The sequence below is a fragment of the Phoenix dactylifera genome, chromosome 4, assembly GCF_009389715.1.
Source record: "Phoenix dactylifera cultivar Barhee BC4 chromosome 4, palm_55x_up_171113_PBpolish2nd_filt_p, whole genome shotgun sequence".
NCBI lineage: Eukaryota > Viridiplantae > Streptophyta > Magnoliopsida > Arecales > Arecaceae > Phoenix > Phoenix dactylifera.
In genome coordinates, this window is record NC_052395.1 from 14,972,940 (window position 1) to 15,042,740 (window position 69,801).

The 69,801-nt window shown below is 42.9% G+C and overlaps 7 protein-coding genes across 14 annotated transcripts; 4 read left to right on the top strand and 3 right to left on the bottom strand.

The window, feature by feature from the left end:
* The first annotated feature begins 3,525 nt into the window (after window positions 1–3,525).
* On the top strand, window positions 3,526–14,917 carry LOC103715954 (transmembrane protein 33 homolog). The gene is made up of 9 exons (XM_008803759.4): window positions 3,526–3,833; window positions 5,711–5,840; window positions 5,953–6,044; window positions 10,183–10,308; window positions 10,437–10,557; window positions 10,651–10,735; window positions 13,822–13,935; window positions 14,025–14,064; window positions 14,509–14,917. Exons 1-9 carry the CDS (start codon window positions 3,657–3,659, stop codon window positions 14,659–14,661), a joined length of 1,038 nt encoding a protein of 345 aa, XP_008801981.2. The 5' UTR covers window positions 3,526–3,656; the 3' UTR covers window positions 14,662–14,917.
* On the bottom strand, window positions 14,750–17,357 carry LOC103715953 (probable calcium-binding protein CML14). Its single transcript, XM_008803758.4, has one exon. It carries the CDS (start codon window positions 17,039–17,041, stop codon window positions 16,556–16,558), a length of 486 nt encoding a protein of 161 aa, XP_008801980.1. The 5' UTR covers window positions 17,042–17,357; the 3' UTR covers window positions 14,750–16,555.
* A 2,236-nt stretch (window positions 17,358–19,593) lies between these two features.
* LOC120103832 (pentatricopeptide repeat-containing protein At3g62890-like) lies at window positions 19,594–20,868 on the top strand. Its single transcript, XM_039126214.1, has one exon. The coding sequence runs from the start codon at window positions 19,594–19,596 to the stop codon at window positions 20,866–20,868; it is 1,275 nt and encodes a 424-aa protein (XP_038982142.1).
* A 1,270-nt stretch (window positions 20,869–22,138) lies between these two features.
* LOC103715952 (60S ribosomal protein L35a-1-like) lies at window positions 22,139–27,279 on the top strand. Of its 3 annotated transcripts, XM_039125635.1 has the most exons (5): window positions 22,139–22,427; window positions 22,520–22,555; window positions 22,645–22,916; window positions 24,464–24,505; window positions 26,950–27,271. In XM_039125635.1, the coding sequence occupies exons 1-3, from the start codon at window positions 22,261–22,263 to the stop codon at window positions 22,913–22,915; spliced, it is 474 nt and encodes a 157-aa protein (XP_038981563.1). In that variant the 5' UTR covers window positions 22,139–22,260; the 3' UTR covers window position 22,916; window positions 24,464–24,505; window positions 26,950–27,271. The 3 variants fall into 3 exon arrangements, with proteins under 3 accessions (XP_038981563.1, XP_008801979.2, XP_038981564.1); XM_008803757.4 differs by lacking the exon at window positions 24,464–24,505 and having other exon boundaries at window positions 26,950–27,279; XM_039125636.1 differs by lacking the exons at window positions 24,464–24,505; window positions 26,950–27,271 and adding an exon at window positions 25,036–25,057.
* A 13,486-nt stretch (window positions 27,280–40,765) lies between these two features.
* Window positions 40,766–42,349, bottom strand: LOC120110366. Its single transcript, XM_039125193.1, has 2 exons — window positions 41,840–42,349; window positions 40,766–41,768 (listed from the first exon to the last, which is right to left on the bottom strand). Exons 1-2 carry the CDS (start codon window positions 42,263–42,265, stop codon window positions 40,986–40,988), a joined length of 1,209 nt encoding a protein of 402 aa, XP_038981121.1. The 5' UTR covers window positions 42,266–42,349; the 3' UTR covers window positions 40,766–40,985.
* Window positions 42,350–47,903: 5,554 nt separating this feature from the next.
* Window positions 47,904–50,037, top strand: LOC103697461 (protein HYPER-SENSITIVITY-RELATED 4-like). Its single transcript, XM_008779318.4, has 2 exons — window positions 47,904–49,391; window positions 49,484–50,037. The coding sequence occupies exons 1-2, from the start codon at window positions 48,417–48,419 to the stop codon at window positions 49,889–49,891; spliced, it is 1,383 nt and encodes a 460-aa protein (XP_008777540.1). The 5' UTR covers window positions 47,904–48,416; the 3' UTR covers window positions 49,892–50,037.
* Window positions 50,038–52,285: 2,248 nt separating this feature from the next.
* LOC103697463 (uncharacterized protein C24H6.02c) lies at window positions 52,286–59,173 on the bottom strand. 6 transcript variants are annotated; one of them, XR_005511545.1, is made up of 6 exons: window positions 58,710–59,171; window positions 58,344–58,449; window positions 55,025–55,153; window positions 54,382–54,478; window positions 54,078–54,303; window positions 52,286–52,552 (listed from the first exon to the last, which is right to left on the bottom strand). XR_005511545.1 is itself a non-coding variant. In XM_039125638.1 (5 exons), exons 1-5 carry the CDS (start codon window positions 58,892–58,894, stop codon window positions 54,269–54,271), a joined length of 549 nt encoding a protein of 182 aa, XP_038981566.1. In that variant the 5' UTR covers window positions 58,895–59,173; the 3' UTR covers window positions 53,911–54,268. The 6 variants fall into 6 exon arrangements, 4 of the variants coding, with proteins under 4 accessions (XP_038981566.1, XP_008777543.2, XP_008777542.2 ...); XR_005511546.1 differs by lacking the exon at window positions 52,286–52,552 and adding an exon at window positions 52,581–53,676; XM_039125638.1 differs by lacking the exon at window positions 52,286–52,552 and having other exon boundaries at window positions 53,911–54,303; window positions 54,385–54,478; window positions 58,710–59,173.
* Window positions 59,174–69,801: the final 10,628 nt, after the last annotated feature.

Here is a 69,801-nt window from a genome sequence, read left to right on the forward strand (position 1 = left end):
CATCTCAAGATTTTCCTTCAATTCTTTAAGCACTTTATTATATGTAGTTGTTGTGAAAGTTCCATCAATCCTATTTCCCGTTCGTTGTTGCTGAAGTAATGCTTCAATTAAGAAGTCATCCATACGAGTAGTCCATTTCAAGTATTCCTTCTTACTACCTTCGTCTTGATTTGATTTATTGTCCATTGGTTATATCTATGTGACAATGAACATAAAAAAGAGAGTAATGATACATGCTTCAATATAATATAAAAAAGAACTACAATCAATTGCATTAATAAAGCCAACATATATAAAATCAAAACGAGATATACAACTAATTCCAATGAGTTTGACATATATGAAAATTGTTCACTCATACAACAATAAAGTAAATATATTTGAAGAAAATATAGAATTAATTAATACATCATAGAGCTCCTATGGAATCCTATTATGTACATAATCAAGCCACATGTCAACTGCTATAGAGTCCCTAATGAATTCTCCTCGTGCAGCATCTTCATTCATGCTTCTTGGAGCGTGAAACTCTTCTTCAGTTGGAGACTAATTTAGAATCTCTTGATCTACTTCATCAATAAGTCTTTGATCAGGATCTACCTCCATTAAATAATTATGCAAGATGCAACGTGCCAAGATAATATTTGTTTGTGTCTCACATGAGTAAGTGGGCTTAGTTGTACTTCGTATGATGGGAAACCGTTTCTTTAGTACACCAAATGCTCTCTCAATTGCATTACATAATGATGCATGCTGAAGATTAAACAATACTCTAGGATTCTCTGGAGCTTGAGTAGAATACTCTTTCAAGTGATAACGCACGCCTCTGTAAGGTATGATAAGTGTACTTCTTAGCATGTACCGCGCATCAACCAGATAAGAATGAAATTCAGTACTATATGATACTATAAGTATCGTGCTTGTATTTATTTTGTTATATTTAAAAAAAAACTTACCAGTAGGAATATGCAGCTTATCTTCTCTTGTAAGTGCATTTTTTATTATCCTTGAGTCGAATACAGTCCCTTTCCAACCAGGCAAGACATATGTAAATTTTAAGTCAAATGAACAAGCAACCAACACATTTTGCATCGGGTAACCCTTCCTATCACGATACCTCGGAGCATCCTTATTGAAAACTTTCACACGGACATGTGTCCCATCAATTGCCGCCCCACAATCCTGACATATACACATTAGATGAATATATGCATATTTCTTTCAAAATTTAGATAAAGTATTTGAAATAAAAAATATTTTACCTTGAAGTATGGATAGAACCTACTATTGTTAAGTATTTCTAAAGGCACTAATGTTCCAGTGGGTTGACGAAGAAATCGCTCCTCCAATGATATTAATGCTCTTAATACTCGATGAAAATGATGACTTATGGTATATCCGGAGTGACGGAGAAAGAATGACACTATACGATTCCTCACATTGTGTGATACTATGTGAAGAAATACAAAAACTTACTCCTCAATCGCTGCTCGTTGAGTGGATTGCAGACCCCCATCTTTTTTAAAAATCTCACATAAATGTTTAAAAGCTTTCGTTCCCATACGAATAATATCACGTCATCTTTCAGTTGTGTTTATTTGGCACATCATTTCATCTCGTGCTAGTTGTCTTTCAAAGCCTAATTGCCTATGATCCATCCAATTTGTACGTTGAAACTGTTGATGCATAATGAAACAAATCACGTGAAGAATAACTTGAACAACAGCTTGTTGCCGATTTCTTTGCCAAATGCGAATGTCATGTTGTCGCCTATCCATCTAGGACCTAATTTTTGAATAACAGTTTGTTGCCGATTTCTTTGACAATTAGATATGAAGATCAAAGAGCAATTTAACCAAAATTGAGCATGGCGGAAACATGGTCCAGAATGAGGAACTAAACAAAATCATGGGCAAAAGATGCATCTAATCCGATGCACTAATGCTGATGCAATTTATAGGAAGTCTTGCATGATAGCCACATGAATGAGACTCTCTAGGAAAAATAACTACTATTTGTCATGATCAGATGGTATGCCAATTGCATCAAATCATCCAAACTGAAAAGGGCAGCAGCAAAACAAGTAGAATATACAAAGTTGAAATTCTATTAGTATCAAATTCGGCCGCACAAAGAGACCCAAAAGCAAATCCGCATCAAAGAAAACATATCAAAGAGAACATAGAGCTTAAAAGAAATAATTTTTTTTTTTGGAGTAACAGAGAAAAGAAAACCCTCTTTATTACTTCCAAGATAGTCAAAATAGGAAAGGATAAATATATGCCCATAAGCAATTTGGAGGATAATTAATATAGAACATATAAATTTGAATAATTGCTAGGATCATTGAATCTAATCAAGTCAAACTTTATTAAGATCCAACCTCTTCATCTACGAGCAAGTCCATTATTACAGTACGATTGCAAAAAAAATCAAATAAAACAGAGCTTAGCAGCAGGAACGATTATAATTCATTAAAAACGGAACAAAGAAACATATGGATCCACTCAACAAATCAGGACCTCCGATCTTGAAATAGAAACTAGAAACCAGGACCGTGATCTTAGGTGACATCGAGTAGATCCACAAAGATTCAAGGATAACAACCAAAATTTGGTTCAAAAAATAGATCTTATCTTTTATTTTTTTCAAAATAAATGATGTAGGAGGCATACTTTCCTTTTTAACGGATCCAAAACAACTTGAAGAGATCAATACCTACCACCGGAAAAAAAAAACGAGTAGGAAATAAAAAGTAAAGAAAATAAATAATGGAAGAAGAAACAAACAAACAAACAAAAAATCAGAAAACAATAAATCACATCCAAAAACAAGTAAAAGAGACGCCTTTATCAAATCCACCGCCATACAATCATCACAGATCCAAATCCCATAAATTAGAAGACAACAGATCACATCCAAAACAAATAAAAGAGACGCCTTTATCACATCCACAACCATATAATCATCACAGATCCAAAAGCCATAAATCAGACAATAGATCGCATTCAAAAACAAGTTAACGAAAAGAATAATTATTTTAATTTTTTCTATTTAGAGAATAAACTTTTCTTTGAAACTTAACAACTGTTACTTCTCCAAGAAAGTGCAGCTGTGGAGATGGAGCTCCATAAAGATGCAGCAAATAGGTATATGGAGATGGAGATGACATATGAAAGGTTAAAACAAAAGATGTCCTATATGATATATTTGTCCTTTTAAATTGGTACTTCTTTAATTTAAGGGTAAAATAGGTATCATAAAAAATTTATTAAATTTTAATTCCTTTCTCTCAAATTCTCTCACTTATAGGAGAAAAGAAAGGAGAGAATTGGAGCACAAAATAATTTTTTCTCTTATTTTTTTATTATTTATTAAAAATTTTTAAATATTAAAATTTTGAACTTTTTATTCCATTCCATTTCTTTCGTCCCAATCCTAAGTTTTCAAACGGAGCCTTGGTCCCGAACCGGGCTGAACCGCGTCTTCAGGGAGCGCCGGGGAGCAGCGGTAGAAATAAATAATGAAAAGTGAAGGGCCAAGGGAGTGGCTGGGGCGTTTGTGGGGAATCCACTTCGTTTTCCTCCGTCTAATCTAGTCAATCGTGTCATTCCGAAGAGAGAAGCCGAGGGGGAGAGAGAGAGAGAGACAGAGCGATGGGGGAGGCCGATAACGGTACGCAGAGGGTAAAGAAGATGGCGGCGGCAGCGTACGACTACGAGAGCGATCCGCGGTGGGCGGAGTACTGGTCCAACATCCTCATCCCTCCCCACATGGCCTCCCGATCCGACGTCGTCGATCACTTCAAGCAAAAGTTCTACCAGCGCTTCATCGTAAGTGGTCGTCTCGTCGATCGTTGAATTTCCTCTCTCTGGATTCGTTTCTGGCATGAAGGGAAGAAAAAAATTAGAAAGAGACCGGTTTTCCTTGTTTTCTTTCACAATCTCGGACTTTGGTTATTATTGTTGAGATTCTTGTGTTTCTTGATTCTATCCGTCTTTTACTGTTTCGATTGGTTGGCTTATAGAAGTAAGAGAAGAAATTAGGGATCTTTCTTGGGGTTTTCCCCCATTTTTCCCTTTGTTACTTGCTTGTATTGGGGGTTTTGGGGATTAGGATTCTGGTGCAGTTTTTTTTCTTTTACATTTTTGATTGGTTTTCGCGCACAAGGGGATGGCTCGAAACCCTATTAACTTGGATTTTATGTTTTAAATTCGAATTGTGGATAAGACAGGTTTTCCGCCATTAGTTCTATTTTAGTTCGATTACGTGACAATACACTGATGCTTTTTGGATGGTTGTTTTTAGGTCTATCTTTTTTCGTTTAGTTTTTGGTTAAATTTTGGGCACTTTTACTTGTTCTTTGTGATATTTTTTTTTCTTCTTCTTTTTTGGCCGCTCATTCTGATGCAACTGTGCTACAGAATCTTAATTTGATAAAGATACTACTGAAGTTGCGCATGCCTTTTTGAAACCCATGCAACACCTTTGTTTGTGCATCTTGATTTTTTTGGTTTCAGAAGTGATGGATGTGGTATATGCAAGGATTATGCCATTTAAAGTTTAGGTAGGAGAACACTATTGATAGGCAAGCATGGTGGTAGCGATATAAACGAATGAGACATACACAATTTTTAGAATTGGGCTCACAAGCCATATATAATATAACCATGGTAGAGGTTAGCTAAGTCAAATAAACTTATGAGCATATCCAATTAGAGGTTAGCTAACTAAGTGAAAAGATAAATGAGAATATATTTAATGGTGTACTTTGCTAACTGGGGAGGTGATGAGCGAAGAATATAGGAGGAAGAGTTGAAAGGGAAGGAGGATAGGAAAAAAAAAATATTTGGATTTTTGAGGAGGTCACTTTATGTCGACAAAGTGAGATACTCAAAATAATTTGTGGTCCTTCACACTCCATGGCTTTTTCCCTGCACATATGGGACAAGTCATTTAGCTGGGAATGTCTCATTTTGATGTGGACAACTGGTCAAGACTCTAATTAATCACAAGTTTTATAATGCAAAAGGACCCTCCTAGTTGACTCTTACTCATTGCTTAATCACATGTCAAGTCTTTCAGTTAAACTTTTATTCATGTGATAAGCTAAGAACTTAATTAGGAAAAACAATTCGATGCATAAATTCAGATAAATAGAGAACTAAGAAAGCTAAAATCTTAAGGGGCCGCACTTTTGGATAGGGTTTAGGACTTTGGATTTGGTTACCTTTGGTCATCTGGCTAGTGTTCAAGGATGATGTATCTATGTCTATACGCATCCACATATGCATGCACACATGCATGTACATATGTAAGTGTGTTCCCAAGATTGTTATTTGTTGCCTTGAGGGGTTTTATTGCATCGCTTGTTGCAAGAAAATAAAATTTTTGGCTTCTAATCACAAGGGATAGGTTCTTAACTCAAATTCCACAATTTTTCTTCTTTAGATTTCTCTAAGAGTTGAATGTGTTGCATGTATGTTGGTTTAATGTAAAATTTTCAAAATCCTTATTTCTGTTTCAAGATGACTGTAAACTGAGAATATATGTTCTCAGCTGCTGTTTTGGTCTTGATGATGTTCCATGCTGTAATTTTCCCCAGATACTGCTGGTGATGGCTCAGTTGTTCCCAGAAAATATAAATTTCCAGTTTGGATTGTCATTTGATTTGCTCTTTTTAGTTCTGATGACCATTGTCATAATATAGGACCCTGATTTTGTGGTCGAGGCAATGTCGTCAACCAGTGCATCCTCTCAGCCAGCTAGGCCATCGGGGAGATCATCATCATCGACGTCGTCGTCTTCAGCTACAGAAAATGCAAGGCCTCGTAGCTCAGGTGGAGAGAAGCTTACTGAAGCTTTTATTGCCGTCATTTCACCATATATGCCTTCAGGAAAATTTAATCCTTTATTTTCTAACATGTCTTGTGAACTAAATCTGTGGTGCAGGATCTGGTACCACAACATCTGCACCACCAGGGAGGAATGCAAATTCCTTGCAGATGGATCGACGGTCTATACATTTTTCTGTCAATGCTTGGGTACAGAGACACAGCTCTTTTTAGATAATGCTTAATGCCACACGATACTCTGATCATGTTTCTTGCCCGAATTTAGGAGTATTCCTTTCAGTGCTCCATGCACGAAGTACGTATGAATCTTTATAATTACACACACTTGGATGTTTAACAAACTCGATCAGATGAGCATTATAAATGCCTGGTAAAATTTAAATATGATACTAATAGAATTGTACCCCACAGATAAACAACAAAACACTTATTATAGTTTTTAGAATGGTGATGTACTCGAACATCGATGTTGCTTGAAAAAGACTATTCATTCGAAAACTGCCAATTTAGTACACTTCAAGACTTTTAAGTGGAACCAGAAATCACCTACTCTATTTAAAAAAGAAAACCAGCGTTCGCATATTATAAGAAATCTTGCAATCTGATGAAGGTTTGCCAAACTGGACCAGCAAATTTGGTCAAATTAGTGCATGATTTATGCAAAATTGTTTTGTAGTCGTGCAACAATTATTCATGTGCACAGTTCCCTGCTATATAAGCTCAACCTTCTTGGAATCCCAATGCCACCTCTTCCTTTTCTTGTTTTCAAAGGGAGGGGGTATGACCTGATAAATCCATCAACAAAAATGTGTAATGAGAATAAATGCCATTGTTATCCCACTGAAGTTTGGAAAAGCTAGTTTTTTCTTTTTTTTTTTTCTTTTTTAGGATAATGTTTTCTGTCATGGCGATCTAGGTTTCCTTTCCTGTTCCATTTTTCTTGTGATCAACATTAAGTGGTTTTCCTTCTTGTTTCAGTTGAACCAAATCTAACTAATATTTGAATTTGTTTTTTTACTGAAACTTATCTTTCGTTTGGAGATGGGTCACCTCCTAATCATTAAATCAGAAACTTTAATCTCATTGAGAAGTCTAGCCTTGCTGCTGGCAATGTTTCAAAAGTATGGTATGCCGTGCAGGCCCTAACTGGGTGGTATGGGGCGTACCGTACTAGTTTGGTACTGATACCCGGTACGGATGGCATACCGACATCCGGTACACCCAAAAAATTCTGTACCGTACCATATGGATACTGTGCTAGTGTGGCACCGGTACGGGGTCCGGTACCGAGATGGCGAACCTTGTTATCAAAAGGCCTCTTTTCTTTCAACTTTGACTGAGTTGGTTTTGCCTATGAAAACTTGAAAACATGCATTATTCTCTTTCTTTTCTTTTCTTTTTTTAACGTGTCCGCTTGCATTCATTTACAACTGTATCTCAGGAGCTCTCTTTGGCATTCATGATATGGTTACTGCCATGGTCAAAATATTCTAGGGGTGTGAGTTTCCTACTTATTAAATTTAGAATCTATTAAGTATAAGCATAAATTATTTTGGGAAAATCAAATTAGACTTCTGGTTAAAATATATCTATGGATATCTTGCAAACTTGTTGTAGTGTGATAAGTATAATGTTTGCTTTTCTTCGAGTAAGAATTACCTCAATGATTAGTTTGATTGATATATGGTAGAAATGTAACTGAAGATAGTCAAGCATGGTAAAGTGGAATGTGAAGAACACTAAGTGGTTGATTTAATATTTGATTCTTTGTAGCAATTGATTTGATGCTTGATGTATGAAGCGTTCTAACTTTTATAGTTTTTCTATGATAATATTGAGTTAACTATAGGCATCTATGGTTTTTCTTTTCTTTTTGTGCCAAAGGCATGAAGGTGTAAAGTGAGACCTTTAGGGGCCCATTTGGATGATTGGGCTGAAAATCTTATGAGACTCGTGGGTTGGACCAGTACAATCAGCAAAATCATAGGATTATAGGCTGCGCCAAGCCTATATTCATAAATACCCAATAATAGCTTTAGAGTGGGCACGCCCGAATCCCATAGGGAGTAAAAAAAGACCTCATGGAAGGTTTTTCCCTCCCTATGGGATTCGGGCTGGCCCACTCCGAAACTACTCCTGGGTATTTATGAATATAGGCCTAGCTTAGCTTAGGCTGTAATCCTATGATTTTGCTGGTTGTAATGGCCCAACCCACGAATCTCATACGATTTTCAGCCCAATCATCAAAATATGCGCTAATTGTTTAATATATCATCTACAATAGTTACATGTAACATTGAAGATTAGCATCTGGATGCTCTGAAGTATTATCACATCCATAATGACACTATAGTGGCTTAGTATATCTTGCAATACGTAGAAGGGACAATACATGCTGAGTGGGATGGAAAGAAGTGGTTCACAATATGGGTGCAACATTGATCTAGGTTAGGGATTCCTTGACAGCCATTTCCTAAATATATTTCATAACAGTGTTATTAGACCTGGATCAAACGTTCACCCAGCCAAGGGTTTGAGTCATTGGGTCATCAGCTGAACCATTGCTCAACTATCAGCTCATTTATATACTTAAAAATTATATAATTATAATAATCACAGAATAATATACATTAGGTTATAAAATATGAAAATATCTCTGTTGCATGTACTGCAAATACATGTTCCACCTCCTTTCCATAAAGATACTCCTCTTTGAGGATATCTCTTTATTTTCACTATCCACTGGATGAATAAGAAAGGGAACCAAGAAAAATGGATAAACTACTTTGGACCATTTGCTTATTAAGTCTGTGCTGTAAACAATCTTCATTATTTTCCTTCTTGAACTATATGCCTTGCCATGTCCCTTGCAATAGAGTGTGTGTGTGGGTGAGAGAGAGAGGATCACTAAGTGTTGGTCGGTCGGAGCTACACTTAGACTTTGGTGGAAGAGTGCAGCGAGGTTGATGGTGGTGTAAGACAAGTGGGGTGCAAGGGTAGAAGAAGAAGGAGGATAAGTTTGTTAGGAGAGATGAGGGGAGGTTGAAGGTTAGTGAGGAAGAGGGGAGAGAGTGTTGATCTGCTCTTCCTCATCAGCTTGGTCTTCTTCTGTGCTGAGGATGGTGGCATCTCAAGCAAGCCAGGACCCTCTTTTTAAAAGAAAATTTTATTCTTTCAACAATAGAGGACTTGAAAGAAAGCAAGAATGACAATAAGGGCATGTAGATCTTTAGGTGTCAATATACTACCTGGTTGGTTTATGAAGCTTGGATGGCCTAATTAGATGATTGGCCATCCAAGAGTGGTTTACTAGTCAAACTTTCTGGTCCGTTCTGGTTTTGGTGGCACAACCTTAGACTGCGAGTCTAGGCCAAGTCATCTCTATGATATCTGGTCTTGGGCTGATAAGCTCTCCTTCTATGCCTTGCACATTCATGAAGCACATGTCCTTCCTTATCAGCTTACTGGAGGCTGTTTCCTACTCTTAGACATTAAACTCTGGAGTTGCCTGCTCAACTAATTGAATTGGTTTGGGTGGATGCCCTTCTTTGTTGTGATGTAAGGGGTTAGCACCCTTTCTTTGAAAAAAGAATAGGGACTTCGATGTCAATTTCTTTTTTCTTCTCCGTTTGTTCCGAAAAGTCCCAAATAGACTAAAAAGTGGTGTAGAAGGTCAAGTGGTCTTTCTTGTACAATGTAAGGGGTTTAAATCTAGGTTTTTTATAAACATAAAAGCTGGTTTTGATCCTTCGTAAACCACAGTCTGATTTTCCTGTCTCTTTCCCCTTTTTTCTTTAGCAACTTCACCCCCATGTTGTCATTCAATCAGAGACAGATTTTAATTGTATGAGCAGTTAGACCTATTTCTAGCTTTAAAAATGATCCCTTAACCTTTTCTTAGTTTTTTAAGTATCCTGATAGCCACAAAGCCCCTGGATCTGAAAATCACAATACAAACCCAAAACTGAAATTACGGAAAATTTTTTAGAAGTTTTGGCAGTAGCCTGGAAAGCGGCCATTGACCACCTCACATATAAATCTTAAGGCTTCCAAAGCCCAAATTTATTTCTATTTTATCTGTGTAGATTATCTTCATAAGTAAATGGTCTACCTTTTCATGTGATCATGTTTTATATACAAAAATGCCTCAATAGATATATGATCTGCCACATTTCACATGGTCAACATTCTGCAGCTCACAATTTTCTTTCTTTAATGTCTTCTTGACCTTTTCTTGAAGATGATACTGCATGAATTATATCAATAAAAATTTTCATTTTCCTAAGTCGATCTTATTAACATTATCTTTTCACTTTATTCCTGGCAGGTGTTAGTTGTTGCGGTGCTTGGAATCCTTCCAATTGTGCCAAGGCATCTTTCAATAAAGGCATATCGATTGTCCTTGCTGGGCACCACATGCTCCTCCTTTTATTCTTTGTACACTCTTTATGGGGTATAATTCTCACTATTGAAATTTCACACCCTTTTTGATTCATGTATCTTCTAGAACTTAGTCCTAGGTTTTCAACTGTTACCTATGTCCATGTATTTATGTCTCATTTTTTTCCCCTTTCTTTTCAGAAACCAAGGGCATGGAATCCGCCTGCCATTCAAGCATGGTTTCAAACTGTGATAGCAACCAAAGATTTCATCCATTTAATCTACTGCCTTATGTTTGTTGCTTCTCAACTACACTTCAAGTGTAAGCATCATTGACTCTTCCACCAGATAAAACTTTTTGAAGTCTATCTTTTACCTATTTATTATTATCTATTGGTTCCAATTTCCATTGCAGTTGCCTTGATACCTGTCCTTTGCTGGGCATTTGAACATGTTGCCAAATTCTTAAGGCATAATTTTGCACATTCCTCTTTGTACAGGTAAAGCTTAACTTGGTTTATTGATTCTGTATCAGCAGCAAGTATGAATTAGTTCCAGACTAGGTTTATCTTTTTGTGAATTTCAATTCTTAGTTTGTGGTGGTTTAATCAACCTTTTCTATAATTACGTGATGTAAAGCGTAAATGTGTAAGTTTGATACGAGTTTGGTGTAACCATTTATTTGAATAACTTTTGTATGTACAAAAAATAAACAGATTCTATCAGTAAATTTTTCTTTTTGGAACATGTACTTATCCATACTCCACCATCATCTCCCCTTTGTTTTATTGTTTTCTCTTGATGGATCATGTAATGTTTACCCTAATGCCCTGTACTTTTAGCTTGGGTGCCTCGCATCTTGGCATGTCATTTATGTCATGCTTCAATAACTAGTTCCAGCTGGCTTATATTGAACCTAGCTTGTCTCCCAAATTCTGGATTCAAGACAAGAAAATTGCAACCCCTAGCGAGAGGGGCAGGGGGTAAACAAGTTCATTCATTTCTCTGTTTGATGAATGTGGCAACACTGAACTTAGTGGTTTCTCTTGTAAGCTTGCATTGTGAAACATCGCTCTTGTTAATTGCATATGGATCATACTACTGAGTTAGCTTCCATTACTGACTATGCGTCTTTGATTTGCCTTTTGACCATGGAATAGAGAAAAGAGTCTTATGTAGTTTTTTTTTTTTTGTTTGTTTGTTTGTGTGTGTGTACGTGGAGATTGGGGAGTGATGGGTGCAGTTGAGCGGTTGATTATCTATTCACTTTAAGCAACATTCTTGATGGATCATATCTAGTTCCTTAAAGCATATAGAGGGGATCTTAGCAAGAAAATAAAGGCATATAAAGGGGCTATAGCATTGTTGCTTGAGGTTTCTTTTTTCTTTTTCTTTTTTTTTGGGTGGAGGGGTGGGGGTGGGGGGGTGGCGGCAGAATGGAGGTCAAGGCCTACTGAATTATACTTTGTTACTTAATGTTAAAACTCTATATTGAAGTGTTTAGATATTGTAAAGAAAGACTCTTTTAAAAACCTGAATAGGTGAAAATTAGAGATTTTAAATTTTTATAATGTTGTTTGGTAATTGTCATCTGAGAAGGAAAAGAAACAAGTATTACTTGAGATCTTTACATTTATCTCTATTTATATTTACATTTAATTTTTCCCCTGAAAGGAAAATTCCTCAGGGTCTAACTGATTGAACAAAATACTTAATGCCCATCTTCTTCTTAACAGACTTAAGAGCTGGACAAAAGCATGTAGATCTTAAAGCTAAAGAGTTTTCTTTGCATGCTAAAGCCTCTTTTCTTAGTTCCAACCTCTGCGATCCATCTCATTGATGGTGGTAGCTATGAACTTTTGAATAAATTGTCTTGCAATTTCCTTCCTAATATGGTGATTTTAATATGTCCTAAATTAAAAAATGGTGTAGGATGAGGAAGTTTAAAATGGCTGAAGTTTTACTTGTAGATTTACTGGTACAAGTACTTGTATAACACTATGAACCATGACTGGTGCTGTTGATGCAAGGAGACAGGATATTTTATTTTAGCTACAACAGGCCCTTTTTAAAATAATTGAGATAAATGTCAGACTTAGATTGATATAAGATTGAAATCATTGCAAGAAGAAAGAAGGAGATCACTTCAGAGAGAAGCAGAAAGTGGTGCTGAGATTGTAAGGTCCAAGCAATTTGAGCTTCTAAGATGAAATCAGCATTTTCAAATGTCAGACTCAGTCTTTGAGGGGGACTTTTGAGAAAAAGTTGGGGAATGCCAATCTTGTTTGTAAAATTTTGGTTTAAGCAGTTAACATTTCTAATGCATGTCCTTAACATGTAACCCTAAGTAGATCTGTGACTGCTTGAGAAATGTTTATAATAAACCTCCTGCAAGTGAGACCCCTCCACCTTAATGACTTGTTGTAGACTTCCTAGTCTTATGCTGAAATTTGTTTCACTATTCATCTGCCATAAGGGGCCATAACCCGTGATGCCCGGACTTTTGTTTTTCTTTGAGGCATCCAGGTCAACACGACATGACACAGGCACAGGTATGAGATATGAGTTTGGTGGACCTGTTGGACACATCACTCTGATCAGTAGGAATGAGGAGAACGGGGAACAAAGATCTTAATGAAGAAGAAAAAGGAAGAAAAGAAGAAAGAAAGGAGGAGGAAGTGGTGGAGAGGGATTTGGTGGGCTCAGAACACGTTAGGCACGTGCCATTTTAAAAGGGCATAATTAATATGTAGTCCCTGGACTTAATGCAAAATTGCCGATTAATGTTTAGCCTCATTGATGTAGCATTTTCATTTTTATCCCTTGGGTTTAAAACATTTTTATTTTTAGCCTCTGTATGTGCATTAGTATGTACAAAGGACTTAACTGTGCATGCCATTCCCAAATATTGGATCATTTTAAGCCATGTCTCTGTGTCCTGAGATTTGGGGATAACACAAGTCCAACTCCTAGACATACCCACAACCAATACCCATACCCAAATCCATTAACATAGGCCATAACATATTGGTTCACTCAATTTGAAATTGGATTTTCAGCTATTCAACTTTATGATTGCTTAACTAGGTTTCTTTTTTACATTTCTTGCTGTAGTATGCTCTAGTTAAAAAGAAAGGTTTCCCCCATCATGCTGCTTCATGGTTACTTTTGGATTGGGTTTCAGAATATTCTGAGGCATGCTACTGGATGTGGGGATTTACTGGCAAAGTGTTTTATGTATGTAAGATTGGGTCACTGTATCCTTTTCTTCATTTTCTTCTTCTTTCTATATCATGAGTTAAAACATCTTCATATTTCTCAAAATGAAAAGGTTAAAACATCTCTATGGTCTCATTATGCTACAAACACCACCATATCTCATGATGCTACTACTTTGTAGTGCATTATTGCTGCATCTGTTACAATTGACTGAGCTTTTCTCGACCTGCAATTGCAATTTCATTTGATGATGAAGTAATCATGTATTAGTTATGGATATGCGCTGCCATCTTATTTAACTTTCCCACTACCTCTACTTTCCTTAGAATTAGGAATCTGAAGTTAAACTGTTTGGGTTCATGAATAGGAAATACTTGGAGGAACCTTGTTTGTGGGTGGAGGCGAATATTACTACACTCTGCATTCTGAGTTCAAATACTGAGATTTCGCTGGGTTTCCTTTTAATCATATCACTCTTCTCGTGAGTGGATTTCACCAAGTTTCATGGTTTGCGTCCCTTTATCCTATACATATCTTGGCACCTTTTAAGCTCTCGTCTTGCTGATGCAGGTGGCAGCGCAGCATAATTCAGACATTCATGTACTGGCAGGTCTGTTTTGTTTCCTTTTTTGTTCTTGCAAAACCTCAACTACTTTAATTTCTCCGGTACACCATCATTAATGATATCTAGTAACAAGTGAAAAACACATTGGATTCTTTGAGACATCATTTGCTAATATGACCAAGACCAGATGGTTGCCATCATTGGCCACATAGGAATCAGCTGGGGTGACACCGCCGGCAGTTTGCCAATTCTAAACCCAGAGCTCTGATTCAGTTTCCCTAAAAATCATTTGGTTTGGGCTGCATTTAATCATTCATTAAAGTCACTTACATTGATATGAAAACAATTTAGACCCTTACAGGATTTATTTGAGTTATTCCTTTTCATTGTATTTTGGGCTTTAACCCCTCAAATCTCTTTCAGCTTCTTGCTTGTTACTGGCAGCCTATATCCTAACTATATTTAATATACATGTGATTTTGTTGGCAGCTACTGAAACTCATGTATCATGCTCCTGTAACTGCTGGTTATCACCAGAGCGTATGGGCCAGGATTGGTCGGACTGTGAACCCTTACATCTACCGGTATGCCCCATTCTTGAACTCCCCCATATCTGCTGTCCAGAGATGGTGGTTCAGGTAGAAGAAAGGAAGACTGAATGGGAAGGGAATGAGAAAAAAACTTGCAGATTACTGTCTTTGCTATGGTATTTAAGTCTTGATATTGGGAGAAAAAAAAAGGCCATCTTTGACCAAGCATTTAGCCTTTCAGAAATTGTAACTTGCATAGTCTTTCCACTACTCACGCTTTTTACTCTTGTTATGTCTATGCTTCAGTAAATTATGAAAAAATTCTTGCAGAGATTACCAAAAAAAAGAATCTCTTGCAAACTTGAGTTTTGGATAGTCCCAAATGGAAATTGTGGGTGCAACACCCATGCTAGTTATTAGCATCTCTATTAGTTTAAATTTGGCTGTGCACTGAATTCTTGCATTCTTGCCTCCAATCGTTTATGAGAGAACCGGCTGGATGAACTTGTGCGCTGGATTGGTTTGATGCCCAAAGGTGCATGATGTTGTGATTGCTGGAGAAAGTCAAGGCAGGAGTTTGTTGATCCTTCCCATCTGAGGTGCACGGTAGCGGCCTCCCGTCACGCGAAAACTTTTGTAGTGCAAGACGAACAGTTCTTTCCCCTCCTTCAATTTGGACTCGGTTGCTGATGTGATGATATATTGTTAGTATGCAGGGTTGTAGTTCTGGTTTTCTATACGTCTTTAGGGGTGGCGGAGTTCCAGCGAGACAGATCACTACAATACTGTCATTTTTTACAACTTCATTTTCTCATCGCCATCACGATGCTTGCAGCCCCATCAGTTCTCGTTGCTCGTGTCCTCTCTTTTGGGTTGGTAACGGTTCATCTTTGCTGTTTGTCATGAGCGTGATGGTCCTTGATGGTCCTCCCAATCTTAACATTTTAGCGGGCAACGTAAGGTGTCAAATAAAATCTAATGCCATGTATTCCATTGAAATTAATTGAGATCATAAATTAGGGTAAAGATGAGACTCAAAATCAAATAATCAATGACTTTATCAATGAAACTAATTGGTACCGTCATCCATGTGGTGTTTGTGATATCTAGACCTGCACAGTTCGGCTAAATGTAGTTGTCTGGACCCTGTAATCAAATGCTTGGGCCGTGTCGAGGGCGTGCAAATTGAGATATCATGGCAATATGGAGCTACATTTCATCCAAGAGGACCGTGTCAAGGGCGTTCAAATTGAGATATCATGGCAATATGGGGCTAGTGTTCCTCGTCACTCGGGCATCACATTTAAGGCAGACGAAGCTAAAAGAGTATAATTTAAAAAGAAGAAGACTTCAAAGAATGAATTAAGAAGACAAGACAACATCAAATGGAAAGCAACTAAACTGCAGCTTGGACAATATTAATTAATTCATTTGATAGATCTAATGGGCCTAGTTTATCTTAGATCCACAGTCCAGATTAACGTGCAAAATAAAAATAAAAATAAAAATAATTCGAAGATCATACAGCAAGAAGGCGACATATATTCACGCTGCACGTAAATAAATAAAAATAAGAAAAAGAAAAGTAACATAAAACGTCTTGCAAAAGTCTCCTCCATTTGTTTTCCTTCCAAATTACCATTCAAACCAAAGAGAAGAACCAGGGGAAGCCGAAAAAGTCATCATGTTTTACCAAAATTGAAGAAAGAACGGCCTTCGAGACGGACGATTGGAACCAGAAAAAAAATATATGAGATCAAAAATCTTTCCATTTCTGAAACCCTCTCTCTCTCCCCCCATGGAGACTTTTACAGTGGGGGGAAGATCATTAGAAACTTTGTCCTGCATTTCCACCGCCTTGTCACCGTCCTCCAATCTCATCACCCCTTCTGTACATTTTATCACAAACCTACCAAGAACAACAACCGCGCTACAGTAATAAAATTAACCAAGGGGGCCGCCGGTCGACCAGGTCAATGAAAGGCTCGAGACCGAGTCCGGCGATCCTAGGACACGGCAAGGCCAAGAAAGTCGGTGGCGGACTTGGCCATTACGGCGGCGAACTCCGTGAAGCTGATTACACCATCCCCGTCGGTGTCGGCCTCGTGCATCATCTCGGTCAGCTCGCAGAAGGTGAGCGGCTGCCCCATCCGCGCCATCGCCCGGGCCAGCTCCGCGGCCGATATATAACCATTGCCGTCGCGGTCGAACGACCGGAAGACGTCCAGGAGCTGTTCTTGGTTGACGAGGGCCTGCTCGCTCATCAAGGGGGCGATGGCGTCGGCGAGCTCGTTGAACTCGACGGAGCCATTTCCATTGGCGTCCATGTTAGAAAGCAAGGCATGGATCTGGTCGCCGGTGGGCTTCAAACCGAGGGAGCGGAGGAGGGCCGCGAGCTCCAGCTGGGTGAGGCTGCCGTCCGAGTCCATGTCGAACCGGGCGAAGATGTCCCTCAGCTGCTTGAGGTGCTCTCCGTGAAGCCGGCGGCCCATCGCTTCGTCGCCGACGAAAAATGGACACAACCAATAGCACTACAGTGATGGTAATGAAAGAGAACCAAAGATATGATTGGTGGCGATGAATAGAGAAGAAAGATACGATAGAAAGAGAGGAGAAGGGATGAGTTTGGGTTGGCGTAGGGAGGGGGATGGAGGAGGGAGGGCTTTAAAGAAAATTTGTTAGAGGTGTGAGGTAGGAGGAGGTCGGTAGTTTTTATAAATGGGAAGTTGGGAGGAAGGCGATGACGACGTAATGGTTTTTATCTTTCAAAAGCGACGGCGGTCGGTGGTTGTTCTGGGGGAGAGATGGAAGGCTGGGAGGGGTTCACGGGAGGATCAGTATTTTAGAAGTGAGGGGGGGGACGCGGTAAGACTAAACTAAAGCAAGCACATGGATTCGGTAGTTGGGGCCGAGCAACAGAATGGTCAGAGGGGGTGAACCGGGGACAGGCGAGCGATCGACCGACCGGGATCCTATGTTTTCAGGAGTGAAGTTTTTATAGGTACCGGGCAGCTGTTGAGTTGCTGTAACGAGGAACCTCACAGCTATGTTCCTCATGTTGTCGATAGGATGAGCCCTTTGAACCTAAACATAGGGGACATATAACTTTGAGGAAGGTGCTACTGTTTTAGCGAACCTTTAAATTGGCTCCTCTTTTGACTAGTCCCGTCATGCCGCGCTTGGTGACTAGTTCAAACTTGATGGAGGGATTTTTATATAATAAACATATCCGATAGGGGTTTAGAAATAATAAACGCCTTCAGAGGCTAAGCTGAATGCGGCATGGGCTGGTCTAGGTTATTCTCAACGTGTGTTATAGGCTAGTGCGGTATTGCTTGAGGAGATTCGGCTACGGTCATTGGATGGGTTCAGCGGATTGTTAGCAGTGTGGGCGAGTGACACCCTTTGATTTGAGACATCCAAGCTACGGTTAGTGGTGAGGTGACCTTTCAGGCTAAACATGTTTATAGAGAGGCCAACAAAGCTGCAAACTAAGTGGCTTAGTATGTAACCAACCATTTTGTAAACACCCTTTGGGTTGGGGAGAGTGAGTTCCAGGGTGCTTGCCGGGATAAGTTCAAACTTGGTGCAAGGAATTCTTCTTCTTTTTTTGGCTTAAAACGGGTACTTTATACAGCACGTGTACGAATACACCTAATAAAGTCAAAATACAATAGCTCGCGGAGTGCTAATGGCAACTCTTCCTCCCCGGACCAGATGGTATACCCTGAGTGGTAGGCCGCGTAGGCAGCCAACCAGTCAGCCGCCCGTTGGCTTCTCGGACTACATGCTTGGCCTGAAGGGCCCCCCATCTCTCATCATCATCCTTATATCTCGGATCAGGGGGTGGTCTGTGCTCTCACCCCTCGACCCCCTCTGAATCCATCCGATGACTGTGGCTGAGTTGCCTTCCAAAATGATCGATCGGGCCTGCAGCACCACCCGCGCGCGTCGAAGGCCCGTCCAGGCTGCTCGCAACTCTGCTCCTGAAACCGACGTGTCAAACAACTAGCAACCGCCTGCCGCCACCACCCTGGAATGCGGGTCCCGTATCACAAAGCCTGCACCGCCCCGTATACTGCCATCCAGCACCGATCCGTTGAAGTTGATCTTGAGGAAGCTCGGAGGTGGGGGCTCCTAGATGAAAAATACCGTCTGAAGAGCTGCTGAAGCAGAGAGGGAACCCCAGGTGTCCTAAGCTAACAAAGGTCTATCTGAAAGATGAGTGGGCCTGATCTCCGTGGCCTGTGCCCGAGCAAACTCCGCAACAAATCTCGGTGACACCCTACGCTCACCGAAGAGGCGAGCATTCTTTACCAGCCAGATCTGACGTGCCATGCAAGTCGCTCTAATAGCCTCCTGATAAGTCCGCGAACTGGCCAGCCACTGTCTCATCATCTGTAGAAACTATGTCCTCGCATTCCAAGCCTCCTGCGGGATCCCTGACCACTGCCATGTCAATCTCGCCCATGTGCACTGGAAAAGCACATGGTCCACCAACTCCTTAGCTCCACATGTCCCACACTCTGCGGGGAGCCCCAAGCCACGCCTGCTCAGCACTACTATCGTCGGAAGGCGATCCTAAATCACCGCTCTGTAATAACGAGGTTTTCAAGCAAGCTTTCATAAGAAGAGGGCTACCCTCGGGTGGAGCCCGGACCTCCAGATCCAAGTACAATCCGGCCCCGGCTCATACTCCTGCTGGATAACACGGAAAAGATCATCCAATCTATCACTGGCTCGACACGAGGTACCCCACACCCTGATATCTGGCCCCACACATCCTGGTACCGAAATAGAATAGATTCTCTCAACTAGGTGTGCCCCGAACAGCTGTCAAAATCTGGCCCCATCCCACCCTGCCCCTCCTAGTGCTAGGAGGTCGCATACCTACAGCCCATCCGCAGCCAGTCGCTTGCAGTTCTCTATATCGAGTCCTTCGTTTTTAAAAGAGCTGCAGTCTTCGTTTCCACCCCACTCTATTCCAGGCTCTCTGTATCCACGATCTTTACCCACTGTTAGCCAAATCGATGCATGCAACGATATGCCATCGCCGGCAAGCCCTGACCATCCACTACCATCATCCGAGTGGTCCACGTTCGAATGGAACACCATCATCCGGTGTTCCCCTCCCCTCCAGGCCTTGTCCATCTACGCTAATTCCATGCTCCTCTCCGGGGCCCGCCCCAACAAATTCACCTTCACCTTCCTCCTCAAAGCCTGCCTCCGAGCCCCCGCCTTCAGCCCCCTCATCCACGCCCACCTCGCCAAGCTCGGCCTCCACGCCGACCCCTTCCTTCGCTCCGCCCTCATCGCCGCCTACGCCGCCGCCGGCCGCCTCCCCGTGGCCCTCCGCCTCTTCCGCCTCTTCCCCCACCCTGACCTCGTCCTCCGCACCGCCCTCGTCTCTGCCTTTGCCCGCTGCGGCCTCCCCGATGCCGCCCGCCAGGCGTTCGACGAAATTCCCAACCCCAACCCCGTCTCCTGGGCCGCCCTCCTCTCCGCCTACACCCGAAGCGGCCGCCACGCCGAGGCTCTCTCCTTCTTCCGCCGCATGCGCCTCGCCGGCGTCGCGCCCACCGAGGCCGCCCTCGTCTCCGCCCTCTTGTCCGCCGCCGTCCTCGGCGCGCTTGTCGACGGCGAGCGCGCTCACCGCGACGTTCTCGTCTTCGGAAAGAGCCTTACACCCGGCCTCGGCACCGCGTTGCTCGTCGTGTACGCGAAGTGCGGGCGGATAGAGTCCGCGCGGCGGCTGTTTGACGAGATGCCGAAGAGGGACCAGCCGGCGTGGACGGCGATGATCACGGCGCTGGCCTCGCACGGGCGGGGTGAGGAGGCGCTGCGGCTCTTCGACGAGATGCTGGGGCTTGGCTTGATACCGGACCACGTGACCTACGTGGGGGTTCTCCACGCATGCAGCCATGCAGGGCTGGTGGACCAGGCGCGCGGCCACTTCGATAACATGGTCAATGTCTATGGGATCGAGCCGGGGGCGGAGCACTACGGGTGTATGGTGGACGTACTGGGGCGTGCGGGGCTGGTGGAGGAGGCGTGGGCGGTGGCTCGGCGGATGCCGATGGCACCAGACGAGCGCGTGCTCAAGAGCCTGCTGAGCGCGAGCTGTGCGCTTGGGTTCGTCGAATGCGCGGAGTGGGCGGCGGAGAGGCTGGTGGCGTTGGACGCTGGGCACGCATCCGCGTACGTGCTGCTGTCGAACATGTTCGCTGGTTTGGGGAGGTGGGAGGAGAGCGCTCGAGTGAGGAAGCTCATGAGGGTCCGCGGCGTGCCTAAGGCGCCAGGTTGCAGCGCCGTTGATTGAGGGGACCTTTTTGTACATCGTGTGGAAGACGTCACAGCTCACGAGTTGATGGAGTACCGATGCAATTGCCGCTCCATTTAGGTGGTGTCCGAGAGTGGATCGGCCATCCACAACACTACGGCAGCATCGGATTGCAGGTACTGAATCGGTGGATTGGATTAAGGGTGAAAATGAATTAGAGATGGAGGTGGATCAAATAATATTCATCCAAATCTGAAACTATTTAGGTATACATAAAAATTTAAGCATTCGAATAATATCCGTATCCGTATTCATATTCCTCCAATAAAAATGAATAAAAATATGGATAGATAACTATCAGGTTCGTATTCGAATATTCAATTTCATTTGTAATTCTATTTAATTTTACATAGCACTCATAAGCTTTTAAGAAAAATAAATAGCCATATTAACATGTTATTAATTTGATTTATCATTCATTTAGTAATATTTTTGATTTTTTGGTCATAAAGTTTAATAGATGCTCAACCAAATATCTGAAAATAGATTCGGTGGCCATATCTTTTATATAACCTTTCATATCTTTTATATAATCTTTCTTGAAAAATAGATGCTCAACCAAACATAAGCCATTCTGAAATGTGTCGCTTTTTCATGTCCAATCAAATATGCAAAAATTATTTTTTTAGGCATTAGCTTTTTAGAAAAATATTACAAGAAAATTCTTCTGGCGAACTAAATAAGCCTTTAGTGTGATTGTTGTTGCAAAGCTTTTCGCATTCACCGCTAAAAAGACAAGCCCACTACAAAGACAAGCCCACAAAATCTGCTTCATCTCTTCCTTCATCCCTAACCTAAAATACCGTCTCTTTCTTGTTCTCATCGATTCATGTTTTTCCATCCCTCTCGCAGACCTCATATTGGCTGGATGATTGTCGAATACAAGATAAATCTTTCTTTTCTTCTTGCTCACAAGATCTCAAGATAGAAAGAGAGGGGGCCTTGAAAGCCCAGGAGATGGTGCCAGTCCAAGTGGTTGAGTTAAATTAGAAGGGTACTGGAGCGAAGAAGGGGGGATGGGGCAGACGGGAAAGAAAAGAGAGCTAGCGGCTAGCCTCTAAGGGCTACACCCAATCAACACCTTCTCTTTTGGCAGTAGTACCGGATAAAAAGGAGATATAGGTGCAAGTGAACGAATAGAAAATAGGAAGAAAAAAAAAAAACCAACATGGAATCCTTAGCTAGAGATCAATTCTAGATGGCCGAGTGTTTTCTTTTACCCGTACATCACGATTTGATCACTGAAAGAAGGAACGTGTTAGCATCGCATGCCTTCGGTTATTAGGCTGGGTTTGACATTAGCCCCTGGGCCTTTTAAACCAACAGAGCCCAATAAGAGTCCACAAGGGTCCATTCTTGTAGGGATGCGATATGGACCGTCCGATCAAAGAGCCTTCCGATCCGGTGAGATCGCTCCTTCGTCTCATAAATGCCCGCCCTTCCCCATCGCTAGGGTTTCTCCCGGTCGTCGTCGCAAACCTTCCTCCCAAAAACCCTCGGGCGATAATGGTGAAGGGGCGGCAGGGCGAGCGCGTGAGGTCCGGCGCACTCCCCTCTCAGAATTAAACCTAACCCTAGAAATCCATTTTTGTCTTTCGTTTTCATCGCTTCCTCTTCTTCTCTCTCGCAGGCTTTACGTTCGCGGCACGATTCTCGGCTACAAAAGGTTTATTTTTTGATGAATTTTGTTCTATTTTCTTTGATTTTTTTTTTTTTTGGATCGGATCGGGTTTAATGGGATGTGATTTTGATCAGGTCGAAGTCGAACCAGTATGAGAACACGTCGCTGATCCAGATCGAGGGGTTGAACACCAAGGAGGAGGTGGCCTGGTACTGCGGCAAGCGCATGGCGTACATCTACAAAGCCAAGACCAAGGCGGACGGGACCCGCTACCGCTGCATCTGGGGCAAGGTCACCCGCCCCCACGGCAACAGCGGCGTCGTCCGCGCCCAGTTCAAGTCAAACCTCCCACCCAAATCCATGGGCGGCAAGGTCAGGGTTTTCATGTACCCGAGCAATATTTGAGGTGAGGTTCCGATTACCTTTATCTTGAAAAGTTTCAGTACCCTGTTACTTATTTTTTGATTGATTGTTATGGATATGCTTATGTTTTGCTAGATAACTCTAAAGCTTCAATGGAAAGTTCTTTTTGGTAATTTTTGAAGCACAACATTTTTTTAGCTGAAAACAAACAAGCATCTTTTCTTGAGATGTATAATACCACCAATGAGACATAAAAAGGAGTAACGAGCACATGGAAGCAAAATTGCCGACTTAAAAGAAATTAACATTGTTACATTTTCGAGTACTCGAGGAACCAATACTTTTCCATGTTTTTACCCCATCCTTTGGGCCACAACGACGGACTTCTTTTTTGGCAACATTTGGAGTTCCAAGTAACCTATAGGGGATGTTGCTGCTTTAGGAGAGGCCGTTTCCTTTTCTTGCTTCCTCATTCTGGGTTCCTGTTGGCTTTTATCTCTCTTAAGGATGGGATGCTCTGTCGTGCTGCTCTCTGCCTGGTGGTGCTGGTCTAATGGAAGACCATGATTGTCTTGCTTGCGTGCATTGTCTCTTGTTGCAAGGACATTGGCTTCTATGCGCATCTTTCTCACTTTCAGGCAGTTATACATCCTGCATTTTTAAACTCCTTACTGTGAATATCCATTTTGGGCAGCTTTCCATGTCCTGTTATCTCGTGCCTATAACCTGCTTGGTTGATCTTTATTGAGTCTAGACATCACACTCACAAGCCATCCCCTGCCAATGTGGTAGCATAGATATGAAGGAAAGTAAAATGATGAAATGCCCAGATTGGGGAGCTATTCATCACTTGTTATGTCCCAAGCATATCGTGCTTGTCAGGTATTCCTTGAATAATGCATGCATTTGCTTTTGCTGGATATGGTAAGATATCCCCATGGAATTTAATCGCATAGACTGCACCCTGCTTGTAGGCTATCTGCTTAGATGATAGATAACATTTTCACCTTGTTTTTAATAGTTGTTCGTTTAAAACTCTTGATTTGTTTGGGAAGATGATGAACAGGGTTCTGGGCCCAATCACTTTACTTTCAAGAGTTGCCTCTTTGCCATGTTTGAGGATCTGTAGAATTAGTTCTGCATCCCCAGCCCTTCCCATTCAATTAACTAGTATTAGCATGAAGTTGAAAAGCTTTAATATATTGATCGACTTGTTTTGATTTTCTTTGAGCTGCTATGGTGTTTATGCTTATTGTCAAAATTGTTAGAACTCTTATTTTGGAAGAAGATTGCTCGACGATCCTCATATTTACCACATTTATCTGTTGAAGCTCTTGGGCAAATATTTGTTGCTCTTAGGACTTTGAGATCTAAGTGTAATTGTAATTTTTGAAGCACCTTTATTCAAGAAACATCATAGGGTTTATTCAACTGATCTGGAGCACTTATTCATATGTGGCCACTTTTTGCATCTTCTATTTAGTGTCACCAGTCCCTGTAGTTTTGTCATTGATATTCACGATTTTATCCAATTTAACCTTCTCTTGTTGCCTCTTATATAGTTATACTAAATCTTGAGCTTCTTTTTAGGTGGTTAAAAATAGAGAGCTTGAAGGTTTTCTTCTTAAGCTAGTATGTATCAATACTCAAAATTGCAAATTGTGTTTGTATTAGATATATATTGGCTATTGATATTTGCTGGATAGTTTAGGATGTGCTTGCATTTTACAAAACCTAAGAAAAGGCTTCAGTGTACTTCTCAGATACACCTAAGATACTTGTGGATAGGGATGGGGGGATGCTTTATTTTTCTTTTTTTTTTTTATGAATGATGATCTTTTAATATTGAATTATTTATTTTGAAGTTTCTGATGCCAGTATTATTATATGAAGTATTAATGTGTGTTGTAGCCTGGTTGTTGAGGGCTTATCATTCAAAAAAAAATCATTATATGGTATACAGATTATGGTCTATTACTTTGAATGATGACTAGTTGATAGGGTTTGTGGATTTTAATGCTGTCATATGATCTAGGGAGTATGTTATTTGGATAATCTACAATGATTAACCTATGCTTTTATATATACATGCATATTATGTATGTATGTATTTATTTATTTTTTTAATTGTATCCTAGTCATATCACATCCTACTCTTTCAGGATTTGGTGCGCCTGTATCCTGCATCCATTCTTCCTAATCCTTGACCTGCTAGGTAGAATTTGTTATATTTTGTGGTAATGAGACAGACTACCAGTATTAATATTTGTTTATTTTTCAAATAATTATGATGTTGGGAGCATCAACTCTTGTTCCTGCAGACTATTTCTTCTATTACATTCTTTAGTATCAATGTTATATTCCTACCTGAAGCATACTTTTCTATTTTCAGGGTAGTCATTTACTTCAGTAATATAATTTCATAGGAGTTTTGTATTAGATATATATTGGCTATTGATATTTGCTGGATAGTGTAGGATGCGCTTGCATTTTACAAAACCTAAGAAAAGGCTTCAGTGTATTTCTCAGATACACCTAAGATACTTCTTGGATAGGGATGTGGGATGCTTTATTTTTCTTTTTCTTTTTTGATGAATGATGATCTTTTAATATTGAATTATTTATTTTGAAGTTTCTGATGCCAGTATTATTATATGGAGTATTAATGTGTGTTGTAGCCTGGTTGTTGAGGGCTTATCATTAAAAAAAAAAATCATTATATGGTATACAGATTATGGTCTATTACTTTGAATGATGACTAGTTGATAGGGTTTGTGGATTTTAATGCTGTCATATGATCTAGGGAGTATGTTATTTGGATAATCTACAATGATTAACCTATGCTTTTATATATACATGCATATTATGTATGTATGTATTTATTTATTTTTTTAATTGTATCCTAGTCATTTTACATCCTACTCTTTCAGGATTTGGTGCGCCTGTATCCTGCATCCATTCTTCCTAATCCTTGACCTGCTAGGTAGAATTTGCTATATTTTGTGGTAATGAGACAGACTACCAGTATTAATATTTGTTTATTTTTCAAATAATTATGATGTTGGGAGCATCAACTCTTGTTCCTGCAGACTATTTCTTCTATTACATTCTTTAGCATCAACGTTATATTTCTACCTGAAGCATACTTTTCTATTTTCAGGGTAGTCATTTACTTCTTTAATATAATATCATAGGAGTTTCTTGAAGTATTTTCCATTTTCCCTTTCCCCCAAAAAAATGTGTTTGTGCATCAAGCATACCTGATGCCCTTCATCCTGACACCTGACTTTAGGTCTCATATTTTATGTAATTCTGTAGAACAGAGCTTAAAGACACCGTGGATAAGATTTATAATGCTTGTCTTCTTCAACTTAAGGATATCCTCCAGCGGCTCCTTGCTTATCATATCCTTTGTGTTCTCAGAGAGGGGAGTAGGTTGGCGGGTTTGGTTGCTGGTTTTGGAACCTTGGTCAAAGCTTGTCATGTATGGGATTCTAATTTCCCACCGGGCGTGATGGTCCTTGTTCTTTTTTGTGTTCTGGTTTCTGGTCGGAGCACCGAGTAGGGGGCTGTAGTGCATTAACAAAAAGTAAAAATAAAAAAAAAACAAAAACAAAAATAAAAGCAGCAATACCCTGGAGCTTTCGGGTATATATCAACAGATTGAATCAGCTCTTAATTGTTGGGCTCCCTTATCTTATATTATTTAAGAAGGCTCTCAAATATTTCATGAAAACATGTTGTAGCTGGTGTAAGGGCTACTTTCATTGCTATTAATTGATTCATTATTACGAGTTCCAATTATTGAGGCAAGTTAGAAAAGAAGAAGTTACTATTGATTTCCTAGACTATTATCATGCTGCAGAACTTTTAACAAGATAGAATGCATCAAAATATTGTCATATTCATATATATTTTTCTAATCAACAGTTTCCCATGCTTTAATTTCTTTTTCTGCTTTCATGTAAGATCTTCTATTTTGCCGATGCTCATGAGGCCTCATCGTTTAAAGGTATATCTGTTGTACCAAAAGCAAGGATTCTAAACATCTTTTTTTTTTTTGCCCCTCCATTCAGGTGTATCGATGCGGTGCAAATATGACAGAAGGCGGACTTGTAGTTTGGTAACAATTGAATTTTGATGCTTGTTTTTAGTATGTCAAATTATTGATACTCTAGTTGACTGAACGTATATTTGCAGTCTGTTATTGTGGAAGTGAAACTTAATTTGCCCATTAGAATTATTTTGTTTTTTTTATGGGCATATTTGGAAAAATGGCTATATATCAGCTTGTCGCTGCTGAGTGCATGGATTGTTTGGGGAGTCAGATTTGTAGGGTGAGCTTGTGCCCAAACCTTCTTGTAACTTGGGTTCTGTTTGGTAAAGTTTTTGGCAATAGATCTTTTGAAAGTAAAGCTTTTTAAAAAAATATTTGTTGTTTAGTACCTATATTTTTAAAGTGCTGTATTTTTTAATATATGTTTGGTAAACAAACTGAGAAAATACTTTTAGTATGACAAAATGACCAGAAAGAATATTGCATAGTATTATACAACAAAGCATATAAAATATAATATGTATTAATACATAAATATATGATATAGTATAATATTACTGTAATGTAATATAACATTATCATAATATAGTAATATAATATTATACACTATAGCATAATAATTTAATATAATATTAAATTATTTAACATAATATATCAATATATTATGATATAATGTAAAATAATATTATATTTATAATATAATACAATAATAAAGGTATAAAATATTATAATTATTAATGTAAATTAATTTTTTTATAATATAACATCATATTAAATTATTTAACATAACATACTAATGTATTATGATATAATGTAATATATATTTATAGTATAATATAAGAATAAAAATATAAAATATTATAATTATTAGTGTAAATTAATTTTTCACCTTTTTGATGACTATTTATCTCGCTAATAAATTTTCTAGGTAGGTGATAAAATTGGTTAAATAATTACTAAATTTTTAGATGAAAAACTGTTTAGCATGTTCTATGTACACAGTTAATAAGGCTTTGAATGCACTTCATATAGCCTGGCACACAATTAACTTTTTCTGGCATACAATTAAGTAAACTTGGAACACGGTTAATATAGCTCAGCACATAATTAAGTCTTTCTGGTACACTGTTAAATAAGCTTGGTGTACAGTTAAATAAGGATTGAACACAGTTAATCTAGCATGGAACGTAGATAATATATCTTGCCATACAATTAATTAAGGCTTGCACACAGTTAATATCCTATCTAAACTTTATCTTGTTTCTGCTTTTTTACATTGTTGATGTAGTAGCAACAAAAATACAAAAAACAATACTCATGTTTGCTCAAATACAAATTAAATCAACCATCTCCTCAAAAATTTTATAAAGAAAAGAAGTCAATGAGCTATAAGTTGAGAAGCAATATGATCACGCAGAATATCCATCTCACGGTTACCCAATATTTGGTTTTGCTCTGCACTCAGTTCTTTTTGTGGTTCATTAATCTCTAAACAATTAGAAGGGAGTAGATCCTCATTATCATCATAAGGCTGAAACTCCAAATCTTTGATTGCATGATTTCTAATAAAATTATGAATAATCATGGAAGCTACCAAAATTTGGATTTGTTTATGATAAGAAAAGTTGGGCATGATACTCGATATTCTCCATCTACTTTTTCAACATCTAAATGTCCTTTCAATAATGCATCTTAGGGAGTAATGTGCATAATTAAAGATTTCATGCATATCCCTTAGTTGACTTTGACGTCGAAAATCTGGTAAATAATGCCTCTCCCATTTGTAGGGCCCCATATATCTTGACATGTGAGGATATCCTGCATCCACCAAATAATATATATATATATATATATATATATATATATATATATATAATGTCTGCATTATAATTAAAATGCATACCTCTAGGTGGGTGTAGAAATTGGAGCTCTTTTTTGCATATAGCATCTAAAAAAATACGAACATTATGAGCGGTACCCTTTCATCCAGCACAAACAAAAGTAAAACATATGTCAATCACAACAGGCCATAACATTTTGTGTAGGAATTCTTTTTCGGCCAATATATGATACTTGTTTGGATGGAGAAATTTTTACTGGTATATAGGTGCCATCAATTGCTCCAATGCAGTCCTTAATATAAGGCCACCAACGACTATCATCGCGGATTTTATTTGGAACATTTTTGAACTCTTTATCAACGGGCTAATAATATCCTTGGACATTCTTAAAACAACATTTAAAACATGAGTGAAATATCTACTAATTGTTTCTTCGGAATGTTGAAATCTTTCTTGAACCATCCTATTTCCAAACCCATGTCGTAGAATCATCAAAAACATAGATACCAGCTTTTCAACAGGAATATATTTAGAAGTTTTTAAACCATATTTGACTTTCAATTTCATGCTCAGATCAATAAATATATGTTTTTTTTATTCGAAATTGTTGTTGGCATCTATTTAGATTGTCATGTAAAATCTTTGATACAAATTTGTATCCGGTTTGATAGGAGGTCCTACAAGGCTCGTTCTTAATATATTGTGTAATATTCAGTAACTGTACCAATAGTTACATTTAGTAGATCATAAAAATTATCATCAACTATCTCATCTTCACTAGAAAAATATTATGAAAAAAATAAAACATTCGTAACAAATAAAACAAATGATATATAAATATGTAATACAAATAACACAAATAATATAAGAGAACACCAACATATAACATTTATAATATTCATAAAATCAATAGCATCAACGATACATTATTCAAGAGATAACACATACATATAGTCCACCATTCTGCAATAGAAGTTCATAATTAAAACTACAAAACTTATCGCCATAATAGTGCATCAACAATTACTTCTTTAGGTTTGACATTTGCTTGAGCCATTCAATTTGAAGATAGGTATCTTGGAGAGCCACAAACATCTCTCGATGTTCTTTTTTAAGAAGCATCTTAGCAGCAATCAGAAGCAATTCAGGTTGTGCTACCATCTCAGGTATCGCCCGTACTACGCCCATCATCTCATCGATACTACATTCAGGTTTATCAATCATCTTGAATGACACTTAACTCCTCTTCTCCACTGCATCAATAAGACGACTCAACTGCTAAGATAGTTGTGCAGCACCCCCTACCTTTCTGCATTTCTTATCATGCAAAGTAGGGCTAACTCTCTTCTTTCCTCACTCTGCAAGAGTAGGGTTAACATTAAAATTATCAGTGGGAACGTCATGAATTTTATATGTAATCATATGAGGGTCTTCATATGAGTCACCTAAGCCCTTAAACGTATCATTATTAACCCCATCCAACCTCTCAAACACTCCAATTGTGCCCTTAACATCCTTTTGCACTAGTAAAGTTGGTGCCTAGGCCCCCTCCCCAGTGGCACTAGTATCTTTAAATAACCTATCCAACTTTATGGCATGTTGCAAACCACGTTCTCGGAACTTATCTGCATCAGGAATCTCCTGCAAATTAACAATATATAGTTGTCAATAGTAGTTTATAAGTTAGTATAATAAATCTTACAAACATCAAACTAGTGGCACATGTATTTGCATTTTTTTTCTCATTATGCATTTGGTGCATCTATTGTATTTCTAACAGAATCCCATCCAAGCCCTATTTTCTTTCTCAGCAATTTCAACCAAATGCTCTAATTTGCTTTCAGGTTATCCCACTTATTTTTAAATTTTTTGTAATCATATTGATTTCCAGTCTTCTCATTAAATTTTTTAATTATATTGGCCCATCCTACTATTGAAATGTGTTCCTGGGCAATTACCAACTTCAACTTTACCAATACATATATCGATAAACTCCTCCATCAATTTGTCATTTCAAATAGCCATTTTTTTTCTTCTCATCTTGGGTTGATGGACCAGCAATGGTATGTTGGCTTTTCTTAAACATTTGTTCTTTTTACAATGCAACAAGAAGGATATGAAATATTTTATCATCATAAGTCATGATTTTATCCATAATCATAAGTCCCAAAAAATGCTAGCTTGTTGCTCAAACACCTAGTGTGTTCTTAATAACTAAATCATTCTACAGTTTTCAATGAACAGATGAACCTCCAAGAACTCCTCTGCTTGACATATAATGGTGATGCAATCTGCAACTGCAGTGAAAAATTAGATATCCTATCAATGGACGTGACAAAATGGGGAAATATGTTTCCACTCAACCATAATGAGTTTGGGGCAACATAATGTAATTAAACATTAGGAAAAAGTTCATGGTTAGGTCAGTTTGAAGGAAGGCTTAGGCCCTGTTTGGGGGAGCTTTTGGAGGGCCAAAAAGCACTTTCTGGCCCTCCAAAAGTACTTTTAAACAAAAAAAGATGTTTGGTAAAATTTTGGAAAAGCTGTTTCAGCTTTTGCGGGAAGCTGAAAACAGCTTTTGGGGGGAAGCTCTAATTTGTAGCTTCCCCCCAAAAGCTGTTTTCAGCTTTGTCGGAAAGCTGTTATTTTACCAAAAGTACCCCCATTTAAAAATCCTTTTTTCCTCCCAAAGTGGCCCATCCACCGCCTCTTCCTCTTCCGCCCATCACCCTCCTCTTCCTCTTCCTCTTCCGCCCATCCCCCTCCTCTCCATCTCCCCCGCCGCCGCCCATGACGCCCTCCCCCTCTTCTCCCTCCTCCGCCGCCGTTCCGTCTCCCTCGCCGCCGCCCCCTCTCCCTCGCCGCCGCCCTCGACGCCCTCCGCCTTTTCTCCCTCCTCCTCTGCCGTTCCCTCTCTCCTATTGCTGTCGCCAACGCCCTCCTCCTCTGCCGCTCTCTCTCCCCCGCCGCCGCCTCCGACATCGTCTTCCTCTTCTCCATCCTCCTCTGCTGCTCCCTCTCCCCCGTCGCCGCCCCTGACTCCCTCCGTCTCTTCTCCCTCGCCCAACCACCTCTCCCTCTCCCCGACCGCTCTCCCTCTTCCTCAAAGCTTCTCTCTTCGGCTTCGTCGCCCATCCTCCCGTCGTCGCGCCGCCGGGAGCTTGATCGCCTCTTGTATCATAATACATTAATATGTTATGTTAAATAATTTAATATTATATTATATTATGAGAAATTAATTTATGCTAATAATTATAATATTTTATACCTTTATTATGTATTATACTATAAATATAATATTATATTACATTATATCATAATATGTTAATATATTATGTTAAATAATTTAATATTATGTTATATTATGGAAAATTAATTTATGCTCATATTTTTGATGATATTGGAAATCGTGGGGTGCCCTTTTGAGCGGCGGCGTCCGCCCACGCCAACGTGCGTCCGTCTTGGCTTCCTTCCGTCGAGACTGCCGCTGGTTAACTGCAAATGGTCATCAGAAGGATAAAAAATAAATTTACACTAATAATTATAATATTTTATACATTTATTATTGATTATACTATAAATATAATATTATATTATATTATACCATAATATATTGATATGTTATTGTTAGGGGAAAAATCCTAAGTCATATATCCACAGAGGCGCTCGGCCGAAGAGCGCCGACCGGAAAGCTGCTCGGCCAAAGGATGCCGACCAGGAAGGCACTCGACTAGAGGGCGTCGACCAGAGCGCGCGCCAAGAGGTGCCCCACCCAAAGCTGCTCGGTTAGAAAGCGCCGACCAAAGACAGCGCCAAGGCGCTCTGCTAGAAGGTGCTCGCCTAAAGGGCGCCGACCAGGAGTACTTGAAGCAACCCCGCCACAGGGCGCCCCATTGGGCGACCAGCTCGGCTCGGCACTCTTGCCGAGCCGATGCCTTAACCAAATGTTCAACCTCCGCCTAAAGTCCAAGGGACTGACAACTCCTACGGCTTGCGACCCGCCACTATCTCCAAGCCATCAAGGCATAAGATCTTCGCAGGTATTCGGCACGACCTGCCATTAATGCACGAGACTCTCTCAAGTCTCCGATGCACTCAGTCATTTAATGAACACGGCCCAAGACGATCTCCGGATCACTGAACCATCAGAGCGCATGGCTCTACCTGACCGCCGGTTCATTCGGTAATAAATGCACTTACCATCTACAGACCCCAGGCCCGCTACGGCCGGCGGTTCAACCACTCCAACAGGTCCGATCGACCGTGACAACTCCCTGGTTCCGGTCTGATTCGGCCTTATTTTCCACCACGCCATTAATGGGCCAAATCGTGCCCAATTATCACATAACAGGACAAACCTTATGTCACCTCCCAGGTAACCGAATCCTCCTATAAAAGGGAACCTGGGGGGAAGAGGAAAGGGGGGACCAAAGCAAGAGAAAAAACCCGGAGCTGGAGAGAACCCTCCTAGACCGGGGGAAAAAGGAAGAAAACAACACAGATACAATTGAACACAAGATTCTGTCTTCTCCACATACTCTCTCCCCTGCTCTCTCCACATACTTGCCCCCTCTGACTTAGGCATCGGAGGGCCGGCGCCGGGGAGCCCGGCCACCGGCTTTTTTGCAGGACAGGACTGGACGCACCACCCCTCTTCGGACGCTCCCACGCCCCCCGGAGGAGGACGCAGCCAGCCGGCGCACCACCGTCCGCCCCCTGCAGCAGCGGAGCTCCTCCTTCCCCGGCTTCACGGTGGCCCCCGGGTCCAATTTCCAGCAACAGTTGGCGCTAGAGGAAGGGCCCGAGTTCGCTACCATGAAGCTAAGAAGCAAAGGGGCTTCCAACGCCTCTCGACGTCCTCCACCAAGCCCAGAATGTTCCGTTCGGAACTCACCACCCCCGGTTGAGCCAGCACCTCAAGTTCAACCGGAACAATTTGATGCCCTGGTGCAGCAAGTGCAGGCGTTGGCTACCGCCGTCCAAAGTTTGCAACCCAGGGGCATCCCAGCAGCACCGCCTCCCCCGGCTCCAGTTCAACCGGAGCCCCCTACAAGCGGGCTTCCTCTTCGAGGTCAGGACTCTCAAGTCCAGGCCTCCCTCTGGAGAGAGCACCCAGTCAGAGATCACGGAGGCTGGCCACAGCCTTCAGAAGCCGAGTCGGTTCCAGGGCAACTTGCACCCAGAGGAACCGCTGTAGCGATCCTCCAGAATGATGAACTCGACAAGAAGGTCGAAAAGCTGGAGCGCCAAATCCAGGCACTCCACGGGAGAAAATCGGGACGTAACGGCGACTTCGAGTTCAATACGAAGTCACCCTTCTCCCAGGAGATTGAAGATGAACCGGTTCCCCTCCGGTTCAAGATGCCCCAGGTGGAGCCTTACAACGGCAAGGCAGATCCCTTTGACCACCTGGAGAGTTACCGGGTCTTAATGGCCCTACAAGGGGCCTCGGAAGCCATGATGTGCAAGGCTTTCCCGGCGACACTCCGAGGACCAGCCCGGCTTTGGTTTACCGGGCTGAAGCCGAGTACTGTCTCTTCCTTTGAGCAGCTCGGCAGACAATTTGCTGGCAACTTTGCCGCCAGCCAACCCCAGCGGCGGACATCTGACTCCCTCCTTGATATCAAACAAAAGGAGGGAGAATCCTTCAAGGAATACTTGGACCGGTTCACCGCCGCAACATGGGAAGTCCGGGAGCTTGACCAGTCAATCGCCATGTCGGCGCTGAAGACTGGAGCCCGGTCCTACAGATTCCTCTTCTCGATTGAGAAGAATTTCCCAGCGGACCTTACAGAAATGTTCGCTCGAGCCCGGAAATATGCCAAGGCTGAGGAAGCCGTGGCCGTCAGGCGGGGCGGGACCGAGCAGAACCCCAAGAAGAGGCGCCGTGAGGAACGCAGCCGACCCAGAAGCCCGTCTCCACGACGAGCTAAGAATCCGCCCCGCCCGAAAAGTCCACCCCGGTTGAGAGGACCGCCGCAGCAGAGGTCACTCCGCCCGAGGTTCCCACTGCAGGCCCGTGCACCTGAAGGGAGGTATGAAGAGTATACTCCCCTCAATACTCCTCGGGCTGAAATCCTCATGGAGATTGAGAGTCGGGATTGCATCCGGCTCCCCCCTCCAAAGCCAGACACCAGAATCCGGCGTGATCTCCGGAAGTATTGCCGTTTTCACCGAGATCACGGCCATGATACCGAGGATTGTTATCAGCTCTGAAATGAGATCGAAGCACTCATTCGCCGAGGGGTGCTCGATCGGTTTGTGCAAGGCCGGCGCGAAGGGAAGAAGCCAGCCGAAGGAGCAGCACAGCCTGAAGGTTCTAATGCCAACAGGCCCATTGCCGGCGTCATCAACACTATCCGAGGAAGGACCTCGGCTGGGGAAGCCTCAGGGGAAGGAGCCTCCTCGAAGCGCCCGCGCACCTCTGAAGCCATCTCCTTCTCAGATGACGATCTAGAGGGAGTCGAAACTCCCCATGATGATGCCATGGTCATCTCCATGATCATAAATAAATTTGATGTAAAACGCATCCTGGTTGATAATGGAAGTTCGGCGAATGTTTTGTATTTTGATGCTTATTGTAAAATGGGGATGACAAAAGAACAGCTACGGAGGATGAATGCTCCGCTAGTTGGATTCACTGGGGATTCAGTCCCAGTAGAGGGCGAGATCGACCTTCTGGTCACAGCCGGGCTCGCCCCTCGTGAAAGTACCGTGGGTATGAGCTTCCTTGTGATACGCCTGCCCTCGGTTTACAACGCCATCCTTGGAAGGCCAGGACTCAACGCCCTCCGAGCAGCGGTCTCAACTCACCACCTGCTGATGCGATTCCCCACCAGCCAGGGAGTCGGTGAAGTCCGAGGGGACCAAATGGTGGCAAGGCGATGCTACCTAGCGACCCACGAGGCAAGACGACCGGCCGAGGTGCCCGCCCCAACGACTGACCAGCCCTCAACTGAAGTTATGGAGGCACGGGTCAACCCCCAGAAAGAGCGGGTGGAGCCTGGTGAGTTGTTAATTCAAGTTCCCTTACGAGAGAACTTTCCCGAGCTAACCGTGCAGATCGGCTCTGGCCTTGGCGAAAACGAGAGGAGTCGCCTCGTCGACTTCCTACGGGACAATATGGATGTCTTCGCCTGGTCGCCTGTAGATATGCCGGGGATAGACCCGGAGGTCATGGTCCACCGGCTTCAGGTGAAGCCGACCTGCAAGCCCGTGCGGCAAAAGAAGCGAGGCGCCGCCCCTGAGCGACAACGAGCAGCAGCCGAGGAGGTCGGCAAGCTCCTTGAAGCCGGTTTCGTCCGGGAGATATCCTACCCGGAATGGCTCGCCAATGTGGTCCTCGTCAAAAAAGCTAGCGGAAAGTGGCGTATGTGCGTGGACTACACCGACCTGAATAAAGCCTGCCCGAAGGACAGCTTCCCACTTCCCAGCATTGACCAGCTCGTGGATTCCACCTCGGGTCACGAGCTGCTGGCATTCATGGACGCCTTTTCCGGATATAATCAGATCCGCATGGCGCCAGAAGACGAGGAAAAAACAGCCTTCATCACCGACGGGGGAACCTACTGCTACAAAGTGATGCCATTCGGTCTAAAAAACGCCGGGGCGACTTATCAAAGGCTGGTCAGCCGGATCTTCAAAGACCAAATAGGCCGAAACATGGAGGTCTACGTAGATGACATGCTGGTGAAAAGTAAAGCGGCGCAAGACCACATAGCCGACCTCAATGAAGCATTCTCCACACTCCGAAAGTACCAGATGAAGCTCAACCCAGCTAAATGTGCATTCGGGGTCACCTCCGGCAAATTCCTCGGCTTCATCATTACACAACGAGGAATCGAGGCCAATCCAGAGAAGATCCGAGCCCTCCAAAGGATGACGCCTCCCAGGACGGTCAAGGAGGTACAGCGGCTCACGGGCCGAGTGGCAGCCCTCGGGAGGTTTATCTCCCGCTCGGCCGAGCGCTGCCTTCCATTCTTTGCAGCCCTCAAGAAGCCGAAGAACTTTTTGTGGTCGGACGAGTGCCAGCAATCTTTTGAAGAGCTCAAGCACTTGCTGGCTTCCCCTCCCCTACTCACGAAGCCTCAACAAGGTGAGCTCCTCTACTTGTATTTAGCTGTCTCCCCTGTAGCAGTAAGCTCGGTCCTGGTCCGAGAGGAGGGGAAACTTCAGAAACCGGTGTACTACACCAGCCGGGTCTTAAGGGATGCTGAGACCCGATACTCCAAGCTTGAGAAGACCGCCTACGCTTTGGTCATCTCAGCTCGGAGGCTCCGACCCTACTTCCAAGCTCACACAGTGGCTGTGCTGACTGACCAGCCGATCAAGCAGATCCTGCAGAGATCAGATCGTGCGGGTCGGATCACTAAATGGGCCATTGAGCTTGGGGAGTTCGACATTGAGTACCGGCCCAGACCGGCGATCAAAGCACAAGCACTCGCAGACTTTATAGCCGAGTGCACCATACCAGATGAGGTCAAGCCTGAACCTGAGCCACCGTTGGAGTAGACCCCGAGTTTTACATGGGCTCTACATGTCGATGGCTCTTCAAATTCGGGGGGTAGTGGAGCAGGATTTATTCTCACCAGCCCGGAGGGGGTGGTCGCCGAGCAGGCCCTGCGCCTCGAGTTTCCTGCTTCCAATAATATGGTGGAGTATGAAGCGCTCGTCGCCGGGCTTAAGCTAGCCAAAGAGCTAGGAGTGAAGGACTTGAAGGCCTTCAGTGATTCCCAGCTCGTCGTCAACCAAATTATGGGCGACTTCGAAGCTAGAGACCCGACCATGCAGAAGTATCTCCAGAAGGTACGGGATCTCCCCTCGACCTTGGACTCTTTCCACATCCAACATATTACCAGGTCGGAGAATTTCAGGGCCGACCAGCTATCAAAGCTGGCGTCCTCTCGCATGAGCGAGCTTCCCAAAGGGGCAGTCCTGGAATATCTCCAAAAGCCCAGCACGGACGAGACCGAGCAGACCCTCTGCACCGAGCTTGAGCCAAGCTGGATGGATGGACTCATCAGCTATCTGCAAGACGAAACTCTCCCTGCTGATGTACGAGAGACTCGCCGAATCAAGCGCCTCGCCACCCGATACATACTATACGAGGGAAAGCTCTATCGGAAATCCTTCACCTCTCCCCTTCTCAGATGCCTTCGCCCAACGGAAGCTAATTATGCCCTGCGCGAAGTCCACGAAGGAATTTGTGGAAACCATCTGGGAGGACGAGCCTTGGCCCATAAAATTCTGCGCCAAGGGTATTATTGGCCGACACTCCAGAAGGATGCTATGGATTTCGTCAAGAGATGCGACCGGTGCCAAAGGAACGCCAACGTTCAGCGCCGGCCCTCGGCTCTTTTGACTTCTATCAGCTCCCCTTGGCCTTTTGCCCAGTGGGGAATTGACATCCTCGGGCCATTTCCTCTGGCCACCGGGCAAAGGAAGTTCCTGGTCGTCTCCATCGACTACTTCACTAAGTGGGTGGAAGCTGAGCCCCTCGCCCGGATAACCGAGCAGAAGATGCGGGATTTCGTTTGGAAGTCCATCATTTGCAGATTCGGGCTTCCCCGCATCCTTATCTCTGACAATGGTCGCCAGTTCGACAACATCCATTTCAGAGAGTTCTGCTCCGAGCTTGGCATTGACCACCGCTTCACCTCGGTCGCGCATCCTCAGACAAACGGAGAAACCGAGGTAACAAATCGTACTATTTTGCAGGGTCTCAAAACCAGGCTCGACAAATCCAAAGGACAATGGGTCGAAGACCTATACAATGTCCTGTGGGCTTACCGGACTACGTTCCGCGTCCCCACCGGCGAGACTCCCTTCAACCTGACATATGGGACGGAGGCCGTCATTCCACTGGAGATTGGGCTCCCCTCTCCAAGAGTCGAGCACCACGATGCTAGCTCCAACTCTTCGCAGCTCAGAGGCAACCTCGACTTGATCGAGGAAACAAGGGAGGTCGCCCGAGTGCGTATGGCGAGGTACCAACAAAAGACAGCTCAGTACTACAACGCCAGGGTCAAAGTCAAATCTTTCAGACCAGGGGACCTTGTCCTAAGAAGTGCTGAAACCTCCCGACCAACTGAGCGAGGGAAGTTGGCCCCGAATTGGGAAGGACCATACCGAGTCACGCGCATTCGCTGGCCCGGAGCTTATCAATTGGAGTCTCTAGATGGGACTCCCATTCCGCGGAGCTGGAGCTCTGAAAATCTCCGCGTGTACCACCAGTAGAACCCTAAGGGGTCCCTCATCATTCAACCATTAAATTTCATCTTATGAATTTCACTCTATGAATTTCGTTTCACGATAAACTGATGGTTTGCGGACTTATTCCGAGCTCACCAATTTTCTTGATTATCCCATGGCATCAGGTTTATTCTTCTTCCCTAACCACGGTTGGGATGCCCTGATACCTCGGGATGGAGTACCCGCGTGGACTCCCTGAAGATGTCCATGAGTTTATGGTGCGCTCCCCATCAGCGAGCTTGGCTCGTTCTCCTACCCTGGCCACGGTCAGGATGCCCCGAGGCGTCGGGACGCCCCGGTTACCGGGAAGCTCGAGGCGTCGGGACATGAGTAGCGGTCCTCTCTGACCGGACGAGCTCGGCTCGTGCTCCATCGACTATTGAGTAGCGGTCCTCTCTGACCGGACGAGCTCGGCTCGTGCTCCATCGACTATTGAGTAGCGGTCCTCTCTGACCGGACGAGCTCGGCTCGTGCTCCATCGATTATTGAGTAGCGGTCCTCTCTGACCGGACGAGCTCGGCTCGTGCCCCATCGACTATTGAGTAGCGGTCCTCTGACCGGACGAGCTCGGCTCGTGCTCCATCGATTATTGAGTAGCGGTCCCCTGACCGGACGAGCTCGGCTCGTGCTCCATCGACTATTGAGTAGCGGTCCTCTCTGACCGGACGAGCTCGGCTCGTGCTCCATCGATTATTGAGTAGCGGTCCTCTCTGACCGGACGAGCTCGGCTCGTGCTCCATCAACTATTGAGTAGCGGTCCTCTCTGACCGGACGAGCTCGGCTCGTGCTCCATCGATTATTGAGTAGCGGTCCTCTCTGACCGGACGAGCTCGGCTCGTGCTCCATCGACTATTGAGTAGCGGTCCTCTCTGACCGGACGAGCTCGGCTCGTGCTCCATCGATTATTGAGTAGCGGTCCTCTCTGACCGGACGAGCTCGGCTCGTGCCCCATCGACTATTGAGTAGCGGTCCTCTGACCGGACGAGCTCGGCTCGTGCTCCATCGATTATTGAGTAGCGGTCCTCTGACCGGACGAGCTCGGCTCGTGCTCCATCGATTATTGAGTAGCGGTCCCCTGACCGGACGAGCTCGGCTCGTGCTCCATCGATTATTGAGTAGCGGTCCTCTGACCGGACGAGCTCGGCTCGTGCTCCATCGATTATTGAGTAGCGGTCCTCTGACCGGACGAGCTCCTACCCCGACCTCGGCCGGAATGCCCCGATACGTTGGGATGTTGTCTTTATTGGCCAAGCAAGCTCGGCTCATTCTTTACCGGCTTCAGCCAACGAGCTCGGCCCGCTATTCCATTTCTGGATTTCTCTGCCGACGTCCTCGAAGAACGGAGTCCGAGCAGAGAAGCGTCCTCAGTCGCCTCGGCGCATGGACGCATACGGTACAAGGTACCCATTTATTTAATGTTTTTTACATTATCTATTCTGCTTCTGGATTTCTCTGCCGACGTCCTCGAAGAACGGAGTCCGAGCAGAGAAGCGTCCTCAGTCGCCTCGGCGCATGGACGCATACGGTACAAGGTACCCATTTATTTAATGTTTTTTACATTATCTATTCTGCTTCTGGATTTCTCTGCCGACGCCCTCGAAGAACGGAGTCCGAGCAGAGAAGCGTCCTCAGTCGCCTCGGCGCATGGACGCATACGGTACAAGGTACCCATTTATTTAATGTTTTTTTACATTATCTATGCGTTGCTATACCATTGGTTGAAGAACCGAGCAATGGAGCTCGGCAAGCCAAAACTTAAGCTCAGGCCCTAGAGCCCATATCCTCGGAACCTAAAATAGATCCGAGCAGAGAAACTTATGCTACAATAGACAAGTTTCCACACATGAATATTCATTTCAAAAAGCCCGGAGGCCTAGTACAAGAGCTCGGACCCGGCCTTAACAAAGTATAGAGGCCGCTCCGGCTTACAAAAAGGAAAAAGAAGATAGGAAAAAGGGGGAAACTACACAAAGGGCTCAGGCCCGGCGACTTCAGGAACAGCTGGCTCTTCTGCGGCCGAGGCCCCCACGGTGGCTTTAGGAGCTGCCTCGGTGACCTCGAGAACGATCTCGCCTTCTTCAGCTTGACCCTCCTGGTCGGTCCCGCCAGAGGTTGGAACCTCTACCTCCGCCTTCGCTTCTGGGTTTTCGACCCCAGCGCCTGGTTGAAGCAGGCTAAGGTCGAAATCTGGGAGAAGCCGCCGCAACTGATTGCGGAAGTCCTTGAAGCCCTGGATGAGACCATTGACGCCTTCCTCTTCCATCAAGTTGCGAAACTCTTCCGATTCACGGAAGAGCTTGACGGCGTCCTGGGCCTGCTCCCGGGCCTCCTTCTCCCGAGCCTCATGGTAGGCGGCCTTCCGCTCCAAAATCTTTATTTCTCTTTCGCGATCCGCGAGCAGAGATTGCACGTCAAGTAGACGGATCTCGAGATCTCGGACCTTTATTCGAGCCTCCCCCACCTCCTGCTCGCGTATAGCGAGCGACGATTCGGCCTCCGTCCGGCGGGCCTCCGCGGCGCGCACTTCGGACCTAGTCAAAGAGTGCGCGCCCTTCTCCTCTTCAAGTTCGGCGACCAGAGTCCGAACCTCGTCCTCGGCCGCCCCTAGCTTCGCTTGAAGCACTTTCTGCTCGGCCTCAGACGCGAGGAACTTTGTTTCGGCCTCCTCGCGCCCCCTTTGATGCCTTCGGGCCCGGTCCCGATAGTCCTGGATGATGTGAATCATCGTCTCGGTCTCGTGGAGGCGCTGCAAGAGGGGACATGTAAGAAACAGTCAAGCCAAAACACAAATTTGCACAGAGATAAAAGCTGACTTACTCGGATGGAAGAGCAAATAGCGGAGTCCATGAACTCGCCGTAGTTCATGGACCGAATTTTGGCCTGGTCGGCCGGGAGCAGCGCGACCCGAAGAACTTCGCGCGCCACTTGTACATTATCAAGGGCCGAGTCGCCCTCGAAAACAGCCCATCCAGGAGCATAAGGCACCCGCTCCTGAGGACCCGAAGGACCCGCCAGACCGGCCTCAGCTGGCCTGGGTGCGGCCGACCCCGTTGCTTCTTGGCTATTCCCCGGCTCAGAGCTGGGGAATTGGGGTCGAGTAGACGGCTGACCGGACCGCTGCGTGGTAGAGGTGGGGCGTGCGAGCGCCAGATCTGCTGAGGTCCTCCCTCCCTGGTCGGAATTTGGAGCTTCCCGCCGACCAGGGTCTTGCGAAATCGGCACCAGACACAGAGGTGCCATCATGGCTCCGCCAGAGCCCACGCCCTCTCCCCGACCAGCCTCAGGGCGCACGGGGCGAGAAGCGCGCGCCTCAACGGTTGTGGTCGTCGAGGTCTTTGCTTTCTTTCTCGGCTCGGTCGTTTCTCCTGAGAGTTCAGCCGCCCTCTTTTGGAAGCGGGCGTTAAAGGACTTCGCTCTTGGTCACCATTTTTGCGATGTCTGCAAAGATGAGCAAAATTAGAACATTAGAACAATAAGGAAATAAGAAGTTGCTGTAACTATCCTTACCCTGAGGACGTGCCGAGCTCAAGCCCACGTTCACCAGGGCGTCCTCGCTAATGAGGCCGTTCAGCAAAATCCCGTCCCCAAGGCTGCGGATGGTATCGAAGATCTCCTGCTCACGCGGAGAAAGCTGGGGGAGCCTGTTGATGGATTTAAGTTGGGCCGGCCTCCACCTGGGGTCAAACCCCCAGGACCGTTCGGAACCCAGGAAGAAGAATTTCTCCTTCCAACCATGAATGGATGAGGGGGCACCATGAAAAAGTGGACGACCCACCCGGAGGGCGATGTAGAGCCACTCCCCGTCTCCCGGGTTCGACTTAAAAATAAAAAGTCGCCGGAAGACGTTGACAGAGGTAGGAATCCCCTGTAGTAAACACAGTGATAGGAAACCCATCACTGCCCTCCAAGCGTTTGGAGTGAGTTGCGCCGGGACCAACTGGCATACCGCCAGCAACTCATTCACAAAGCTGTGAAGAGGAAATCGGAGGCCGGCCCAGAGTGACTCCGAGTGCACTCCGATCCGGCCTACCGGAGGATCGGTTACCCGATCCCTTCGCCTGGCGGGTTCCAAATGGAACCCGTGAAGAGGGAAAAACCACTCTTCGGTCATCTCGACCTCCAGGACACTCATGGTGGATACTACTTCACTAGGCAAAGAACCCATTACAAGAGAGGGAAATCAAAAAGAAGGGGGACCTGGGAAAGACGCCAGAGAAAAGGGACTTCGGTCTGAGGAAGGCTGGGAGAATAGGAAGCTGGAAGCAGAAGGCAATAGAAAGAGGACAGGGGGCCGGGGGAGAGTTTATATAGACCTCCCCAACGGCCCGGATCAGCGAAGAAAGCGCTGCGTCCTGGTTAGATGATAACACGTGTCGGCCTAAAAGACAGAACGACGCATTTAATTAGGGCTGGCGCTTCGAATGTCGAAGCGCCCCATCGGATCGTGCGGAAAGGCACCCGCAATCGAAGATCGTGCGGCCCCATCATGAGCCCACGACGCGAGGACGCTTCGCAAAAGGTGTCCCAATAATGAGGCTCTTCGGGAAAGAAGAGACGCCGCCTATTAAAGGCTCCTCGAAGCGTTCGATAATTCAAAACGCACAGTAAATCAAAATTTTCGGAATTCGTGATGACCCAATTAAAGCTACTTCCCGCGCTCCAGCTGATAGCCAACTGGAGCTCGGAAGTCGGGGGGTAGTGTTAGGGGAAAAACCCTAAGTCATATATCCACAGAGGCGCTCGGCCGAAGAGCGCCGACCGGAAAGCTGCTCGGCCAAAGGATGCCGACCAGGAAGGCACTCGACTAGAGGGCGTCGACCAGAGCGCGCGCCAAGAGGTGCCCCACCCAAAGCTGCTCGGTTAGAAAGCGCCGACCAAAGACAGCGCCAAGGCGCTCTGCTAGAAGGTGCTCGCCTAAAGGGCGCCGACCAGGAGTACTTGAAGCAACCCCGCCACAGGGCGCCCCATTGGGCGACCAGCTCGGCTCGGCACTCTTGCCGAGCCGATGCCTTAACCAAATGTTCAACCTCCGCCTAAAGTCCAAGGGACTGACAACTCCTACGGCTTGCGACCCGCCACTATCTCCAAGCCATCAAGGCATAAGATCTTCGCAGGTATTCGGCACGACCTGCCATTAATGCACGAGACTCTCTCAAGTCTCTGATGCACTCAGTCATTTAATGAACACGGCCCAAGACGATCTCCGGATCACTGAACCATCAGAGCGCATGGCTCTACCTGACCGCCGGTTCATTCGGTAATAAATGCACTTACCATCTACTGACCCCAGGCCCGCTACGGCCGGCGGTTCAACCACTCCAACAGGTCCGATCGACCGTGACAACTCCCTGGTTCCGGTCTGATTCGGCCTTATTTTCCACCACGCCATTAATGGGCCAAATCGTGCCCAATTATCACATAACAGGACAAACCTCATGTCACCTCCCAGGTAACCGAATCCTCCTATAAAAGGGAACCTGGGGGGAAGAGGAAAGGGGGGACCAAAGCAAGAGAAAAAACCCGGAGCTGGAGAGAACCCTCCTAGACCGGGGGAAAAAGGAAGAAAACAACACAGACACAATTGAACACAAGATTCTGTCTTCTCCACATACTCTCTCTCCTGCTCTCTCCACATACTTGCCCCCTCTGACTTAGGCATCGGAGGGCCGGCACCGGGGAGCCCGGCCACCGGCTTTTTTGCAGGACAGGACAGGACTGGACGCACCACCCCTCTTCGGACGCTCCCACGCCCCCCGGCGGAGGACGCAGCCAGCCGGCGCACCACCGTCCGCCCCCTGCAGCAGCGGAGCTCCTCCTTCCCCGGCTTCACGGTGGCCCCCGGGTCCAATTTCCAGCAACAGTTATGTTAAATAATTTAATATTATATTAAATTATTATTCTATAGTACACAGTATTATAGTACTATATTATAATAATATTATATTATATTATATTAATATTATACTATATCATATTTTTATGTATTAATACATATTATATTTTATTATGCTCTGTTTTATAATACTAGTAATGTCCTTTATGATCATTTTGTCACACAAAAGTACTTTTTCAGTTTGTTTACCAAACACATGTTAAAGCGCCACAGCACTTTAGAAATGTAGTTACCAAACAGCAAACAGCTTTTTATAACAGCTCTACTTCAGACAGCTCTACTTCCAACAGCTCTATTTCCAACAGCTCTACTGCCAACAGCTCCCCCGAACAGGGCCTTAATCAAGCTTGAAGAAAATAGGAAACAGGGCTCAAAATAAGTTTCATTCCTTTCGAACTTTTTAGGGTTTAAGATCCATACCTTCCTATTAAGACCAAACCTGAAAATGTAATCCTTTGGAATGAAATTACCTTTTAATAGAAAAACCATTCAATGAAATGTTACAGGAAATAGTCTTCTTGAAGTAAAGAAAAGCTTGGAAACATCCTCATTAAGGATAATGGAGTAGGTTAAGTAGGGTGCGAATTTGAAATGTTAGCATAAAATGATTGATCCTACTATTAAGTAATGAATTGAGATGCTTAAAACAATATAGATGTGGAAGACATACAAAATCAGGAAGCACATTTTTTTTGCTTATGACCTTTGGCTAGTTCTTTGGTCAATCATCGAATTACTTCAAGACCCAGAAGTTTACATGCTTTTGGTAATAATATGCTCACAAAATTGTTCCACAGTTTTATTCCTCAAGACCATACATAGATCATGAAAGCAAAAATCTTATAGACTTGGCGCTTAATTCCTTGAGAAGACATGTTTCAAAATCTTTGCAAATATGAATAATCATAATGCACGAATATAGTGAATAACAGCTATAATAACAGAGTATCAATTTCATTCAACTTTTCTCTCTCTCTCTCTCTAGCAATATAATTCATGCATAAACGGAAATAAATAATATCACAATCCTAATAAGTGTAAATATATTTTCCTCTCTCTGTCTCCCTATTACAGAGAGAGATCCTCTCTTTGAAACAGGGAGAAAACCTGTCCGTAACACATGGTGGACCGCGAGATCAATCGAGAGAGGGAGTGGGTGGACCGCGATGTCTCAGTCCTCTGAATATGGAAACGAATCGATGGAAGATGGATTGTTTTGAAAAGAATGGAGGAGAAATTATAAATTTTTTTTCTAAAACTGGATTCAAAACGATGCATACAAAATTAGAAAAAAAATACCTTCTTCAAGGGATTTTTCATGGGAGGAAACTTGTTCGGCGACTAGGGTTTCTTGTTTGGACTCTCACAGATTTTCAGAATTATAAAGAGACATTTTGTATAATTGTTATATTTTATCACGAGTATTTTGGTAAAAAAAAAGCTTTTCTTCAAAATCTAAAAGTGTTTTTTTCCAGAGAAGCTCCAATTTAAAAAGATGTTTTTAGCTTTCTAGAAAAGCTAAATCAGGTTTCTGAAATTTTTACCAAACATCCTTGTTTCATCTAAAAATGCTTTTGGCGGGCCAGAAAGTATTTTTTGGCCCTCCAAAAGCTTTGTGAAACCGGCCTTGGTCATTGCAAGGAAAGAAAATGACAGGCGGAACAGTGGGGGTTAAGCCCGGGCTACCGCAGACTTTACCCTGATGTTGCTGCCTCACTTAAGCTCCGGTGCTGCCATTGCTATGCTGTGGCCGACGGTGATGAGCCCGAGACCCTATCATAACTACTCTCTCATAATAATTTTATTTTGGGTTTTTTGCATGAATATCCTCCTTAATATTAAATTTTGCATGAATACTCTTTCAAAATTGATATTTGCATGTATACCCTTGTAAAATACTTGTTTTACTATTCTGTCCTTTTTTAATCCTTATTTTTGCATATTTATCCACGCCAACGCCGTTAAAAAATTAACGGTTTCAAATTAAAATGACTAAAATACCCTTAATGGGCAGATGTGCAAAAAGAAATATTTATAAGGCAATCACAATGGAAGACAAAAAAGTAATTCAAAATTTTATTTTATTTTTAATTAAAATAAATATAGTTTTTATTAATGGTGTTAGAAAAATCGTTATATTAGGGGTATTTGTGCAAAAATAGTGTTTTGTGAATGTATATAAATAAATATAAATTTTAAGAGAGTATTCACGTAAATTTAAAATTTTAGAAAAATATTTATGTAAAAAACTCTTTTATTTTTATGCGAGAAGGCTATCGTCAGCATCACCGGCTTAGCATTGATGGCGAGGCTGGTGCCTGGTGGTGGCCATGGGTCCTCGAATGACAGCAGGGGTGGTGGGAGGCAACCTCCTTGTTATTTAAATGCACATTTAGGGATTAAAGAATTGGACTTTCGAATCTTTAAACTAGCTGTTGTTGCTGGAAATCGGATCCGAGAATAACCGTGAACCAGGAGGAAGAGCTTCTGCTGGAGGGCGGTGGCGGACAGCTGTCTCCGGCAGACCTGCAAGAAGCTTGGGTTGAGAGATTCGGCGAAGGCCCTCCGATGCTTAAGTCAGATAGAGATCTTTAGATATTTTAATAGAGAGATCTTTTCTGCACCATAGATGAGGTCAAGGGAGATCGGCCTCCGGCCCGCACGTCCAGCGCTATGGGGAAATATACCGCCCTCCGACCTCGTCCTCACCGGTCTCAGACAGCGGAGGTGACTGCTTTTTTTCAAAAGTATTGTCCGCTTTGAGTGCGTCGTGCGCTATCTTTGGGGGTCCGCATAGGTACTAGCTCCTTGGGCACACGTCATGCACTACCCTCACGATTTTGCCCAACAAAAGGGGCTTCTGAGGATAGCCTGGTCTTGTGCTTGCGATCAGGAATTTTCTTTATGGCAGCAACCCAAACAACAGTCCCGTGAAACTGCTACCCACCACCGAAACAGTCACGTCCACAGTCCACTTGGAATCTACCGACAAGGAGGCAGGAACACGTGGAGGACCGGAAAGGTCAATGGAATAGGAAAAAAAGCAATGAGCGAAGACTGACTTTCTTTTTTTTTGTTAGAAGGGCGAAGACTTACTTGGAAGACCCAAAAAGAAAAAGGGGAAAAGAATGACTGATATTCTCGCGAAAAGAATGATTGATATTGTCTAATGTCCCACGAAGTCGACTGTTAGATCGAACACGACACGGATCTCAAAGTACTTCGATCTCTTCCATTTGCCATCTATCATTGCACGGTCCAACAAACGGAGGGAAGAAACTTGGGGCGCACTGCGCCTGGAAAACTTACCGCGCAAGAAACTTGACGGGCATACGAATCCCATGTCATCGTTCGACACGTAAGCTCTCCTTTTAGACTAAACGAATTATAAAATTTCGATCCAGACACGCCCAATACCAACTCCACTTGCTCCTCTTCTCCAACCATAGAACAGAGGGCAGCTGCGATCCAACTCACCAGACGACCACCGAATCCATCTCCATGGCTTCATTCGACAAAGCCGTAGAATCCTACAAGAAAACCCTCGCCGCCGCCGCATCCCTTGCAGCCTCAGCCATGCTGGTCCGCTCGGTCGTGAACGAGTTCCTCCCTCATGAAGTCCAAAGCCTCCTCCTTTCCGGCTTGAACATCTTTCGAACCCGTACTTCCTCCGAGCACGCCATCGTCATCGAGGAAACCGAGAAGTACGCCAGCAACCAAATCTACGAGGCCGCCAAACTCTACCTGGCCACCAGGATCAACCCCTCCATGAAGAGGCTGAGGGTCAGCAGAGTAGATGAAACAAAGAGCATGGTCATCTCTTTAGAACCAGGCGAGGAGATGACCGATGTCTACGAAGGGGTCGAGTTCAAGTGGCGGCTGGTTTGCCAGGAGTCGGAGGGATCGCACAACAGCAACTTCCGGCAAGCAAACACCGCAACCGAACTCCGGTCGTTTGAGGTCAGCTTCCACGAGAAGCACAAGGACAAGGCATTGAATTCTTACCTGCCGTTCATCCTCGCCCGAGCAAAAGCAATGAAGGACGAGGAGAGGATGCTCCAGCTCTACATGAACGAAGGGGAATCGTGGTTCCCAATAAACCTTCACCACCCGTCGACATTCGACACGCTGGCGATGGAGGCAGAGCTCAAGAAGGCAGTCATGGAGGATCTCGCGAGGTTCGTGAAAAGGAAGGACTACTACAAGAGGATTGGGAAGGCCTGGAAGCGAGGGTACTTGCTGTACGGCCCGCCAGGGACCGGCAAGTCCAGCTTGATTGCAGCGATGGCGAACTATCTCAAGTTCGACATCTATGATTTGGAGCTCACCGAAGTCGGATGGAATTCGACCTTGAGAAGATTGCTGGTTGGAATGTCGAACCGATCGATTCTAGTGATCGAGGACATCGATTGCACCATTGAGCTGCATCAGAGGGAGGAGGCTGGATCGTCGAATTCATCATCAGGCAACGACAAGGTTGGTGGGATCCTGTCTACAATCTTCTTCACTTGATTTCATGCATGGTCTAGGAGTCAACTTAATTTGGATTGTTCGACGATGTGTTGCAGGTGACGCTCTCAGGGATGCTCAACTTTGTCGACGGACTCTGGTCGACCAGCGGCGAGGAGAGGATCATTGTGTTCACCACCAACTACAAGGAGCGGCTCGACCCGGCACTGCTCCGGCCAGGCCGGATGGACATGCACATCCACATGGGCTATTGTGGTGCCCATGCATTCAGGGTCTTGGCTTCCAACTACCATGCCATTGATGACCACCCATTGTTCCCTGAGATTGAAGGGTTGGTGAGGGAGGTGGAGGTGACCCCGGCGGCGGTCGCGGAGGAGCTGATGAGGAGTGATGATACTGATGCTGCACTCCATGGGCTCGTCCAATTCCTCCAACGGAAGAAAATGAAAGCTAGCGGAGCCAAGGGCGAGGGAGATTGTGGCGAACATGTCGCAAGAATGGATTGAGACGCTGGTGTGCAGGTGCCACAAAGAGGATGACGAAAACAGTGCTTTTCTTTCTTTCTTTTTATAATTGAAATAAAGAGTTTTTCTTCCTTGGTCCAACCTACTCGATATATATTTTTGAATAAACGAAACTGGTGGCTTGCAAATTTTCCCAGCAAAAATTTGATACTGCCAGCAATTTATTCTGTACTAGCTTGTAACCCACGCTGGGTTTATCTGAAATGGAAGAAAAATTTTTTGATACTTTATCAAATATCTTTTTATAATAAAAAATACTATTTCGTTTTAGCAAATGAACTTACATTATTAGTCTTAATGTTCGTAAGTTGTTCGTCTAAACTGAAAAGAAGAGGGAAAAAAAATCTACGAGAGTATTATTCAATTTTAAAAGTTCAGCCATGAAACATAATTAGAGATTATGAAAGAAAAAAAAAAGAAAATGAACGGAAAAGGAATGCTTAAAGTTAAATTACCTCCGCTACAATGGTAATGCTGAGTTATATCAAAGATTTTTTTCTAGAAAAAAAAGTGAGATTTAAATTATGTTATCGGCTTGTACTTGGAGATTTTTTTATAAGGAGTTGCTTCTTGAAAAATTCACTATGAATCTATTTTTCAAGAGTTGAAATAATAGATTTTTCTTGAACTCCAGACGAAGAAAGTCCGGATCTAAAACTTTCATGCGGATTAGTATGTTGAGATTCACTTTTTGAAAAAATATTTATTATCTTAAAATTATAGACATTACCAATAAAACTCTGCGACCCAAACATAATTTGGAAGATGCATGTGCCATTAAAAATCATTTTAACAACAGCCGAAAAGCAAGTTTGCCACATTTACGTCCATTGCAAGGTTAGGTGCCAAAACACCAATTAATTACTGAGCTAATTTTTCAAATATTATAAAAATTATTGCACCAATTTTATCCTCAACGATAGTACTTAGTTTATAGCTTCAAAGGATAGATATACAACAGTTATTTTTGTTTAAGTAAAACAATAATGTATTCGTTTTCAACAAATAAAGTATGATACCAAAAATAGAGCGCAATTTTACCATGGAATTAGAAGTTGATCATTTTTACTATATTGGTTGCACCAAAAAGTATCACTATAAACTTTTACAGCTTAACCCTTCGAGCTCTTTGGAACATTTCAAAGAGTTTCAACTTCTTCTCTCACCCACCCCCTCCATTTCGAGATCGCTTTGAGATTCATGCTGATATTTTCCTCAACCTTACCTTCTTCTTATCTCCCTCCTCGTGATCCTACCCGCTTGTTCTCTTACTCCTACCGGATCACTTTGAGATCTACGCCCTCTCATATCTGTTACAGCAACGCTCTGAGGTCCGTATTAATACATTGATCCCTCCTATCGTCGAATCGCTTTGAGATTTATGGCGGTATAAGTTAAAACTTGTGAGCTCTCTAGAATTTCAGAAAGCTCCGACTCATTCCCTCTCTCACCCTCTTCTCATCTCCCTCCTCCAAACGCTACTCATTCCTATCAAACCCCGCTTTTCCGTCTCCTGACACTGCCCACCTCCCTTTCCTTTATCACACACATAGCATGGGAAGACAATGACCATCACTTCTTTACGGCAACCCTCCAATGTTTCAACCCAAAAAAATAGAAAAAAAAGAAGAGAAAAGAAACCTTACATTTCAGGTCAGCAGCATCCTCCCTTTCTCAAGTGACGATATAAGAAGAGGACGGTTGCAGGTTTCCTACTACAACCCCCAACACTTTGATGAGAGAAGAGACATGAGAAAGAAGAAATGGACTGTGGTCATAACGCTTTCCGGCAGCAAAATATAATAGAGCAGTGAACTCCGCATCCCACTACAGTTGGGATGGCGAGCTGACCGCATCTGTAGCAGATATGGCGAGGTAACCATAGATATCTACCTGCGAGCGGGACGGCACGATCACGTGTGCCTGCAGAGTAATGTCCACCATCTTTTTTTCTCTGTTTTTTTTTTTTTTTTCCCAACCGGCTACATCCTTCAAAGGGAAGGCAGAAACCGGCATGCATTTCACAGTTCATTAGGGCGGGTTCGAGTTTTTTTTTTTATGTGTGCGTGTGTGTGTAGGATATGGTGAAAGACGCGGCCGCAGAGCATCCAACGCCAAATGTGGAGAACTGAATATCGCACCCTTTCAAAGTGGCCGGATGGCGCCACACGAAGGTCTCTAATGCCAATCTTCGGTGTGTGACACTTGTCGTCCAGGAATACCACCGGGCTCCCTTTTATTCTATCGTATGGATGGTAGAGCGACTTGACTCCTGACCGCTTGCCCTCGGCTTTTTATGATGAGAATAATCGTAAGTGCCTTTTCTGACTTGCCTTTTGTAGTTTTCTGATCATCTCCAGCTAAGCAACACAATGGTTTGGTTTAAGCCCATTTTTTTATAGGTATAAAGCGCATATAGTCTTCCAACTTTGATTGCTGTTGTCTAAAGAATAATTGGATACATATGACATTGTTCTTTCTTCTTTTTTTTCATTTTTCCCCCCTCCACCTTCTGCAAGTTTATGGCGGTGATGACAATTAATTTTCAATCAAATCTACAATAACTTTCTTGACACCTGCGGGCGGCCGATCCTTTTTATGGACGCTGGAACTTACGCCTTCCAACAAAAGTTCCTTGCAAGACTAGGCAAACAAGAAAAACTACTTCAAATGAACAACCTAGCCAAATAATAATAATAAAAAAAAAGCGCAATGGAGAAATGAGCGATAGACTTTGCTCCTGTACAAGAAAACAAAACAAAATTGGGCCAAAGGTCTATAAAGGTTTTACCTAAAAGAAACATCAGCAAAAATTTACATAATCAAAGACAAGCAGGAGCAGGTGCACTAAGCTCTGGAAACAAACAAAATTGGGCCAAAGGTCTATAAAGGTTTTAGCTAAAAGAAACATCAGCAAAAAAATTACATAATAAAAGACGAGCAGGAGCAGGTGGCCCAAGCTCCGGATTGAGCTCGGCTTTCACAAGAAGCACATGGACAAAGCACTGAATTCTTCCTTGCCATCCATCCTTGCCCGAGCAAAAGCTATAAATGAGGACAACAGGACACTCCAGTTAACAAGCGGGAACGTTGGAGCCCAATAGATCTCCACCACCCATCAACTTTCGATCCATTGGCAACGGATGCCGAGCTCAAGCAGAAAGTCATGGAGGATCGAGCAAGGTTCGTGAATACGGGCTATTACAAGAGGATTGGGAAGGCTCTCTCAAGTTTGACATCTATAATTTGGTATCCACTTAAGTAATATGGAATTCGACCATTTGAAGATTGCTTGCCGGAATGTTGAATCGATCAATCCTAGTGATTGTGATTGAGAACATTGATTGCACTACAGAGCTGGGGCAGAGGGAGGAGAGTGGATCACAGGACAGATGGATTTCCTCTTCAGGGGATCACAAGGTTAGTGTTGACCCCATCCTCTACAAACTTGGCTTACATAGATTTCAAAACAATCCTAATCTGATCTAGTGATCATAGATCATTATTCACATTGGTTTGTTCAACAATGTCAGACTAGTGGTGACACTCTCAGGCCTGCTCTAACTTCGACAATGGACTATGCTCGACTAGGGGAGAGGTGTGGGTCATCGTGTTCGCTACCAGCAACAAGGAAACAAACTTGACCCATCCCCTCTCCAGCCAGGCCGGATCCCTCATGCATCTAAGGGCCAACTACCATGCCATCGATGACCACCAATTGTTCCCGAATATTGACCACCAATTGTTGCTCTTCAAGATCTGGTCGACTTCCACCAAGGGAAGGGAATAAAACAAAAAAGCCAGTGAAGTCAAAGCTAAGGAAGAACATGCTAAAGATCTAGCCAGAAAAAAGCAAGAAAAAGCAACAACGGAGGGAAAAGGGGGGGAATAGGGGTGGGGGGTGGGGGCAAGGGATAGACCCATTATGGGGACTAAAAATAAGGAATGCAAAGATTTACTATTTAACAGTCGAATCTACCATATCAATTGATTGTAGCATGAAATCCAATCAATCTTCCCGCTTTATCTTTATGTGCAATGAAGTCATAAATTTTGTGAACTAAAATAGATGAAGATGAAAATGTTGGCCTCCATAACCATCATAAGCGATGACAAATTATTGTTCATATTGATAACCTTTACAATAAGAAAAGCATCATTGACTGACCTTGATGTGTGTTAAGTTGAAAAGCTGGAGAATCTGAAGAGTAGAACAAAAGACGGACTTGATTTTTTTTTTTTTTAGGTCATCGAGATGGCTTCCCTTCTGTTGCCTAGCCCTTGCCTAAGCTGAGTTTCGAACCGTGAAGCTTCTAGGAACAGCGGATTGGGCAGAGCACTTGATATCCATGACATATTTTAGCTTTCAGAATTCGAAGTCCCAGTCTCCGCAACTAAGTATTTTCGGATTTACTTTGGTAAGCATCATGTAAATAATCAGATAATAACTTGTCGAGGCTGTATCTACTTACTACCATCAGAATCTCCATGTAGTTCCTCCCGAAGATCATACTCAACCACAAGACCAAGGTTGTCAACAAATTTGTGATACACAAGACACCCTGCACACTGTTTAAATTGTGCTGTTAGTAAACAGAAAATATTTCTTGTAATATCCCTAAGGACAAAATTGCCACTGTGATGCAGTGGCATCTTATACCAGCAAACGATAACACCATCCATATGATAGAGATGAATTTTTTACTATTAACTACTGGACATTTTTATTTTTCTATTGAGTTACACCGAGGAAACTCCTAAAAGAACTGAAATAAGATAACATTATATAAAACGCAGGGAAGATACCATAACTACACTACCATTTCTTTAAGTGAAGTTTCAACAACATACTAAGCCATTGGCCTACCTAATTCAAATATACGTATAAATTGCTACTTGAAGACTACAAATTTATTCAGCTGTTTTTAGTGAAATTTTACAGTTTGTTTATCATAAGGTCATTTCAAATGCTCACTTTTTCAGTCATACATATAAGTTTAATATGGAAAACCTTGAGCAAGAAAAAAAAAACAATATTACCATTCTAAACATCAGGGATTAGGATTTCCAAACAAATGTACATAGACTAGAGGAAGACTTAAATACAAAATGCACCTGTACAAAAACAGTCCCACGCTCATAGGCTAATCTATTGATAAGACGCCGAGTTCTTTCACCACAGGCATCACATGTGAACTGCACCATCAAACTTCTCCTAGGAAGTGCTATATCAAAAGCTGCATCCTTTACAATAATGAAATAAAAAAGATTGTGTCAATTAAAGCAACAAAAAAAAGAGGAGAGAATTGGAATAAAAGAAAGAAATACAAATTTAATTTAATTCCCAATCAAAACCTGCACTACGAAGTAACTTTCGCACAAGGTTATATGACAACTCACAGTGGATACTTTGCGTGTGTATTAAATTCATCTACACTACATCTACAAAATGATTCTGACAAGCAAATTTTGAGTTCCCTGAAGCGGCAGAACCATCAATTATAATACTATTAACCATTTTGCTTGTGTAACTTTTGAACAAGAGTGTTCTACCATCCTAATTTTAACTAACTGAGTCATAATCTTATGGTATGGAGAACAAATAGCATGGCAATAACTGTAATCCCGTTCCTGAATATTATTACTAAGGTCAGCAAAGAGGTTTTTAGCAGGGTTCAAAACACATGCCCATCATCCATCTTCCCACGGGACAAGCCTGTTACAAAACTACCAGTCTCAAATTATAAATTTCCCTCTGATATTATGAGTCCATCTGTTCTTTTTCTATTGGATACTCTTTTTACTATTTTCCCTTTTGGATTCACAGACTAAGCATCTTGCCTCCTAAGAACAATTGGACAGAATCTGGAGACCAGACAGAAAGCCAAGTTTAAATGACTCAAGGTCAGGAAGCAGAAGTCTGGAACTCTGAATTTATATGCATCTCTAAAAGGTAAGGCACTAAGCATTAACATTTTCATGAATTCTCATGCCATCTATTGGATACTCAAGGGGACTAAATAGAAACCATTAAGTTTACATCTACGACCCATATGTAATAACTAAATAGTTTTATCCTCGTGTATCCAGATCATTTCCAGCTACATGTGACATTAAATTCAAGCAGTATGCAATAAAATCCACTAGTACCTCTACAATTCCTTCAAATTTGAGGAACACCAGTTTTTTTTTTTTTTTGGTATCAATGTGTTTAAGTAAAAGTCAAGAAAGAGTTCCCCGCATGCAAATCTCAACACATTCATCCATCTTCAAAGAGTGAGGCATTTCTACTATTTCGTAGTCTCATACTGTATATGCAGAATGTCCTATACACCTTGAAAATCCCCAAGTTGGAAGGTTTCTTCTAAAGACAATTTTCTTTCTATGCAGCAAGTTCATCTGACAAAGAAGTATAATTTGAGCAGAAAACATGCTATTTGTGTTCCCCTACACTCAACTTATCAGTGTATGTGACAAAAGTGTCGATGTGTCCATAACAAGCTGGCATGACAGCCTTCAAAATCCCACATAATAATTTGTCCTTCATGATTACGTAAGGATATATTAGTATTGTGATGTTATGACTGTATTTTCGATCTCTTTTCTTTTATTTTCCCTCCCTTTTCTACTCCTCTATTTCACTATTTTTTCCTTTTTCAATCGTAGAATCACTAATATTCTTCAACAGTTTTTTCTCTTAAAACTAGGGATTTGGTTATCAGATGCCATTTCATTCTCATGATTACATAGGCTTTAAGTGGCACACTACATGTCCCTCTTAAACAAAGAGTATATCACCCAATTCGCCACTTCAACAACTTGATGCCAAAGAATACAAAATAATTTGAGCTTGTAATAAGCGAAAGGGCATGCTCTCAGGAAAAGTAACTAATCACTTCTCAAAAGATGACTATAAAGATGGCTATCACCAAGTGAATTCTGAAGTGTTATAAACAAGATGTTCGTAGGTTACAAGCAAAGTAAAACAAGGTGTTCAGTTACACACCATTTTAAACGTTCAAGCCAAGTTACCTAGACTCCATAGTTCACCTCAAAAAATCCATATTGGAAGACATGTCCATAAGTCAGATACGCATTTAAACTTACATATTTATCAAATTCTTGAATTGCATCTTTTAGAGATCCATGGAAAGGTGGCCTTTCTAGCAATGATATCAAACCACCAAAATGTCACCAGAAGTAGGCTTTATTATATTTAGAGTTTAGTTACAGATATAAGTGTTGAAATAGCTTTAGGACGTCCCATGTTTGTCGAATTCTTAAGCCAATATATATTGTAATTTGGATTAGAAAAATGTTATCAAAATACTTTAACAAATAATATGTCCTAATAATATATACTCTTTAAAATTGGAAATAGATAATTCAATTAAAAAAATATATCTTCCTATGTGTCTCTGCATTTTCTTCCTTATGAGTCAGGCACATAGTAAGGCATACATCTCTACTCTGGTGATGATCATCAATCAGGATTGCATTCAGCCTCATGCCAAGGATTAATTATTTTCCACTCAAAAGAATCTTTTGAAACAATTGATAGGATTCAAATCCTAATTATCAAATCTGGATCTTACCTCGATGCAATACAAATAAGATAAAAGATCCACTACCAAATGTAGGAAAGGATGGGACAGATCTTTGGAGCTCAAAAGGTTTTAGGAAAGGATAGGACAGATCTTTGGAGCTCAAAAGGTTTTAGGATAGCAAAAGATGAAAAGCATACTTGGTGGAATTTTAAATGAAACATGAATTCAGATAAAAGAACTAGAAAGGTAAATATTTAATGGAATGACATTCAAGTATAGCCTATTGGGTTCTTTACAGCTTCAGGTGTACAAGCAAATGCTACTGTAAACATAAAACAAGATTTTTCACCCTTACATAAAGAAGCCCTCTCACAGAAACAAGAAAGGAAAATAGAAATGACATGCAATTTCCTATTCCTAATTCCCTATGGAAATCTCGATGATACATCTTCAAAATTCATTAATAATGATAATGGAAGAAAACTTATAAATCCAACCTATAACTAAAAAAAAGTAAATTCTGAAAAACCTCTGCCCTTCTAATTAATAAAGAATACTATCTTGAGTCAGAATCTTATCTCAAGTAGCAATTCAAGAATTGGGATAAAGAAAAGGAATAACTAATAGAAACATGATCGCCATTTTCATGACCAAGGCAAGCCACAGTCTAAACAACGTTTGGACTACAAAAACAGAGCAGGAAGGAAGCCATAATTTCTCACATCTCAGCAAGCTAAAGTGCACGTGCCGTGCTTCATAAAGTTCATCACGGGCACCACTTCTTTAAAAGGAAAAGAAATCAAGAAAGAATGAAACAAATTACAATCCGAAAAGGGAATACTATCGACCAATTCTGGAAGAAAGGGTGGGTTGGGAAAGTAAACAACCTTAGATGAAGATGTGGTATCGTCCGGCGTATAATTTTCTGCAGAATTCGTTCCACTCAGACAGATGACATGTCTGATAGCTCTTTGACAGTTAGAAATCCGCAAGCTGAAATATATTCGAAGCCATTCTACAGCATTCAGTGCCAGCGAATCGAAAAGCAATGGAATTTATCAAAGTTTTAGGTAAATCTAACAAATTCATGGGCGTATCGAAAAGAACTCGAGGGAGAATTATGGTAGAAGAAAGACGAAACGCCTATTCTCATAAAATAACGTACAATATCCCCAAAAAATTATGACGAAGAAAGGAAGCAAGGAAGGTAGAAGAAAGAAGAGAGCGAGATATAAAGGAGAAGGGAAGCAGACCTGGGGATCGAGGCCTTGGATTTGGAAGCAGTGAGAAAGAAGGGGAGAGGAGGAGTAGGAGGAGAGGGCCGACGCTGGAAGCAGCCTCGATGAGGATGGCAAAAACTCTCGGAGACCACGCCCTTCCGATTTATATCATGCCATACCGGGAGAGGGAACGAGGAGAGGGCCGACGCACTTCCCATTTCTCTCGCCCCTCCGTAGCCGGTGACGAGAAGCGGAGGGAATGAGGCTCGCGCGAAGAGGAATCGGCGTCAGGGCAGGAATTAATATGGTGAAGTTTAAACCTAGCTATAATATCATGCCACACCAGGATGGATATAATTTTGATACAAGCAGCTGGAAGCTTTACTGGCGAAAACTGTACGCGTGGGAATGAGATCTGGTTTGGTTTCTCGAGAGGGTTCAAGAGCCCAACGCCTTCATCCGTTCATGCTCATCGGCATTTTGCCCCTTTTCAACAAGCTGGTTAGCACCTTGTTGTTACATTACTAGCTGCACCATTGCCTCTCACCATCCTGCTGTTATACAAATAATTTTACTGGTTTGGACTGAATCGAATCGTAGGATTAAAAATTCAAAATTACCAAATTTCAAATGGATCAAAACAGATTAAAAGTTAGTGAACCCAGACCCATCCCTAAAACTGAAACGGATCGAAATCGAATTTTAGAATCCGACCCAGCCCTACGATCCTCCAAAACGGATCGGATCATGTTAGATCTAAGCGGTCGGGGTCACGGATCAACCCGACTCATTTGCAGTCTTATTATTGGGGCGAATATAGCTATGGTGCCCAAGACAGAGCTGCTAAATACATTAAGCATGGGCAACTCAAGCCCCAAGGCCAAAATTTGAAGGTTTGAGCTGAATTTACCGAAAAAACAAGAGAGGGGCGAACCTGAATCGGATGCAATCAATACAGTGCCGGCTCGAGCCTTAGGCGACCGAGGCGGTCGCCTAAGGCCCCCGGCTCATGGAAGGCCCCCGCCCCCTGGGACTCGTGGAGAGTCTTTTCTTTTTTTTTGTGAGCTTTCACATCCGAAAGCTGGCAGAGCCAGAGTAGCAGGGTGAGTGGGTGACGGGCGACGGCTATGCTGCTGGCCCCCGCTACAGTGCGTCCGTAGATCGCAATCCCCATTTGCCATCTCCCCGACGAGGCGACGGCTATGCTGCACAGGCTACGGCTGGGCGACGGCATGGCTACGAGCCTACGACAGCTGAGACAGGCAACGGTCCTTCCCCTTCTCTCCGACTCTCCCCCCTTCTCCACCCGCGAGTGCTTTTTTTTTTTTTTGCTAAACGGCAGAACCCTTCAAAGCAAAAAAAAAAAAAAAAAAAACAGAGCGTACCATCCGTTCTCCTCTCCGGCTCTCCCCTCGGCCCTCAGTGCTTCTTCACTTCAGTTCTTCGGCCCTTCCCTAGTTCCCTTCTCTGCCGGCAGCCGGGAGGCTCGACCGTCGACGGCTTGAGGCTCGACCGCCCCTGCTTCGGCCTTCGGACTCCGGAGTCCGGATCTGCTCTCCAGCTCTGCTCGGCTCCTCCGACCTCCAGCCTCCGGACTCCGGCCTTCGGCTCCTCGGCTCCGCTGTAGCCTCTAAACTTCTAAAGGCCACCGTCCTCCTCCTCCGGCTCCAACTCCAAGAAGGCAAGAACCCGGCGACGGCGTCACGGCGGCGAGTGGCGAGCCACCGGCCGGATCTCCTCTCTAGCTCCGAGCCTCCGACCTCCGGGCTCCGCCGCTCCGGCCTCGTCGGCTCCTCCGTGAGCATCCATTCCCAAATCCCAATTCCCAGGCCAAAGGGCAAAGGCAAAATCAAATCCCAGGCAGTGCCGTAGACCGCAGTGGTGAGTTTTATACGGTGCCACTTTTATATTGACTAATCACTATTCAGTATTCACTAACTATTTCACATCATCACATGGAAGTATATGTTGATTGTTATTTTATTATCTAATAGTTCTGTGATCACCGAACAATTGTCTATAAAGAGGATTTCTTTCATATGCCATATTGTTGTTATTGGCTTATTGCATTTAATGTTATACAATAATGAAAAAAGCCAAGAGAATATATGGCCAACTGATTAATTTTTTGATCCAATTAATTTTGATTTATTCAAGTTAGAGACACTACAATTATTTTTTTGGGTCTAATTGTCGGTTGGTTGTGATTTTTTTGGATCTTATTTGCGGTCAACTATGTCACAAGAAAGATTAAATGGATTAGCTATATTATCGATTGAAAATAATATTTTAATGAATCTTGAGTATAAAAATTTGATTAGTAATTTTGCATCTCAAAAAGCTAGATGAGTTATTTTTAAATAAAATTTTAAATTATTTTACACTTATTAAAATTTTTTCATCATTTAAAAAAAAAAGGCCTCCTTTTATGAGTTCGCCTTAGGCCCCCAAATGTTTTGGGCCGCCCCTGAATCAATACAATAATTAAGGAGTCAATAAAAGCGACGCCCTCTGGAACAATTTAGTTTATGCCAGACAAGATATAACATCGCTGATCAAGCTAAGATTCCACGTCAAATTCGGCCATGCATCTCCAGCTTTTGTCCTGTGATAGCCATAAGAAGTTGGAATGTGGACCCAACACGATGTACCGTAGGCCGACCGAGTCAACTCACTTTTTTGAGTGTTACGCCTTTGTCTAACAGAACGCAATCGAATTCCCAAGTAGAATTTGGAACTTCCTATATTTCAAACTTGATAACCTGTAGGGCTCGTTTGGTTCGCGGAAAAAGAAGGGGGGAAAGTGTGGTCAACGGGAAAGTAATGAGATGCCTCTTGTTTGGTTGGAGTTTTCAAAGGAGAGAGAAGGGAAAGTTGTATTCCCATGGGAATGTGATTCCCACATTTCATAGGAAAGTCTTTCCCATGAGAAACATGGGAAAGTTACTTTCCCATGAGGCGGGAATCACTTCATTTTTACTTTTTCCCAAAAAGTCCCTTCAGTATTAAAGAAGCATTAAAGAGGCATTAAAAACCTAATTTTTATTAAGGGCATAATAGGAATTATATATAACTTTCCTAGAAAAGTGGATGGCCAACCAAACATAAGCACCTTGGAAATTTGTCACTTTTCCATGGTCAACCAAACATGCCAAAAATACTTTCCTAGGCATCCTCTTTCTAGGAATTTGTTTCCCAGGAATCATATTCCTAGGAAGGAAAATGCTTCCCGCGAATCAAACGAGCCCGTAAAGTATTTTTAAACCGAGACTTCTAAATCTGATATCAAATATTCAAAAATCAAAACATTTTGAAAGCCCAATCAATTCCACAATCTACTTCTCATCTTCCCTCAAGAAGCAAAAGCCCAAAAAATTTCTCAAACTTAAGAAAATCTTTATTTTGAATTTCCTTTAACTTAAGAAAGGCCCATGAAAGATGTTTTCATGTTACAAGTCTTAAATTAAATTAAATACTTACTGAAATTCAAATAAATAAGCGATAAAGAAGGATTTCCAGTATTTGTATTAGATGTGGTCTTGTTAGATTACTTTTAACCAGTTTTTGGAATCAACCTTGGCTTTGGACCAATTCGGTGTAACACTGAATTATTTTGATTTTGGTTACATAGCTTAGTTGCCTGAATTAGGTAAACATTGGGGAGATTGGGAACAAAGCATGTCAGAGTATAGGCAGGAAACGGAGGTAAAAGGTGGCAGAATGAAAGGAGAAGATATGAAAGAAGGGAGGAGAGGAGGGATGTGTTGCATGGACCAATTCCTGATCCCTGTGGCATCTGATTTTTGTTAATATGGAGCTGGCCTAATTAGATTCCTGATCCCTGTGGCATCTGATTTTTGTTAATATGGAGCTGGCCAACTAATTAGGTAAGTAAAGAATGATGTTATCATTCCTAATATGTGGCCAGCAATAAACTAATGCAATATATACAAAAAATCGCTTCATTTGACACAATCTGGGGTTGACTGATGACCCATTGCAATGTAACAGACCAATTTAGATCCCTTTAGCATTACTAGATCAGTCCTAATCTGGCAGGCTGATATATGTCAATGTACATTGTCATATACATCAATGCTTCCCTAAAGCTGGAGCATAGATGTCACTCATGCCCAGCTTGAAAATAATAAGTCTTCAATTGCTGACGTGGTAATGTTTTGGTCAGCAGATTAGTCAATTGTAGCTCGGACCATCAAATGAGGTGTAATGGCCTTTATTCCATTACCTACTGCTCAAACATGTAAATCTACTTCCACTGCACAGTTTCTTTTATGACAAATTGGGTTGCTTGCAATGTAGATAGCTGCTTGGTTGTCATGCAGGAGTTAATTAGGCTGTGAGACCAAAATCCCTGGTCTCGATTGGTACTAATCAAAGCCACATCAATTCATACATAGCAAGAGCAACTGCCTGATACTTGGTTTGAGCATTGGTTTTCCAACTACAGTTTTTTCTAAAAAAATTTCCAAAATAACAAGATTCTCCCAAAAAATGTAGAGTATCCAAACATCAATCTTCTGTCAGAAGGGTAGTTCAGACAATTAACATCTGTGTAATATCAGACCTTAAGGTGCCGTCAAGCACTGTTGAGTATTGCAAGACCTGGTGCCACTACAAGATACTGCAGGATGAAAAAAAAAAGAAAACATCCTCAAGGTTATATAAACTGTCCCTCCAATCTTCTGTACATTTCCAGATATGTAAGTGGTTTTCCTTAATCTTCACACCCAACTTGAAAATAATCTCAATAGGAGTTTACCTCCCTATCTTGGAGGATTTTATAAGTTCATTTGGCTTAGTTTTGATCATTTGGCTGCCCTAGAGAATGCATAACATGGTGGCGGAAATGTCATTTATGTTAAAAGAAAAGGCAACATTGGTGATAACAGCTAGGGACAAAGCTGATGTGGAATAGTCAATTTCTATAATACACTTTTGAAAACTTTCCTGTGGTGACTTATTTTGGAGGTGATTTTACAACATTAACACCCTCTAGGCCTGATTGTGGGATCATATTCTAGAATATTACATTATTATTAGTGGGAAAAATCAAATTCTTCCTTGATGTTTCGCAACAATTTTCTAAATAGCTGATGAAAAAAGGCTCAAGGACACCATCCCTCCATCATGAACAAGCATCGTTAGGAGTATTTATGCACTCATTTTTTTTAGACATTGGCGTGATCTTTATTATTTATTCTTTATAATATCTCAAGCCTTCAAGCTTTGTTTAACCATTTTGTATCTATTGATTATTTGAGCAAACATGAAGGCCATCATTAGGAGTATTTGTTTTTTTAGACAAGCAAGTTTTCATGTCCTTGTTGAATCTTATAAATGTTTATGCTATGCAGCAAAAATTCCACGTTGAGTTGGAACAAGTCATATATATGTCTTGCCCTTTTGATTTTCTCTTGTCATGTTATGTCTGTTTAAGGCATATTATATATCTGAAGATCCTTCTCTTGTTTGCAGGCTTTTATGCTTCTTGGTAACCACCAAGGTATGCGGTACCGACCAAACCGATGTACCGGTGGAGATCGGTACCGAACCGATTCAGAAAAATATATATATATTTTAATTCCATGCATAGTGTTGATGAAGCTTTGGCTGCCCAAACTAGAATCGCAGAAGACTTTCTCTAGGAAGTAAAACATATATTTTGGCATGATGGTATGACGCACTCCAGGTTCTCGAAAATCATCAAGGATTTCTATGACAGAAGGTCTAAATGTACTTTCATGGTCTTAGATCGTGGTGGGACATTCCACAGGACTCTGAGATAGGGTACCATCCCAAGTTGCCGAGATGCCATTATCCCAGCATTTTGATCGGCGAACCTTGGAACATCTCCTATCCCAAGTGTCCAGATGGGGGCGGAACGGCGGCATATCCCGTTCCATGCAAAAACCGAGACAGCCCCATACCATGGGATTTAAAACCTTGCTTCCTTTAGTAATTTATTTTCTTCAAAGATTCAATTTGGATTATTTTAAGGAAATACTTGCTGATTGAGATGATTTGATAACTCTCTATTTCATCATGATATGTTGCTTGCAGTCTTCATGTCACTCACCTTTTGAGAAGCTTGCATGAATTGTTCCAAGGGCATCCATGTTTTGCTTCTAGTTCCAGCAATTGCTTTTTGCTGAAAGGGCACAAAATAACAGGGAAAGCTTCTTCGTTGACTCCTCTTCTAGATACCGAAGCACATACATTTTTGTATAAAATAAAGGTAAATAGTTCTTGTGTTGTAGACTTGGAGGCTATGGTGCTTCATTTGTGCCCCTTTTGTTTTACTTGTTTTGACACTTTTAGGATCATTTCCAAGCAGACAAGGAAGTTTTCATGTCCTAGTTGAATCTTATAAATGCTTATCCTATGCAGCAGAAATTCCATGTTGAGTTTGAACAAGTGGTATGTATGTCTTACCCTTTTAATTTTCTTTTGTCATGCTATTTGTCTGTTTATCTTCTTGTTCCCACCGTCAAGGCATATTATATATGTGAAGATCCTTCTCTTGTTTGCAGGTTTTTATGCTTCTTCGTAACCACACCTATTTGACTGAGGAGTTGCATTGTCTTCTGCAAGATAATTCAAAGCAAGCTTCTGTGCAGCACTCACCTTGTGGAAAATGCTCTCCTGAGAGGGTAATCTCTGCATTCCCCTGTTAAAACTCACCAAGGCTAAGGTGCTATCAGATTTTTCATTATATTTATTTTTCTGTTCAAGTTGTTCTTATTTTTGTTTTTTCTTTTTTTGGTGTTTGTATTTTCTGTTGCCAGATAGAAAGAAATATGACTTCACCTGAAGTTCGGAATAGAAATGCTGCCCATCCTTGTGTAGCAGATAATCAAGAGCTGATGAAGATCGGTGAGAGCAAGGTACCCATTGGAAAGGAAAAAGAGAAGAAAGATGTCAAAAACATGATCAACAAGACCTGGATGGTAATTCGATTCATTTGTTTTATTGTACATTCCTTATGAAGTACTATCTGATAGGATTTATTCCTCACACTTGTTGGCTATAAAAAAAATTCAAGTTTGGATATCAATGCAGCTTCATTTGTCTTAAAGTTAGTTTGATTAGCTGTCTTTATGCACTACAATTCTCTTAGATATCTGAGAATCTAATATATTGTGAATATGCTGAAAAGAACTAAGAAAACCCTGAAAGTTTACAAGGGTTCCCTTTTTTTATAAAAAAAATACTACTTTTCATATTTCTGATTGTACGATCATTATTTACGGTTTGTGGAACCAAAAATCTTGAGTTCCAAGACACTCTGTGATATGTTTTTCAGTAAGAAATTTGGAACTTACTGATCTGAAATTTAACAACAGTGTAGTCTTACCTGAAATTTCAGCAGACTTTTGAATGAGATGCAAAGAAGTGTGCTGATTGAAAGGTCCTTTGTTTCATTTGATTTCTTGGTCGGCCCACAATGGTTAACCATCCATCCAATGGAAGGGGCATGAGGAAGCAAAAGGAGCATGGAGATATGTGAGAGAGCGGTGGAGAGAGGAAAAGACTAAGAGGGAGAGAGATTAAAAAAACCCATTATATCCTTTTCTATCATAAACCAACTTATTTAAATCGACAAATAATTGATCCACTGCATAAACCTAAATAGACCCATCATATGACCTCCGACTAACAATCCTCATTATATCTTTCTTTAATTAATTAGATGGTCGCTACGATACGATTCCATATCATACCATACCATATTACCAACAATGCTAGAGTGGACCGGTATATAGTCTGATACGGAGACGGCGAACCTTGCCTACATTTATGGTGATACAATATGAATTATGTAGGGTACTCCATCATCAGAGGCAATGATTGCATTATAAACTATGCAAAGGTAATTCTTGGCAATACAAAAATTTTGCTATTAAATATAACTACTAAGAGCTTCCCAGCCACCGATAATGTCATTAAAAGTTGATCAGACCCTTAGGACTCCTGTCTGTTTGTCATAGAGACCATGGAAATTACAATATATTGCTGCTTGTCTGTCAATAAATTAATCTTTTCACCCTGTTTATGGACACTAATTTGTCATTCCATTTGGTCCCCCTTTGTCCTTGATGTCCTTTTGATCTGCCAAGTTGTTAACCTACGGTACATATGCTTGGTTGCTCTTAATGACTTTGATTACTAATTTCCATCATGATACTGTCTGTGCATGTTCACCTTGCTAATTGTTGTCGATACTTTAGCCCACTAATTTAATTGGTGGCAAGGTTTTGCATCATACTATATGTTGGCAACAGGCCTCGTACCAAATCATATGGCGCCAGGCCTCATACCGGTACAGTAAGTAAACCATCATATCAACATATGGTAAAGGTGCTAAATTGAAACATCAACCATACTATATGTTGGCACCGTACCAAATCATGCCCTGTATCATGGTTCTGGTCGGTTGAGCCTGTACCGAACCGGTGCCGACGGGCACCGGTACGGTACAGTATATAAAAACGGTTCCGACCCAAACTGGGTCGGAATCGATTGGTTCCGTGCTTGGACCGGTTCGTGCCGGTACAAGCCGGTACCGGTGCGAACCGGGCCGGTTCGCACTGGTACAAGCCGGTCTTTCCCCGCGCGTGGGCGCACGGGGCAGCGCGCCCCGCACGCGGGGAAGAGCGCCCACGCAGCTGGAGCCCGCGTGGGCCTCCGTGCGGATGCGGCGAATTTTTTTTGGGGGGAAACGCGCGCGGACGTGCGAGCGGAGAACGCACGCCCATGCGCGGTTCCCCACGCGGGGCACCGTGCCCATGCGGGCTGCCAACCCGCATGGGGTTATTAAATGCCTCTGTGGCCATTTTTTTGGGAAACACGCGCGGACGCGCGAGCGAAGAACACACGCCCGCGCGCGATTCACCGCGCAGGAACCACGCTCGCGCGCGCTTCCCCAGCAGAGAATCACGCCCGAGCGCGGTTCCTCGCGCGGGGCACCGTGCCCATGCGGGCTGCCAACCCGTGTGGGGGCATTAAATACCACTCTGTGGCAATTGACGCGTCCGCAGACGCGCACGGAAGCATTTTTTTTTGTTTTTTTTTTTGAAGTCCACGGGCTCGTGGCCGCGCGCGCGGCTCCGGTTCGATACCGGTTCCAAGCCGGTACCGAACCAAAACCGTACCGGTGCCGGTGCTCACCGGTACGCCGGTACAGTCGGTCCGGCGAACCTTGCCCTGTATCATACTAATTCCCTATGACTATGGTACCATGCCATCCAATAGGGTCTGGTATTGTCCGATATGTAAAACTTGTTTGATGGTATAGTTTGTTAATATTCTTATGCACCTTATTTGATTTGATAAGGCCATCTATGCAGCTGAAATCTAGGCCATTGATGTGTCCTTGAAGGTCACCAAGTCCACTTGCATCTCCATGTCATTAATCCTATACTATAGGACTCGGGATCAACCAATATTCCAATCAAATGATCACAGTTGAATTGTTGCTGCATGCTAAACAATTTCCAATCAACGTGGCAGTTAGGACTTCTTTTTGGGATAGTGAAGATACATCTAGGATAACTTGCACCGATATTTTGTCACTTGTGCTGTTTTTTTTGTGATGATGCTAGCATGTGCTTTGTTTACTTGGCTAAATTATAAGGCTTCACTAAAATTTTTAGACAACATAATTTCTTTCTAGAAGTCATCAGTTGCCCCTTAAATTTGATTATGCAAAGATTGTAATAGACACACAACCCACAGCCACATTTTGAAATTTCCATTTACTTTTTCAAGGTCTGACACTAGTATTGTGCTTGCTATTGCTTTAATATATATAAATGTTTAAGTAAATTTTAAGCATCTGTAATAGCTTTAATATGATCAGCTGCCTTGCACGCCTGTACAGTCCGCCGTGCGAGCATGCGGCGTCTGTCGCGCTTCGGGCTCGGGGCATGACAGATTTGGTGGTATCAGAGCCTGGGTTTTAGGATTCCTACGATTCGTTGAAAAGGTTGAAAGATGGATGGGATTTAGACAAGGGGATAATATTAATTGCTTTTTGCTAATAACCTTTTGATTAAACTGTTTGGATGATCTTATGATATTTGCCTATTTTCACTGAATCAGAATGCCGCCTCGCCGTGCCCGTCGTCTGAAATGGATGGTTGGGGGATCTCGGGGTAGAGTCCCTACTAACCAAGGGACCGAGGCATCGCAAAGCCCGAGGTCCCAGAATGAGGCCTTCGAAATTCACCAAGAAGGTGGGGTTGGTCAATTAATCATCAATCAGCCAACCCTGAGTCAATCGACATTGACACCAGAAAATGTTGTTGGAAACCAGACCCAGGTGCTCAAGCTGATCGAAGAGGTCGTTGGGTTAGTAAGTGAACAGAGGCAGCAAGCTCAGCAATCAATCTAGCAGGATGTTGGTTCTTCTGAGCAAAGAACTATTATAGAATTCAAGAAAATGGCTCCTTCGACCTTTAAGGGCACCACTAGTCCTTAAGAGGCCGAAGCCTGGATAGATGAAATGAAGAAAGCCTTCAGGGCAATGAAGTGCACTGATGAAGAGAAAGTCAGATTTCTATATGCTTCAGGACCGCGCTCATCATTGGTAGAAGTCTGTGAAGCGCATATTGGCACACGAGCATGAGCCAGTTACCTGGCAGAAGTTTCGCACAGCCTTCTCCAAATATTTCCCTTCTAGTCGCCTAAGGGAGCTAGAGAAGAAATTCCTCAATCTGTCTCAAAGAACTATGACCGTGGATGAGTATGAGGCAGTGTTTGATAGGCTGTCTCGGTTCACTCCCACCCTCTTCATGGATGCAGAATCCAGGATGAGGAGATTTGAAGAAGGGTTGAAGCCTCACTTGTGTCAGGGTTTGGCCGCAGTGCACTCAACAAGCTATGATGATCTAGTTGATAGGGCTAAGAACATGGAGATTATCTGGACCGAAACTCAGGATACTAGAGATGAAAAACAAAAGAAGAGGAGCGAGGATTATGATACTTGCAGTGGACATAATTCAAGCAGGACTGCACAATCTCGTAATAGATCTTGGCATTCAAGGAAGCATGGATCTTATGAAAGAACTACTCATCATCAGCAAGACCAGTCTAAATGTGATAC

What these genes read in the sequence shown, in the direction of transcription:
- LOC103715954 (XM_008803759.4), top strand. Translation starts at nt 3,657, where the DNA reads ATGGGGGAGGCCGATAACGGTACGCAGAGGGTAAAGAAGATGGCGGCG. An exon ending in ATTTTTCTGTCAATGCTTGG is followed by an intron (nt 6,045 to 10,182) that starts GTACAGAGACAC and finishes TATTCCTGGCAG; the next exon opens with GTGTTAGTTGTTGCGGTGCT. An exon ending in AGACATTCATGTACTGGCAG is followed by an intron (nt 14,065 to 14,508) that starts GTCTGTTTTGTT and finishes TTTTGTTGGCAG; the next exon opens with CTACTGAAACTCATGTATCA.
- LOC103697461 (XM_008779318.4), top strand. Translation starts at nt 48,417, where the DNA reads ATGGCTTCATTCGACAAAGCCGTAGAATCCTACAAGAAAACCCTCGCC. An exon ending in CATCATCAGGCAACGACAAG is followed by an intron (nt 49,392 to 49,483) that starts GTTGGTGGGATC and finishes GATGTGTTGCAG; the next exon opens with GTGACGCTCTCAGGGATGCT.
- LOC103697463 (XM_039125637.1), bottom strand. Translation starts at nt 58,894, where the DNA reads ATGGGAAGTGCGTCGGCCCTCTCCTCGTTCCCTCTCCCGGTATGGCAT. An exon ending in TCCAAGGCCTCGATCCCCAG is followed by an intron (nt 58,450 to 58,709) that starts GTCTGCTTCCCT and finishes AATATATTTCAG; the next exon opens with CTTGCGGATTTCTAACTGTC. An exon ending in ACATGGAGATTCTGATGGTA is followed by an intron (nt 54,304 to 54,381) that starts GTAAGTAGATAC and finishes GAAAATACTTAG; the next exon opens with TTGCGGAGACTGGGACTTCG.
- LOC120110366 (XM_039125193.1), bottom strand. Translation starts at nt 42,265, where the DNA reads ATGATGGCACCTCTGTGTCTGGTGCCGATTTCGCAAGACCCTGGTCGG. An exon ending in CTATTTGCTCTTCCATCCGA is followed by an intron (nt 41,769 to 41,839) that starts GTAAGTCAGCTT and finishes CCCCTCTTGCAG; the next exon opens with CGCCTCCACGAGACCGAGAC.
- LOC103715953 (XM_008803758.4), bottom strand. Translation starts at nt 17,041, where the DNA reads ATGGGCCGCCGGCTTCACGGAGAGCACCTCAAGCAGCTGAGGGACATC.
- LOC103715952 (XM_008803757.4), top strand. Translation starts at nt 22,261, where the DNA reads ATGGACCGTCCGATCAAAGAGCCTTCCGATCCGGTGAGATCGCTCCTT. An exon ending in CGGCAGGGCGAGCGCGTGAG is followed by an intron (nt 22,428 to 22,519) that starts GTCCGGCGCACT and finishes TCTCTCTCGCAG; the next exon opens with GCTTTACGTTCGCGGCACGA. An exon ending in ACGATTCTCGGCTACAAAAG is followed by an intron (nt 22,556 to 22,644) that starts GTTTATTTTTTG and finishes GATTTTGATCAG; the next exon opens with GTCGAAGTCGAACCAGTATG.
- LOC120103832 (XM_039126214.1), top strand. Translation starts at nt 19,594, where the DNA reads ATGCCATCGCCGGCAAGCCCTGACCATCCACTACCATCATCCGAGTGG.